Source organism: Tenrec ecaudatus, chromosome 17, assembly GCF_050624435.1.
Source record: "Tenrec ecaudatus isolate mTenEca1 chromosome 17, mTenEca1.hap1, whole genome shotgun sequence".
NCBI lineage: Eukaryota > Metazoa > Chordata > Mammalia > Afrosoricida > Tenrecidae > Tenrec > Tenrec ecaudatus.
In genome coordinates, this window is record NC_134546.1 from 72,643,969 (window position 1) to 72,716,057 (window position 72,089).

At 41.5% G+C, this 72,089-nt stretch overlaps 1 protein-coding gene and 2 pseudogenes across 1 annotated transcript; 1 reads left to right on the plus strand and 2 right to left on the minus strand.

Moving 5' to 3' along the window:
• The first annotated feature begins 14,733 nt into the window (after positions 1-14,733).
• Positions 14,734-16,668, plus strand: LOC142430504 (uncharacterized). The gene is made up of 2 exons (XM_075535579.1): positions 14,734-15,062; positions 15,318-16,668. The coding sequence occupies exons 1-2, from the start codon at positions 14,734-14,736 to the stop codon at positions 16,666-16,668; spliced, it is 1,680 nt and encodes a 559-aa protein (XP_075391694.1).
• An 8,655-nt stretch (positions 16,669-25,323) lies between these two features.
• Positions 25,324-29,220, minus strand: LOC142430505 (xylosyl- and glucuronyltransferase LARGE2 pseudogene; annotated as a pseudogene).
• Positions 29,221-30,562: 1,342 nt separating this feature from the next.
• LOC142430506 (proSAAS pseudogene) lies at positions 30,563-31,075 on the minus strand (annotated as a pseudogene).
• Between the last annotated feature and the right edge of the window lie 41,014 nt (positions 31,076-72,089).

The following is a 72,089-nucleotide window of genomic DNA, read 5'->3' on the forward strand; positions in this document are numbered from 1 at the left end:
TCTCTGTCTTGGTCAAGGTACCTCTAGGATGTCCTATTTGTGTCCCTCTGTCTCTTGTTGTCCACCTCTAAAACAAGTTTCTCTACTTACCTCACTATTGTGCATAAATGGGCTACCCAATCATAGGGATTTCTTCACACACAATAGATATATTGTAAAGAGTACCCAGGGTATAAGGGGATTGGAGCAGGTTAAACTGGGATTACACTTGACTGGAGGGCATATATGAGCATGATTCTGCTTGATCACTTTAGCCAAATATGTCAAGGGTTATGGTCTGAGGTGCAGTAGAGGCTGGTAAAGAACATTCTTCATAAAATATTCTGTTCTTCAGTTAGATTGCTGGTGAAAAAAAGATATTTACCTTCAATGGAGCATGAGAATTTTGAGGCCTTAAATACTTCCACTTTATTCTAAAAATAAATATTGTATATATAGGATGTGGATCCAAAGTTGATAATTATATTTGAGAAATTAGTAAAATTGCCCTGTAAAGATAGAGTGGGCTCTTGTTTAATGCAAACACCTCAGATTGGAGCAGGACTTTGATCCTCAGGTTGAGGGTGGTCACTATTTAGCACAAGAAGTGCAGGCTAACAACCTGACATGCCTTTCTTAACATTGCCTCCTCTTCTGTTTCAGAACAAAGATTTGCCACAGAGAAATATGGTCCAGTCTAGGGAGCTAGAAATCTGTTACTACTGTCTTGCACATTGAAGCATCACAAGGAAGGATTTCAACATCTGACTGGGTTGTTAACCAAAACCATTCACCTGACACCAAACAGGTTGAGCAACTCTGGAGTTCCTAGGGGCCTCACTAGGTGGAGGAAATTGAGGGGAAGCAGAAGGGATCCGGGCTTCCTGGGGTCTGAACCCAGGAAAAAGCCAGCGTACAAGGGCGCAGGCTGCCCCAATGCTCAGGGTCCAAGTTCTTTGTGCATGGCGCTGAATGATAGAATGCACTAGTTACATAACCGTTTAATAATTGTATTAGAACTTAAATTGTGAGCACTCTGATTTTCAAAAGGCTGGTGGCATAGTGGATACAGATTGGACAGCTAACTGCAAGGTCAGTGGTTCAGAATTACAAGTCACCCCTGGAGAGAAAGACAGGGTTTCTAATCTTATTAAGAGTTACAGTCTTGGAAATGCACAAAGGGCTGTTCCACCTTCTTTTAAAGGTCGCTATAATCAGAATCCATTTGGTGGCACTGAGCTGGGTTTTAGGTTTGCGTTGCTGATGACAGTGACAACTGTCCACTTGTTGCATCCCCACTTTGATTAAGCCTCCATTAATTTCTTTCTGATCATTAACCCAGAATGTAGATCATCTTCCCCTTGGGGAGATTGCCTTAGAAAATAGATTGCCTCCACTCCTCTCCATGCAGCCCCTTCCAAGGGCCTGCCTAGATGTATCCTTGATGGAGCTCACCTTACTGAGGACAGCACAGGGGCCATTGTCATGAGTCTAGCCTTGACTGCCTCAGTTTGAAGGCCCTGGGCCAGTCTTGTAATTTTTTTCTTTCTAATAATGTGCAGGTCCAAATTATCCCATTCCTGCTGATACAGTACCACCTGTATCTGTGATGTATTGATCTTCCACCAGTCGTGATCTGTGTTCTGTGCCCTGTTATCCAGGGTCCCGACTGAATCCTCAATTGCATTTTTACCTCCTGCTACTGGCCTCCCTTATCCATACAATGTGTGAGTCTTTTATTGTCTCTTAAAGTTTAATAAATCTCCTCCTTAATTTATATTTGACAAAGGGGTTACTTTTCTACTCTAACACACAATTTAGGATCAGAATGACTCAAGGTACAGTTCTTTGGGACAGCATCTTGACAGCCATCCCTGCAGGTGAGGTCAGGTTCTGCAACCCACTGGCTTCTGTCCTAAATGTGCAAATGTTACGAAGGTCTCTTAGTTCTGTGGATAAATGCTCACTCTGCACCTTAGCCTCACACCAAACACACTCAGCTCTCTGTAGGGTGGCAAATCTAATTCCCCAGATAAGTAATCATATGTACCTCACTTTTCCTACTAGCCTTCTGCCCAAAGGCACTCAACTCTTGTCCTGTGGCCTGGGAATTGCACTGCTCTGTCTCATCTCTTGGTTCTGCTGCCACCATGTCTGTATTGCTGCTTCTCCCCATGACTTTCTCTCTTGTGTCACAGCTCTGTCTTTGGGTTTGAAGCGTTTAAATGCAAGAATCTAGGATCCAAAGCCCCCTACTCCTGCCTCTTCTTTTTTGATGGAAGTGAGATCCCAATTTCTCTCTCTGAAATGACTCAATTAGTCCTAACACGATTTCCAATTTGACTAATCCTCAGGTTTGGTTTCAGACAGTTAATTTTCATAACCAAAAGGCACAAAGTTACAAATTTATTGTTGGGCAAGCTGTCCAATCCTCTTAAACAAACAAACAAAAAACCAAACTCACTGCCATCAAGTTAACACTGACCCATAGCGAGCCTGTATGACAGGGTAGAATAGCCCCCGTGGGTTTCCAAGACTGTAACTCTGTAGTGGAGTAAAAAGCCATGTCACTCGTGGGAGAAGGAAGCTACATCCTGCTTTCAAGGAGAAATTGGTGGTTTCAAACTGCTGACATTGCAGTTACAGTCCAGCAGTCACCACTATGATGGGCTTCTTTCCTCGTTCACATTGGCAGGCGACTAACCCACACAAGTAATTTGGAAGAACTTAAGGGGACATTGCTAGAAAGACTGTATACTTTGATAGGCCAACTGTCTAATTCAGTGATAATCAACTTTCCTAATGCCGCGAGCCTTTAATAAATTTCCTCATGTTGTGGTGACCCTACAATCATAAAATTACTTTTGTTGCTACTTTGTAACAGTAATTTTGCTACTATTATGGATCAGGCAACCCCTGTGAAAGGGTCATTCTACCCCCCAAGGGGTCTCGAACCATAAATTGAGAACCGTGATCTAACTGCATTAGATAATAGCAAATAATACTACATTAACAACATTATCTGTATTGGGATGCAAAATTTCACGATAGCTGCTTGTTTACCTTCAAGCCTTTAAGACCCCAGATACTATATTTCTTCATAGATGGGCACCATCAGCTTTCTTCACCACATTTAATTGTTCACCCTCTTTGTCTTCAATGGTTGTGTCCGGAATGTGAGCATCATAGAATGCCAATTTAACAGAAGAAAGTATTCTTGCATTGAGGAATTACTTGAGTGGAGGCTCAATGTACTTCTGCTACCTTAATACTAACACTATAAATTTATGCATATAGATCTATTTTCCGATCCTAATGTATAAATATATTTGCATATGTACATGCCTTTATCCAGACCTCTATAAATTCCTTTTGTTTCCCAGCTCTTTCCTCTATTTCCTTTGACTTCCCTCCTGTCTCACTATTATGCTCAGTCCCCACCAGGGTTTCAGCAATTCCTCTTAGTTACATTACCCTTGATCATGGCCTACTAGGCCCTCCTGAACACCGAATTGGATCGCTTGTTGTTCCCTTGTCCCTGGGTTTATTAACACCACTACCTTTCCCCCCACCTCCTCCTCTGCCATGTTCCTACGGAACTGTCGGTCCCATTGTTTTGTCCTCCAATTGTTCATCCAGCATATCTTATTTAGACAGACCTGCGGAAATAATAACATGCACAAAACAAGACAAAGCACAACCAAGCAACAGTATACAACAAAACAACAACAAACCTGTCACAAAAACATAACAAGAAAGAAAAGCTTCTAGTTAGTTCAAGGATTGTTTGGCCTTTAGGAGTGTTTTGCAGTGCAGTCTGTAGGGGCACCACATCCTGGCCCCAAATTGCACTTTCAGCATTCCCTGGGGACCTTGTTGCTCCATCCCCTTGCTGTTGTGTTGCACCCCCTTAATGTTTTGCCTCAATGTGGCGGGATCTGATCAGGTGCAATTCCCACACTTTGTCTCCGATGTTGTCCCCTGTAGGGCTATGGGTCGGTGAGGGACGTCATGTCTCATAGTGGGGCCAGCCATGTGAACATATCTGTTGACTGGCTGCTCTAATTGGGAACACCAACCTCCTGGCCTGGTGGGCCATGATGTGCTCCACTCTCTCTTCCTTCCCCTTCATTTGCTCCCATGTGGTCCAATCAGATATATCCCTCTTCTGTAGCTGTAGATTCAGTGCCGTCATTTGAAATAAATGCTTCTGAGGGGCGGGTCAGGTGTCCAATTATTAGTTGGTGTTGGGACCGACCCCACAGACCTCTCCACTGGTTCCCTACTCCATGCTGACATGTTGCATTCACAACTTAGAGCACCGGGTTAAAGTCTGGTCCCTCTTTCCCGATGGAGACACAAACAATACCCTCCCCTTGGGTGGGTTAGTGCCCAGTGCCCCGACTACCCTTTTCTTTTTTATTATTTTTTTCCTTTCACCACCCGCTTTTTAGTTGTCTACCATGTGTATCCCTGTATTTGGTCTGGTCCCTGCCGTATTACCTTGTCCTCACCCCAGGAATGTTTGTATACCGTAGCTTTTCCCTTTGTCCCTTTTGTCTGTTGTTGTTGTTTTTTTTAAGCTTAGCTCAGCAGCCTTTGAAGTCTCTATCTTTAAGTCAATGCTATCTTGAGGTCTTTTTTGCCCTCTGGGTGAGGTTGTCCTATGTGGTGGTCTCTTATGTATGCTTGGTGAGTGTTGCTCTTCTGCCCATACTGGGTCGGCAATGATCTTTTGTAGGGCTGGGTTTCTTCTAACACATTCTTTGAGTTTTTCCTTGTCTGGGAAGACTCTTACTTGTCCATCTCTCTTGATCGATAATTTGGCTGGGTAGAATATTCTTGGGTTTGCATTGTTTTCCTTCAACTTTTGGAATATCTTTCCACTCTCTCCTTTTCTTCATATTTTCTGCTGATAGGTCTGAGCATATTTTTATTTGGGAACCTTTATATGTGATTGCTTCTTTTTCCCTAGCTGCTCTCATGATTTTCTACTTTTCCTCAAAGTTGGATAATTTACCTATTATGTGCCTTGGTGACTTCTTTTTGGGATTTAGTCTAGCTGGTGTTCTTTCAGCCTCCAGAATGGTTGCCTGGTTTTCACTCATTATGCTGGGGAAGCTTTCCTCCAAGAATTCTCTCACTATTGTTTCAGAAGACTTCTTTGTTGTGTCTTCCTCTGGTAAGCCAATAATTCTAATATTGCTCCGCATCATACCATCTAGACATAGCTCTTAAGTTTTCTTCAGCTTCTCTGACGATCTTATTAGATTTTTGTTCGTGTTTGTTAAAGTCTGCTTGGCTGTCCTCCAAGTCACTGATGGGGATCTCTGATACCACCAGTCGCTTCTCAAGGTCCGTCAGGCTGCTATTGGTTTTTGTTATCTACTCCCTAAGCTCCTGTATTTTCCCTTTGGTTTATGGCTTTTAACTCTTCTATCATTTTACCCATTTTCTGTATTGTTTCCCTCATATCCTGTATGACTCCAAGTAGCATTCTGAAAATTTCTTTCTGTGGTAGCTCCATGTCTGCTTCTTCTCTAGATGTCATTATGTTTAGGATATCTTCTGCCATTGCCATTTGTTTCTCCCATTTTTTTGTTGAGGTCATTGGGGAGGATGGCTGTCTGCGTTGTGTTGTTTTAGAGGGGCCAGGTACCATTTTCCAGGGAGACGGAGGGCACTGGCTCTCTGTGGGAGACTTGTAGGAGTGCTTCTTCAAACCCCCTGTAGCTTATTTCCCTATGGAATTAGCCTACCACTTTATCCTCCTGTGCCTTCCCTATCAGGGGAGTGATCCAGACTGCTCGTGGATTGCCTGCTTTGGTGTTGTGAAGGTTGGGCAGAAGTTTACTGCAGCAGCTTGGCGCATTGAGGATTGTTGGCCGAGCTACCGTAGGACCCCAGGCACACAGGCAGGAAATCCCAGTTAAGTAGAGCAGAGTATCCCCTGGTGGCGGTGTGCAGGGCCTTCCCCCACCCTGTGCTAGCTACTCAGGGTGGAACTCACATAGCTTGGGTTTTGCAGGCGTAAATGCCCTAGGGTAAGGTGAGTCGTCTGGAGGTTAGCAGTAGTGTGTGAGAGATCAAGAAAGCAACAAAGAGGAGAAAAAAACAGTTAAAAGGCAAGCCCTCTGGGCCTGTGGGGGGTGGGGAGGGGAGATATAGTGAAGAGATGGAAACAAAGCAACCATGTATCTGAGTTGCAGTCCCAGCCAGTGGAGCTACATGGGTTTAGTCCCTGCTCAGAGTAGGCAGCAGCAATCCATGGCTGTGTTGAGAAAAGACCCCTGGGCAGACCTCCGAGTCCGAGGTGCGGACAGAGAGGAGCCACAATAGTTCAGTCCCTGCCCCAAGGTGGGTGGTGGCAAACTGTGGCTGTGTTGAGACCAATCTGCCCCACAGGATCCAAATGCTCCCAGGCTCCAGCAGAGACAGTGGCAGGGTCCAAGTGAAGCCCCAACCGGCCTAGACAGAGGTAAGTCAAAAGCCCCCAGCCCCTCAAAACCCTGTGAGTCTGTGCCTACTTCTTATGATGCTCCTCCTGTGCTCCAGCAGTGTTGAATTTCCCTCTAAGCAACTCTCCTAGGCTGAATTCTGCAGAGTCCCTCTGGTCAATCTTTAGTTTATAATGGCTCTTTATATAGCCCATTTAACACATTTCCAAATGCTTTAATTAACATAAAGTTAATTAAACCTTTAATTAACATAAAGTTTCATTGACTTGTCATTCTCCTTGAGAGTCACACAGTTAGAAATGGATATTTTTGTATGCTGTGAGGTAGGGATACAACATTTTTGTTTCTTTTTTTGACGATTTTATTTGATTACCCAATCTCTATTTGTTGTAAAGTCATATTTTATTCACATGTCTGAAAAATTATGAGTTTTCTATTTTGTTGCTCATGATAGAAGCATGCTTCCCATCATTCAATAAGGGCACCGTTAACAGTATTGAGAACTTTTTGTGTTAAGAAGGTGGAAAGAACAGTAACAGCATCTGGACCTACAGGTTATGTGTTACTCACACTGTATTCTCCCATCAGCCTGCAGATGGTGCATCACCAGCAGCTTAGTGGAAGGTGGAATAAGTGCCTGGTTTTATTACTTTTGGAATGTCCTCATTAGAGATTGAAATTTGTGAGCATCATTAGAAGTGATCCAGATAAGACAAAAAGAACATCCCAGTTGCCAGCAGTGTCCTAAGGACCAAAGAAAATGACCAAGGCTCAGGTGATTCTGTTGTGTTTTATTCTTTTCTGTTTTTCTTATTGTAATTGAAGAAACCTGTATAGTACTGATTCAGTTCATTGTCAAAGTGGAGATTTGATATAGTAGAAGTTATAGATAAACTTTGACTCTGACTTCAACATATTGCTGGAGAAGATTAGGATATGTTGATCATAGGATTAACACTTTACTATTGACATTCAACATAATACATAACTGAGGATGCTTTGGATGACATCTTCCAACTCATAATTAATTATTCTATGGCCAGCTCCTGAGAATCATTGAAATTATATGCTATGCATAGTTTTTAGGGAGAAATAAAATCACTTCTTTAGGAGAGTTCACTATTCCATCTGATTTTTGTCTGATTAAGTTTCTTTAATGCTTCTTTCTGAAGGTGATGTGTTACATAGTCTCCCAAACAGCAGCATCCTCCTTAATGCATCTAAAATGGGCCTTGTAGCAATAGTGGTTTAAAAATAATTGACAGCGTCTCACCTCCTCTAACTATGGATGCAAGAGAGCATTAACCATCAATGAGGCAGAGCTTAAGCATACCTGTATGAGGCAGTGCTTAAACATACCTGTACCCTCCAGTTTTACAGTTATGACACCAGTATCTTTGCCACAGCCTGCTCCTACTCAGCTCATTAATTTTATGCAGTGGCCATGGACTAATTATAGTCCAGAGTCACAGGTACAAGTTTTTTCGGTAACAGTGTAATTTGGTATCAGAATCAATAGGCTACACATTGGCATTCATATTATAGGACCATGTAGGAACATTTGCTCCTCTTCAGGGAAGGCCTGTTTTCCCTGTCCCCTTTCAGACATTTTTCCTTCTAAACATAGGCTCATTTCTTAATTCTATCTTTATAGGCTCCTCTCAACTCCTTTGGGATATCCTCTTCTTCATAGTGCCTGCCTGTCCCACTATCTTGGCTGAAAAGCCCTTTCTGGACCTGTCCCATTGGCTCTGTCACTGTGTCCTTACTGACATGGTCATAATCTCCATTGGTGCAGCTCATGACCCATGAATATTACAGTGCATTGTGCAGGAGCAGTAGGAGACCAGTCCCTATGAGGTAGAGGTTCAAGATGGTCCATGATTTGCTCTGCAGCATCTCACAAACTAAATAGCCATCAAGTAAATAAATTCCTCTTCAAGATGTAGAAGCTGGTGAGTACCAAATCTATATAGAGGTCTGGTATCAGTCTGGAGGGTTCTCCTCATTACTGTGTTTGCAAACACTGGTGAACCACATCATCAGGTCAGACAACAGTCCAGTGCCTCACAAAATGAAGTTGGTGAATGTGAGGGATCCAAATGGGAAGGTCAGACAGAAAACTCTTGGCTCATGGAGTAGAGAAAGCTCTCAAGTCAGGTTACACAGGCAGCTCGTAGTTGCCATTCAAGGAAATGGCTCATGACCTTTTGGAAGCTGGAAAATCCCTAATCCATGAGTTCATTCTGAACTCTGTGGCTCAGGGGTTAACAAAACCAAATGTGTCTCACTCTCTCACCACACCATGCCTGCAGGCGGTTCTCCCTCTCCCTCTTGATATGATGGCTTCTTGGCTCAACCCAGCACCTTCCCTGCCTAGGCAAGATTAGGAGGGCTCCAGATGTCCACCCAATGGCAACAGAGCTACGATGGGCCCCTTGGAGAGCATGTGGTCAAAGATAGCAGGTTCAAGAGGACCTTGCAATTAAAGTTAAGGCAAAAGTGGCTGAGAAGAATTTGTCCTAATGTTGTCAAGAGTAGATTTTGCTAAGGTGCCCTTTAAGAACATAGAAAGTTGTTCTGCATTCAGGAAGGCAGATATTGCCTGTGAATATTCTGATAATGGTTCTGAGTTATAGCTTCTTGTTCCTGATCCCAAGTTGTACCTGGTTCATTAATAGACAACTTTGATCTATTCTGTAAAGTTTTATTTGGTAACAGAATGCAATTTAGTATCAGACAAAGAGTGGAGTGGAAGGAATGACTTGTGTGAGTATTGACCAAATATGTGGGAGAGCTGAGGTATGTTTGACCTCCCCCTTCTGAACTGTTCCTGATACCTATTGCCACTGAAGGTACAGAGTGTCTTATAATGGTGATACTGCTAGAACTCCTCATTCCATTCCACAATGTACTGTAAACTTGTTTGTTAATATAAACAAGTATGTGTGAATATGAATCTACTCTATGTGAATATAAATCTGAGCTATATCTAGCTCATTCAGATAATTTCACTGGTACTCAACATTCTAATTTTATGAGTGGGTGCATTATTTTGGAGCATGGTGGTCCCAGCACTCAAATGGTGATCCTCAGGAGTGACATTACAATTGGGGCAAATATTGAAGAGAGAGCAGACAGTGGGGAACAGGAGCTCCGCATCCCATGTCAGGACTGAGAAAGCGAATGTATTTTCTAATGAGTATATGTAATGGAGGTTACAGATCTTTCCATAAGGTATGCACATCATGCAATTAGCATATACGTAGTCAATGAGTAATATCATAAGCGGGTAACATAATAAACAAGCAAGATGGTGAGGCACCATCTTGACCTAGTGCTAGGTGACTTCAAACCTGCCCTGAGCCCTCCCCAGGCATTTGCTACATTTATGATGGGTTGGCTACAGAACCTGATTGATCTACAGATAACCTTCAGGCATAGTGAAGTAACCAGCCACAGAAATGGTTCATCTACTATGGTAACTCCTTTAAGACTGCTCCTTAATGGAGAGCTATTGTTGGGGAAGCACATTATTTGACCTGGATAATGTATATATGAAAACATTCCTTTCTCAGAACAATGGAGATCTTTCTGAAAACAGGGCTAGTTTTCCATGCCCATGGTTGCCAATGTCGAAATAAGGTCAAATACTTTCTACCAAGTTCTCAGTTTACTACACATTATGGAACGTACAGTTTCCATTACTGTTTTGCTTTCTTTACTGTAAGATATTTTTTAAAATTTTTCAAATGAAAAATACATCATTAAATAGACTCCACTTACTACAGGAATCACTGACATTCAATGATGTAGCTGTAAAGTTCACCCGGGAGGAATGGCAGCTCCTGAACCCTGCTCAGAAGACCCTATATCAGGATGTGATGTTGGAGAACTATCGCAACCTCGTTTCCATTGGTGAGGAGAATTCTCAAGTCATTGACCTTGTCCCTGGCTTTTCCTATCTTATGTGTAAAATCTTTGCAGTGTCTGTTGTGTTCTCAAGAAGGTAGATTCTCATTGCATTCTCTGGTCCTAAGTTAATGGGTAAGGTCTTCTGTCCTTGAGAGAACACCCTTTATTTTGTTCCTCTGAACATGAATTTCCTAGAACTACAACACTCTTCAGGCTTTACAAACTTTAGGCTAATTTTGGTGTGTCTAAGATTCTGTAATTTCTCACACACGTTATCTAGTTGACATTGAGAAGGTTTCTCTCAACTCCAACAAGGAGAACTTTGGTCGGTATTAGAAACAAGGTATAGTGCAATTTTTCAGGGGTATGGTTAAAATACCTTTAGGGGAATTGGCTGGCTGAGTTGATTCAACTGGCAGAAGGCCTTACATGCATAGTAGGTATCGGAAAATGCATAAAAGTGTGTGCTTCGAATGTGAGAGCTCACTTTTCCTAGAAGTTGAGAGAAGTACTTCTGTAGCTCTCATGAGATTAGATATCCAGTCATTTGATTTATACTATTGTATGTTTGCTTCCATAATTTTCTTTCTTTAAGATTCTCAAAACTTCCCCTCTTTTATATGCTTCTACCTTACTATGAAAATCCATCTTGCAAGCTTCTCTCCAGAGAACTCTGAATTTGTAACTGTCCTCTGAATACAGCACATTTCTCCCCTACTAAGTGAGAATGGATTGCCCTTTGCAGTATGCAGCACCATCTTGGATCTTGAACTCCCACCATAAACGGGTCTCCTTTGTGCTTCCTTAGCTTTCCCTAAAGGTTTTGGTGACCATTTTTTCATTTGTTCTCTTGTCCCTTTAAAGTTTTCTTCATTCTGGTGAAATAAGTTCTTTCTGTTTTCTAATAGAGATGGTCAAATTGCCTTCTCTGTTGGAATTCTTTAATGGACGTAGTTCTCTATAATTTACTCCTTTTGGTGAACCACATTTATAACTTCTGTTATTTTCAGGTATCTAAAATCATCTTTCTAGCAAGAAAAATCTTATCAGTTTAGGATATATTTTCGCATTGTACCTCCAATTTTTTTCTACTTGTAAGCTTTTTTAAAATTCGTATGTTTCCCCAATAATTTTGTAAGTGCAAAGGGCATTTTTAATATCCCACATTCATGTTTTTTTATTAAATGTATGTCTGCTATATATTCCTTACTATACAGTATGCCTTCCTTAGGCCCACACCTTCTTCTTAACAGGTCCAATGCCTGAAAAATGACCTTTGGTGCTTTTAAAGAGCAGTTTGGCTGTATGTTCCAACAGATATTTTTTTGTTGTTATTCATATAATGCACAGTATATTTCAATATTGTCCTCTCATTTTCTGTCTATTCAACATTGTTCTCTCTCGTTTTCTGTCTTTTGAGTAGTCTTTCTGTTTCCATATGTGCAATGCTGTCCTTGGTGTCATCCTACAACTCACCTTGTTTCAGTCATTAGTCTTCAGACATCAGTCTTGCCTTGTTTTTGACTAATGAGCTTCTCCATCATTTCATTAAAAAATGTGGTTGACTTGATTTTTGTTTGTTCCATTCAGAAAGCTGCATGTGTTCAGTTTCCATTTCTGTTGTTTAATAAGGAATTTTCTGTAAAGTCATCATTGGTCTCAAAATTTTATCAGTAAACTAATGTGTCATTTCTGTCGGTAAGGCCACATTTTGCAATTACTAATACTGTTCCCAAATTTTACAATCATCAGTGTACATGATTGTATGGTTGATCAATGTCAGCCTACAAAAGTTATGTGACATTTTCTATATATACATATACATTTATATATGTATATATATATATATTTAAATTTTATTGGGAGATCTTAAAGATATCACAACATTCCACAGTTTAGTCACATCCAGCAGTGCTGTACAATTGCTACCACAGTTTCAAAACATTTTCTTCTTAAATTCTTTGATATTCGCTCCGCTTTATCCCCTCTTTCCCCCACGCTCAATTTATTTATTGTGGAAAACAAAATCTGGATCAAAGTGCAAGCAGCCTTATCTCTATATTCCTGACCACAGGGCTTGGACAACCAGTACTAATGTTAGAAGAAAACCTCCACAGCCCCAAGGATAAAGCTAGAGCTGATAATGCACAATCTCCAGATAGAGTTTTCACTATAACTGCCCTCCAGTAAGATGCTAGTATACAGCCACTACAGGTGCCTTTCTTCTTGCTACTCAGCTAAAAGATGCCTAGTTTTAAAAGCAATCAGATTCCCCCTATCACTATCACTCAAGGAATGAACTATCCCTTTGTCTCTTAAATGCCCTCTGGATGGGTTCTAAGGGATGGTTGTGTAATTGAAGGGCAGATATAGAAAGGCTTTCTATTATTTCACCAATTTATATAGTCTCAGGGCATGCAGCCACCTCCTGTACACACACACACACACACACACACACACACACACATACCCCTACACCTACAGACACCTACCTATATAACAAGGTAGGCAGTATCTTTACCCTGTAGGTCCCTGAAGTAATTTGGGTGAGTAATTTAAGACCAGTTCTGAGGCGAGGGCAGGTGAAGGGGAGAAACTGGCCTCTGATCAGGCAGAACAATAACAACATTTCTGCTCTTGTAGTTAAAGCTGGTGGCAGATAGTAATGATGCTTGTATGAGGCATCATTAAGGAAGCATGATAATGAGAGGATATTCTGAGTATGATTTTTCATTAGGAGAATGTGACTGGGAGTCTTCTCTAACTTACAAATGTGAATGCCTTGCTCCAACCAGATACCGGGCCTTGCAATCTTCTTTAATTCTGAGAATAAAGAATCGGTCTGCATCCATTCCCTTCTTGGTCTTCAGTTTCCCACAGCCTGATACTTATCAAGAAGTGTTTTAAAAGAGTTCAACATATGCCCACATTTCCACTTGTCCATTCTGTTGTGCCTGTGACTTTTGGAGGCGTGCACACTTGGCTCCTATATGAACTCACTGTTAAATGACCTCGCTATCTTATTCCATCATCGGAGATGAAGCCACTCTATCCTGTTTTGCTGTCTGCTTTATCTTCCTTAATTGCACACGCTACTCCTATGAGCCCTTTAGACTGTGGGGATGGATACCATGCTTCATGTTTGCTTAAACAGTTGGTGCACAAATGTAATAACAATTGTAGTAACTGGTCTTACTTGCAAGCATATGAGTATTAAAGCATCCACTGACGGAATGGTACTTCAGGGAAGATCTTGCAGTGTACTTTTTGATGATGAATATGATGCCAGTCTTCTTTAATTTGTCAGCCTCAGCCTTATAAACCACTAGATTATCTGATTAAAAATAGCCAACTCCAGTCTATTTAGTTGAATAACTCATATATTATCAATTTTTAAACACTGCATTTTGTTTGGACAACTTGAAATTTTTTTCTTGATACAATTTCATATATTCCAACTTCCAATTATTAGAGGATGTTTGTAGCTATTTCTTTTCTCATTTTTTGTCATGGCATGTCAACCACTGAGGGTCCCCAGAGCTCCCCTCCATCCACATCATTACCGTTGACTGTAATTTGAGGATTTAGTACTTCTTCAGTGTTATCCCATTGACATTACATCTGAAGGGTTCATGTTCCAGAAGTAGATAGATCACCAGGTATTCCTCCCAGCCCCTATTTCTGGAGATTCCACTAATCCCTGTGCACCATGGGTGACCCTGCTTGTATTTGAAATACTGGGTGGCAGTGCTTCTGGCATCACAGAAACATGCAAGCCACCACAGGACAACACTGAAAGATGAGTGTTGTGAGCTAGAATACAGGCTCCATAAACATAAAGAATGTTTCTGTACCATAATACCTTTCATTTATACCTGTGAATGTTGTTTTCTCCCAAGTTAAACATTCTGCATTTTTCACATTCCCAACTTTATGTAGTACTCAGTTGTCTTTCAGTAAAGATTGATGGAGTGAATATATCTGACCTCTACCAACTGGAAATATCAAGCCTTAGCACCCCTGCAGTCTACTGATCTCCGTGTCTTCCTTGTATTATGTTTGATGAATATTTTCAAGTAGCTCTTTAAGCAAATACCAAGTCCGTGTTAATTCATCACTTTCATATCCAACTTTTTCTACAATAACTTTTTATCATTTGGATTGTTATAAAATTGTATTTCTTCAGTGGGCAATAAACATTAATCATAGCGTTTTATTTATATTCATATATCAGGGATATCACTAAAGATCAACTTTGTTTCAATGCATACTTTTAAGATGTCCATTGTAAAGATGTTGAAAAGAGTCAATGCTCTTTCCTTTTATAGAAATCCAGAAAGATGACGATCATTTGCTTGAGCACTTGCAATGTGAAAGATGCATGGACAGAACGGAATGGTGCTATAAATGTAATACTTTGGAAAGTACTGTTTCTCAGCACAAACACAATTTTCTTCCAAAGGAAAATTATGAGATGTTTGGCTTACATGAAAAAATTGTAAAATTTGATTTAATCATTCAGGAATCAAATCAGAACAGAAGCAACAAAATACACAAGTCAGGTGTGCTCAGTGAAGATGAGAAAACTTTTCTCCACATTGAACAAGAGCAATTTTGTACTGAAATGAAATTCCCTGAGTGTGAACCACCCAGGCTCATGAAGTCACAATGCATTCAGCATCAGGAGTCTGATGAAATTGAGAAAACAAACACAGGCGATAAATGTGGGACAACCTCCATTGAGGACTCTGTGCTCTATGAGCAGCAGATTATTGATATATTAGATAATACCTATGAATGCAGTCAATGTGGGCAAAAATTCAAGAAAGCATTCAAACTCAATGCACATTATCAAAGAAGTCATGAAGGACAAAATCTAGGAACATCCTTGCAATGTGGGAAAAGTTTTCACAATGTATCATATCTCAAGGGACATCAGGAACCTCATGTGGCTGGATTGTCCTTTGTATGCAGTGAATGTGGGAAAGGCTTCACCAGGAAGAGTGATCTCACTGCTCATCAGCAAATTCATACTGGAGAGAAATCCCATGTATGTGGTCAATGTGGAAAAGCCTTTCTCAGGAAGGATGGTCTGACTGCTCATCAGCGAATTCATACTGGAGAGAAACCACATGTATGTGGTGAATGTGGAAAAGCCTTTATCTGGAAAAATGGTTTCACTGTTCATCAACGAACTCATACTGGAGAGAAACCCCATGTATGTGTTGAAAGTGGAAAAACATTTATCAGCAAGAGTAACCTTACTGTTCATCAGCGAACTCATACTGGAGAGAAACCCCATGCATGTGGTGAATGTGGCAGAGCCTTTATGAAGAAGACTGCTCTCACAGTTCATCAGCGAACTCATACTGGAGAGAAACCCCATGTATGTGGTGAATGTGGAAAAGCCTTTATCGGGAAGACTGCTCTCACTGTCCATCAGCGAACTCATACTGGAGAGAAACCGCATGTATGTGGTGAATGTGGGAAAACTTTTATCCTGAAGAAAAGGCTTATTATTCATCAGCGAATTCATATTGGAGAGAAATCTCATGTATGTGGTCAATGTGGAAAAGCCTTTCTCAGGAAGGATGGTCTCACTGTTCATCAGCGAATTCATAGTGGAGAGAAACCCCATGTATGTGGTGAATGTGGAAAAGCCTTTATCTGGAAGAATGCTTTCACTGTTCATCAACGAACTCATACTGGAGAGAAACCCCATGTATGTGGTGAATGTGGGAAAACTTTTATCAGCAAGAGTAGCCTTACTGTGCATCAGCGAACTCATACTGGAGAGAAACCCCATGTATGTGGTGAATGTGGAAAAGCCTTTATCCAGAAGACTGTTCTCACTGTTCATCAGCGAACTCATACTGGTGAGAAACCCTATGTATGTGGTGAATGTGGAAAAACTTTTATCAGCAAGAGTAAGCTTAGTGTGCATCGGCGAACTCATACTGGAGAGAAACCCTATGTATGTGGTGAATGTGGAAAAACTTTTATCAGCAAGAGTAATCTTACTGTGCATCGGCGAACTCATACTGGAGAGAAACCCCATGTATGTGGTGAATGTGGCAAAGCCTTTATCTGGAAGAATGCGCTCACTGTTCATCAGCGAACTCATACTGGAGAAAAATCCCATGTATGTGCTCAATGTGGAAAAGCCTTTCTCAGGAAGGATGTTCTCAGTGTTCATCAGCGAACTCATACTGGCGATGAACCCCATATATGTAGTGAATGTGGCAAACGCTTCATTCATAAAGGAAACTTCAAAACTCATCTAGAAATTCACAGGAGAAAATCCCTATGTATGTGATGAGTGTGGTAAAGCTTTCAGCCAGATGTGATGCCTTACAGCACATCAGAGATTTCACAAAGGAAAAAAAGCCCTTTGCATGAAATAAATGTGGAAAATCTTATATGTGGAAATCTGAGTTCGATGAACATGAGAAAATTCCCCACAAGAAAAACTTTCATTGGAGTTAGTGTAAAAAAGGTTTCAAAACCGAGGAAGAGGTGTTACAGTTTGGCCTGGACCAAGCATAGGAACAGACAATTGTGACTTATGGGGACCCATGTTAAGCACTGCTGACATGACCCACCTTTGTGGGGAGTGGATCTTCCAGACTTCTACAGGGTACATGGGTACCTCATTGCTCTTCCAGCTTTCAGTGGCAAGAGAGTGAAACCTGGTGTTTCCAGATCACAGCTATACCAAGCAGTAGAATGCCCACCCTGATTCTACTTGAGCCTTCCCCACCTGCCTGCTCTTTGATGTATGGGAACAATTAATCCAGAGAATGAATGGACCACAACAAACCTCAGCCTCCACAACCCTGAAACCAGAAGAACTAGATGGTGTTCAGCTTCCACTGCTAATTACTCTGAAAGGGATCACAAAAGAGGGTCCCTGAATCGAGTGGGAGAAGAAAGTGGAACAAAACCAAAATGATAAAATAGATCAGGCTTACTGGTCTGAAGGAGATCTGGAATCCACAGATTATGGCCTTTAGTGGCCATTCACTCTTGGACTTGCACTCACTCCTCTGCTTCAGCTTTCAGCCGAATAATATACAGGCTTGGAGGGGAAGAATAACATCAAAGAATAACATACACATCCTGGAAGATGAACTGTACAAAATCAAAGGAACAGCAGTTGCTTATGGATAAAAACTGTGGAATAAGAAGGAACAGGAAAGAAGGATGAATAATATAAAAACTAAGGGAGGGCAGAAGTGGGAAGAAGGCCGATATATCTCGGGGAACACAGTCAATGTATGAATTGTTGAATTGAAAACCAATTTACTCTGTAATGTTTCAAATCATAAAAAAATGAAGAGTTCATGCCTCATCAATGATTTCATGTAGGACAGTTACCATGTAGCCATAATGTAACAAAGTTTAACAAACTTTTACCTGTGTTTCTAAATTTTCTTGATATAAACACAAAATTGACAAGCCTTAAATTCAGTCAAGATGGGAAACTCCACAGGAAGTCATATGGCACCACATACCAGTGATCTCATGCAGAAGGAAAGCTCTGGCAATATAGTGACTTTGCAAATACCCTCTTTCGTTTCTCTCAGCGTGTCAGTAAACTACATTAGGATTTTAACCAATGTAGTTCAAGTTGTAGGTTAAAATTCTAAATACTTTGTTATTGTTTTGTTTTTCTGACTGTATGACTAAGAGATGGCATGGAGGAAAAGATCCCCTTCCAGATCTTATCTAGTCGTGATTGAAAAGCTCAACAGATGAATGGAGCCTTTCTTCCAAGATGGCTTTGCCTTAAGTCTGGCATGCTGTCCTGGCTGTAAGCTAGGAATACATACAGGGTTGAGGGCCAAGGCCTTGACCTAAAACTTGGATCTCTCTTTTGGACTGAGATTCTGCCCAACATGATCCCCGAGTGTCTCTTGAAGCTCATGAGATAAAGAAAGTGAAAGCTATATAAAAAGTTATAGATTTTCATTTAAATTAAAATTATGAAATAAAATTATTTAGGCTAATATGGTCTACAACAATGGTTCTCAACTTGTGGGTCACAACCCATTTGGAGTTTGAACGACCCTTTCACAGGGTTCTCCCGATTCATAACAGTAGCAAAATTACAGTTATGAAGTAGCAAGAAAGACAACATAAACTGTGTTAAAGGTTCACGGCATTAGGCAGGTTGAGAACCACTGCTCTAAGCGATCTATAATTACAATGCAATTCTGAACAAGATCCCAGCATCTTTCTTTAAGGACATGGAAATTACTCATGAAGTTTAAAAAACAATCAAATAGACCCAGGATAAACAAGGTTGGAACAAGCATTAAAGGACCCATGGGCCTTTGAATCTGCTGTGACCCACTGCATCTCCCTGTCACTGACCTGATGGGAGACCCACCACCATCAGGGGGAGGAAGAGAAGAGAGGCAGACATTTCTGTATCAAAGGCTCCCGGACTCAGAAGGCTCTGGAATCCTGATTGCAGGGCGGTGATGGTGGTCTCATTAAGTAAGAAACCACAACAGGCATTTGCCGAGGAATGATCCTGGCTGGTATAAGAGGTGGGGTCTATGAACAGTGTGCTAATGCACAGGCACCACAGCTCCACAAAAAAGTCTCTCCAGAGCTGGTTTTTGAAACAAGTTGGATCACAGAGTGGATCAAGTTGGATCACAGAGTGATGTGACCCACAAGTATGCCTTGAATTAGTAAGCTCCACAAGAAAGTGTCTCCAGAGCTGGTTGTTGAAACAAGTTGGATGACAGAGATGGGAGTGATGTGACCCACAGGCAAGCCTTGAATTAGTAAGTTCCTTAGATTCCATTATTTGCAATTAGAAAATTATGAGTTCCAGTGCAGCATTATGGTTTGATTTGAACATATGCATCCACTAATTCATGAACTAATTTATTCTTTGTGGGATCTGAGAGCTATGAACACATCAAACATTCTTCTGCACTGAGGGAAAACCAATAAAGCAAGCAACTGAGCTAGGAAACGAACAAGCTCTTCCTCCAAAAACAAACCCACTGTGATTGCATCTCTTCTGAGTCATTGGAACCTTAGAAGACTGATGAGAACTGCTCATTAGGCTTTCTCTGACTGTAGTTATTTATAGCAATAAACGTCATCCTACTCGGGGAACCGTTGACTGGTATGAATCCCTGACCTTGAGGTGAGCAAACAAATCTTATCCCACAGCACCACCACAGCCCTTTATATCTATGCACCAACAAGGCCATATTACAGGGTTTCCTAAATGTCACTTATAGAAGCCAAGTCATAATTTTTAATATTATATGAATATGAATAAGGAAGGCCATAAAAATAATGACCTTTGACTTATGGTTTTGAAAAATAATGATGAAAATACCGTGGGACAACCTTTCAATAAAAGAAATGTTTGAGTGAAATTCAGCCAGAGTTCCTTACAATCAAGGACAGTGAGACATTGTTTCATGCAACGTTATCATGATCCCAGTCCCTTGAGAAAGACATCCTCATGAAAAAGTAGGGGATCAATGAAGAAGCTACATCATGAGATGGATTGGCACAGTGGTGTAACAATGGGCTCAGGAGGCATTATTTTGTTCTGTTGCAAATTGAATCACTTAGAATTGGAATGGACTTTGGCATTAGCAACATCAAAAACAAATCAAAGCACACAAGATTCTTCTCAGGTTGAGTAACAATGCCGGGGGAAAGGGTAGATGTTTTATGTGGGGAAACCCACCTAACAAAGGGAAATTTGTAACAGAACACACTGTCTTGATCATTGCCCATATGTTGAAGCTCACTGTGTCTTGGCTAATTGGTGGTTGAAAATGTCAACATTTATAGAATTTTAAGGTTGTTTGGGTGCAGGATGGTTGTTAGATGCTCCATGAAAGAGAAGAACTGGCTGAAAAGGATTTTCTTTTCCATAATACTCATGGGAAAAAGTAATCATGTCTTTAACAAACTGAATCAAATTGAATCAATTTTAACAAATTGAACTGCCATCCTTTTGGCTAAAGTTGAGCATTTAATCATTGTACCACATAATTTTGTGGTCCAGGTTTACCTAAGTATAACTTACATGCATCGACCTTTATTTCTGTCAATGAATGTTTATCTTCTTGTTGCCCCATGTTTAGGCATTACATAGATTTCTTCCATATCAGCACTATTGCTATTTTCTGCTCCTGAGTGTTTATTGCATGGTGCTGCCTTATGCATTGTATGATTTTAGAAGCACCCCGGACACTATCTGTCCTGCCAGAAACAGCTGCCGCAGTTGTGAAAACTAAGAGTGACTCCAATTACAAACCCTGTAAGAAATATCAAAGAAGAATTGATGCATTTGGGTTATGGTGGTAGGAAATACCATTAAATATATTATGGGTGGTCTGAAGGACAAGCAGGTCTGTTTTCACATAAACACATCTTGAATATTTCTTTTTTAAAAAATCTTTTTATTGGAGGCTCGTACAACTATTATCACAATCCATACATACATACATTGTCTGAAGCACATTTGTACATGTGTTGCCATCATCCTCAAAAGATTTGCTTTCTACTTGAGCCCTTATTATCAGTTCCTGATTTTCCCCTCCATCACCGCTCCCCCTTCCATCATGAACCCTTGATAATTTATTACATTATTATTTTGTCATATCTTACACTGTCCGATGTCTCCCCACCCATTTTTCTGTTGTCCAACATCTTGAATATTTCTTGGAAGCATTCGAGTAAGAGTTCATTGCACTTATTTGATCATGTCATCATGAGGAACTAGTCCCCGGAGAATAGTCTTGTGCTTAGTAAAGTAAAATGTCAATGAAAATAAGAGACTTTCAATGAGAAGGCTGCAATGATCAGTCCAAACAGAGGAATGATTGTTAGGATAGTGCACGTCTGGGCAGCATTTCATCCTGTTCTACATAGGATCTCTGAGTTGAAGCCAACTCAAGCATACCCAAAAATATCAACACATGCAATATAATCCAGGTCACTGTAAGTTAAAATTACATAAATATACATGTGTGAGCATGTATGAATACATCTGCTTGCTTAGAGAAAATTTGGGACCCATAAGAGATTTTTCCTGGATTAAGGTTTCTTTAAGGATCCCTCTTGAGTAAAGTGGTTATGCTTTGGGCAGAGATCTGCACGTAAACAGTTTAAAATAACCAGATGGTCCATGGAAGAGAGGGCTTTTTACTCCTGTAAACAGGTATAGTCTCAGAAACTCACAATGGCATCACTGTTGAATTGGCATAGACTCTGTGGTGGTGTTTGGTGTTTTGGAATGTCTCTGGCTTTGACAACAAATAATTCTAGTTAGTACAGTCAATTGCAGACATATCAGGACATATAAGTGTGAACGCTGTTATATACATGGTCAAAGACAGACAAAGCCCATCCCAATGAAAAGGCACTTTCAGATACATGAAGATTCCCCAGAGTATATACATGACAATCCCTAGAGATGTGCTGAAATCATGGGGGAAAAACCGTAGCTTCTGAGAGGAAAGCATCCCTGACTCCTCTCTCATGCATGTCCTGGAACCATGGCCTGTTGCAGGGAGGTTTGTGTCTGGGCTCACACTGACTTACCATCACTGTGTCTCTAGCACACTACACGGCTGTGTTCTCAAGATTCACAGAGCTCAGTTTTAAATAACTTGGCTCTTGGAAATGCCCTTTGTTGATGCTGACTCGGGACTGGAGAGATGGATTGTAATTTCCCATCATATTACTACCCCAACTCACGCCAGGCCCTTTCCTGGAGCCTGGCAATCCAGTGCACATAACAGGTAAAGAGAATCCAGAGACAGCACAGGTGAGATACAAGGTCTGTGAGGGCTTCACCCGTCCATGGCATGACTCTTGTTAGCTGCACCTGAACCAGGACACCTGGCGATGAAGAGAAACAGAGTCATGTGCTCAAATGCTGCATCCCCAGACTTCATGTAGGAATCCCTGAAGCACTCACCTCCCAGAGTTGCCACCAGAAAAAACCCACACATGCTTCATGTTCATGTGGATAAGATTTAGGACACCCCAAAATGCTCTCCAGAGTAACGAGTATTTTGAATTTAAGTATATGCGTGCTGTGGCTTTATGTGGGTGCCAAAGAGGTATTTTCATGTTGGGTGTGCATTTGTACATCAAGGTGAACAGGATAAAGTGAGGCCCCTGGGTCTGCTCCTCCCACTCAAAGAATGCTGCTGGCAGCGCCTTTAGGGTAACCCAGATTTCTTCTGAAGTCTTCACTTTATCTGCTGCAGAGTTCTCTGAATCCACACAAGAGTGTAGTTTGTTCTGGGAGCTATATGCAGCCACAGAGCGAGAACATTTTTATTCCCAGTGATAGGTAGAGGCAGATATCAACACAGAGAAAGAAACAGACAGAAAGGAGGATAAATGACTATGTAAATAGATAGCTAATGAAAATATCCACCACACACCAGGGCCTATCTCTTCTGATTTATGACACCTACGTTAGTCTATATTTAAACCATGGAATGTTGTGGTGTAATCAGACAACATCCAAATCACCAAAAATAATGCTACATTGGGTAACCATGTCTTTACTTAATTCAAATTTACTGCCATATGTCTTCATACCAAGTTTAACTCATGTGATGGTATTTTCAATTGCTTCATGTGCATGTGAAAGTTGAGCATTGAATAAAGAAGAATGAAGAACCATTGCATGTGAACTGAGGTGCTATTGAGGAATACTGGAATTACCACGGACTTTCAAAGGAACCAACCATGTGGATCGCAGAGTAAAGGTTAACTGATGAACCACTAGCAGCAGAAGCTCCGCAGGAGAAAGACTGGACTTTCTATTCCTGTAAACCGTTAGTCATGGAAACCCACAGGGCGGTCGCTATTAGTCAGCACTGACTTAATGCTAGTGGTTTTGGTTTGGGCAAAGGAACAAACAAATCTTTCTTGGAGTCGTATATCCAGATTATTCCTTAGAAACAAGGATGATGGTACTTAATCTCACATTTTTTGAACATGATATCAAGAGAGCCCAGTACTTGGAAAAGGGTATCATACTTGGCAAATTAGAGGGCAGTCAAATAGAGTAAGGCCCATGAGGAGACGGAATGACAACAGCTTCAATAATGGGCTCAGAGTTATGAACCATAATGAAGATGACTCAATATTGTACGTTGGTTTGTTCTTTTGTGTATAGGGTTGTTGAGTTGGAAATGAATGAACTGACCTAACCCCCACAAAAAATAAAATGTACATAGTTAAGAGTGAAAGGGGTGGAGGTTAGCCTGTCAATCAGGTAGCAGCTTGATGACCTCTTTGGAGGCACTAAGGAGACAAAAAGCTCACTGGGGGAGGGACCATTCCCCCCCCCAGTAGACATCGCTTTTGACAAGCCACATGGAGAAAGGCTGATGGAGCCAGAGCCCTGGGAGTTGTAGGAGCCATGTGGAGACCCCTGCCAGCTCTGATGCGCTTCTACTGCCACTGCATTCACAAGATGTTTCACTGATTGGCCTATGATCTTCCTGCATCCATCATTACTTGGCTGTGTGAGTGTAACAAAGAAATTATGGAGTAGTATTGTACATCTGGGCTAATATTGGGCTTATGGACTTGATCTGGACTGGGCTGGGGTGTTTTCTTAATACCCAATTGCTCTTGTATATAAAGTTTTTTCTTATACACGAGTGTCTATGAATTTGTTTCTCTAGTCTACATAGACTTACAAATATGCTGAAACCAATATTTATTGATACTTATATCCTGGAAAACTTATGGTTACATAAATTCATACAAAGTTCTCACACAGGATATTCATACAAGGATTGCATATGAATGAGACAAATAAGAATTGAAGAGAGATTGAGAATATTGAAGCACATGATGGCCTCCCTTTCATGGTTCTGCAATTTACTAGTTAAACTAACTGAATACAAGCTCAGTGTATATACTACCAGGATCATCACCTACTTGTGTTCTCCTAAAGCCAGGCTGGCAGTTATTCACAAGGCATTTGAAGGGGCTGAGCTTGGAAATCATCCCAGATTTGTGGTCTCTGGATTAACAGACTAAATAAAATGTGGTCTTCTGTGATGTCTTCAAAAGCCACCAAGCTGTATGTAAAGATGGATACAAAACAATGAGCATGTTAAGTGATATGTTCTTGAATGAAAAGATAGAAAAGGAAGTTAGTGGTGTCCCTCTTAAAATAAATAATATCTTCAAAAAGATCTGTTGCAGAAGCAGGACATCCAGAATTCTCATTGGAAGTTAAGAGACAGGCTTTTTTAAAAATCATTTTATTGGGTTTCGTACAATTCTTATCACAAACCTATCTTGGATAATGGAGCAGTAAGCTAATTTCTGGGTCAATACTTTGAAAGTATGAGTAATTTCACTGGAGAAAGACAAAGTTTCTATGCCCACACATAGTTACAATACAAGAAACCTCCGGGGAATTTCTACCCACAACTTTAAAGTTACTCTGTGTTGGAATCATTGCTGTTTTTTTTTTTAAGCTGATCAATTTGTATTTATTTTAACATTTTACTAAATAAAGCCAAATAGTCTATTGACCTCATGGTGTTGGGTTTGGGGCAGGGGGTGGGTGGCCTCCGTCCTCTTTGGCCCCCACACTGCTGCCCCTCCCATGACTGCAGTTGCACAAGGCTTCCTGAGAAGTCCACGCCCCCAAACCAAGAGAGAGGGACATACGAGAGGTTTTTACAAACAATTATAAAAAAGAGCTATAGGTCGTTGGGACGGGGAAGCAGCCCCAAACCGGCTGTGGCAGGGGAAGGCTGGAACCCAATGGGGGAGTAGCAGCATGGGTGGACCTCAGGCCCCACCACAGATGGCCCTGCCCCAGCCCTCCCCATGGAGACCATAAATAACTTAATAGCAATGTCCTTGGTAGGGGCAGCTCCCGGCATGCAGTGGTGCAGCTGAGCCAGGCAGGCGCAGCCCCAGCCCTGGGGGATCACAAGATACCCCGGGGCTGCTTCAGGGCAGTGTGGTACTTGAGGGCAGAGGACCCATAGCGGCGGGACAGGTCCTGGTGGAATTCCTCCTTCAGGGCCCGCAAGCAGTGGCGGTAGGTGGGGTTGGAGCGGAAGCTGGAGATGCCCAGGCTAGGCGCGTGGGGCATGTGAATGGTAAACGCTTCCGGCAGGACCAGGAACTCATATTCCTAAGCGTCCAGCTCCTCCATGTGGGCCACCTTGTTCCAGCCAAAGCCCACAAAGCGAGCATTGTAGCGGGGACAGTCACGTGGCAGCACCACGTAAGGCTCGTAGTCCGCTGCCCACTGGGTACGGGGCCTGTGCCGCCCTCCAGCGGGCATAGTCCGTGGGCGCATGACCCTGGGGCCACACGTCGCACCTGAAGGTGAAGAGAGCACCAGTGTCCAGCAGGGCCAGCAGCTCGGCCTCGGAGTAGGGAAGCGGAGGCGGTAGTGCAGGCTCTCGAAGGGTGGCTCCCCAGCTCCAGCTGCTCAAGGGAGGCCCTGAGGGAGTCGTAGAGGGAGTGGCATGCAGGAAGTCGATGTCGCTGAGGAAGACATGGGACGTGAGGGCCTGGGCCAAGGCCACGTTGCGCAGATGGTTGACCGGGTTAGAGGGGCCCCTCCGGGTACACCATGTGGTAGGCCACGTTGCGCCACACAGGGAGCACCGGTGAGCCCTCCACAAAGCGCAGGAACTGCTGGGCCTCGGCGTCGGCCAGGTCAGTTGCACAGGACTTCCAGCATCTGCAACTGGTCCAAGGAGAGCTGGGCCACCAGGGTGATGTCGTGGCTCCTGGGCAGTGACAGCTCAAAAGGCAGGAAGGTGAGGTGCGCGCAGGCCACAGTGAGCCGCTGCTGTTGGAACTCAAAGCAGGCCGTGTCCTCATCTAGCTGTGCCAGGGGGGGCTGCAGTTGCGCAGCCTGAGGTGGGGGCTGGCTTGGGCAGCCAAACAGTACTCTGCGCAGCAGGTTTCCGTCGTATTCCAGGAAGGTCAAGTGGAGGTTGCGGAAGAATTCCACATGCTTGTCTTTCACCCGGAACTTCTTTGGCGAGTTCCAGGGCATCACCTTCAGGTCTGACGCCTCAGAGTAGCAGTGCTCAGCCAGCGTGTGGTCAGCCAGCTGCATGTCCCAGGTGCAGGGCAGCAGCAGCACCAGCCCTGGGTGATCCTTGAGGACAGCATTGACGATGCCCTGGTGAGCCAAAGAGGTGGCTGACAGGGTGAGGAGCACTCTTCTCGCAGTTGCTTCCACATCTACTCCCAGCCAGCCTGCCGAAGCCAGTCTAGTCTCAGGAGGATGACGCCTGTGTTAAATCCATACCCAAGGTGGCCTAGGGCCTGTGGTTCTTCCAGAGGTTGCCCAGGTACCAGTCACTCTGGTTCTCCACAAGACCAATCATCCGCTTGTCAGAAAAGTGAGCAAAAAATGCCCAGAGCTCCGCGATGTCAGAAGCAAAGGTGACGTCTGTGTTGAGGACAATGACCCGGGCCAGGTCAGAGGGCAGGGCACCGGGCAGCACTAGTTTCAAGAGCCCATAGAGGCCAGAATAGTGGGTGTTGGGGATCCAGGAGACCTGGGACTGGAACTCATCAGCGTTGTAGAAGCTGACTCGGATGGCAGGTACCATCCACGTGTGGAAGTGTCTCCAGGATGTTCCTGGCCACCGCGTCTGTCACCAAGTGGAGGTGCAGGGCGTTTCTCCTGTAGAAGAGTAGGGATTTGACCGGGGTGACCACATCCCCGCTGGAGTTATAGCCTGCACATATGATGGCCACATGCAAAAGCTCGCACTTGGGCAGCAGCGACCGCAGTGGGACACAGGCAGAGCTGTTGTGGTCCCACGGCAGGGCTCCGTCTAGCACAGCAGGCCCTCGCAGTCGCCCTTAGTCCAGGTCTGGGCCAAGCAGGTAGAAGCCGAGCAGCAGCAGCAGCAGCGCCCGGTGAGCGCCCTAGTGGGCAGCAAGGCCGCCCAGACGGGCACTCTGGGCGGGGTGCTTCCCCCCCCCCCGCCCCCCGGGCTGCAGGCTCCAGCACGGGCCCTCAGGAGCCAGCGGGGAAAGCTGGGGGCCAACCCTAAGCAGCAGGGCCTGAAGGCCGCCTGTCCTGCCTCCGCAACTCCTCGCCACCCTCACCTGCTCCTGCGGCCCGACTGGCCCAGCGGTCCCTACCGGAATCATTTCTATGGCAGTGAGTTTGTATCTTTTGTTTTTGGTCTCTTGGAAGAAGTACAGGACAAATGCTATTAAAAAGCAAAGATGATGAGGTATCATCCTCAATACATGGGCCATGTTATAAATGGGATCCTCTGAAGAAAGAGACACAATTGTTTGTTTTTAAAAAAAGTTCAAGAAAAATAAACCACCTTCAGTGGCTGTGTTAATAATAGCACAATAATTGTGATAATTATGTAAGGCAAGGTAAAGATACTGCAAGCCTAGGAAAGATTTTTCTGTGGAACAAAGGGCCATTACCAGTGAGGAATGTTTCTGCTGGGCTTTTTATCAACATAAATAAATATAAGGAATAGGAATTCTGACTTATTGACCAACTGGACACATTTCAATCAGACTCATTCTTTTGATGAAGCCATGAGAAAATACGTTCAACAGTGTAAGAGCCACATCTGCCATCTTTAAAAATCTAAAGAAAATATGTCACTGCCTGACGGAATAAAGAAAACTAGTGAAGAAGTAATGGTGACTCTGAACGAGCTAAGAATTCATGTCCTCTGATAGATCTTTATATCTGGACTCTACTCAGGAAATTTATTGCACATTTCAAAAAACCAAGGCCCAAACTGGGATGCTGATACCTTATATAACAAGCCTCAAGAAACATAAGGAAGACCATCACAGTTATCCAGTGCTTGGAACCATATATGCATTTGATAGCAATAGACTGCTTCAGAAAGCTCCATCCCTTGTTGCCCGCCCATCACACTTTTACCTTATAATGTAACCTCAGGTTTCCAGTGATTCCTATCTGACCTTACTCTGTATAATGCAAATGTCCTAGGTTTCTGTCGCACTCACCATTTTGTAGTACAGCTTCAGGAAGTCAAATCAATGCACTCCCTAAATCAAAAGCAGAGACACTAGGAAATTTGGATTCAGGTGAATGGATTTGGTTCACAACCATTCAGAAGTTCAAATCCTTGTGATGCTTAAGTGTGCAAGACAGCAGTCCCACGTTTCTGGCTCCCTAGACTGGCCTGTATTTTGTTATGTGTGGCCAATCTGCAACCTGAAACAGAAGAGGAGTGATCACTTAGGTATGTCAGGTTGTGGGCCTACACTTCTTGCCCTAAGGACTGACCACCCTGTGCCCCTGAGCTGAAGATTAGGATTCAACCTGAGGTATTTATTTCAAAGACAGAACCCATGCTATCCTAATAGAGTCCATTCTTCTCTTCATCAGATCCCCTTCATTGACATTCATGGAACAGAAGCAGGTATTTCCTAGTCTCAGAGGATAAATGGATTCCAGGTGTTCCTGAAAGGCCATTATGACCCTGGATTACTGTATAGCCTTGGGAATTCAATGCTTAAGTTGAGTGTTGACCTAGGTTTAGAATGGTTGACTTCAAAGAGGAACCCATACACTTTAATTTGTTATCAAAATAGGTGAATTTTCAGGAAGAATCTGTTTTCAAGCCAAGTCAATAAACTCATTGCTACAATATTCTTATGCTAGTTTTATTGCTATAAAAACATTTACAATGTACTTTAAAATTTTACAGAATTATGAGGTGTGATCAATTATTTCAGTGCTGATACTATCTGTGTACCTTTCTACCCACAATTTCTCCCCCTTTACATTTTTTTATCCTTTCCCCTGATTATCTCACTATAACACCCACATCTCACCCATAGTTTTGGACATCTGGGGAGAGATAAAAAGCTAGTATCTTGGCACCACTTGTGAAACTTGCTCGACCAGGAGCCTGGAGGGGTAGGAACACAAAATGAATGTGACGGGAAGAGGCTAAGCTGTGATAAAGTAGGGAGACATTAGCCTGAAGTGGCTAGTTAGATATCCTGGTTTGATGTCATTGACATTGCCCTTTTCAACCCCCAGAGAGTTTCTTAGTCAGGGAGGTGTGAAGTGGCAGTTATTTGACAGGGGTGTATGTTTGTGCCCCTATAAAACTAGTATGCAAGTCAGGCTACTAGAAAAATACACAATTTATCTTTGACTCTGTCATGTCCAGTCGTCATAAATATTTGGAATATAAGGCTCACCATTACCCTAGGTCTAAGTCCAGGTTTCAATCTCAGAGCTCTGAGGCAGGCTGGTTAAGGAACAAGGTTGGACCTACTTGATCAACATTCATTCTTTTTTTAAAAATCATTTTATTATGGGCTCATACAACTCTTATCACAATTCGTACATACTTCCATTGTGTAAAGCACATTTATACATTCACTGCCCTCATTATTCTCAAAACGTTTGCTCTCCACCCAAGCCCCTGGCATCAGGTCCTCATTTTTCCCCTCCCTGCACACTCCCCCCTCCCTCAGGAACCCTTGATAATTTATAAATTATAATTTTGTCCTAACTTGCTTTGTCCCATGTCTCCCTTCACTCACTTTTCTGTTGTCTGTCCCCCAGGGAGGAGGTCACATGTAGATCCTTGAAATCAGTTCCCCCTTTCCAACCCACCCTCACATTTTCTTCCCAGTATCGCCAATCACACCACTGGTCCTGAGGTGATCATCTGCCCTGGATTCCCTGTGTTTCCAGTTCCCATCTGTACCAGTGTGTATCATCTGGTCTATCCAGGCTTGCAAACCCATTTGTAGGCCACTGGACATCCCCTTACAGAAGGGTCTTTGGGAGGAGACAGGCCAGTCAGGGTGCGATGTAGAAACGATGAAAAATAGAACTTTTCTCTAGTTCCAAAAATCTTCCTCTCCCCCCCTCCACTGTCATGATCTGAATCCTACCTTGATCAGCATTCTTAATCTAAGTTGAGTAATTTTGACTCCTTCCAGAAAAAAGTTAGTTTATGAAAAAAATCCCCCAAAAACACCCCATATGGTGATAGTCAGGAGATCTACAGCTACATTGCATTGCATGAATCAGGGGAACAACACCTCTTTACAGTGCTGGAAAGATGTTACATTGAGGAAGAAAGCTAATGGCACCCAGCTATCAAAAGATATAGCATCTGGGGTCTTAAACCTCGAAGATAAACAAGTAGCCATCTAGGTCAGAAGCAACAAAAGCCCACAAGGAAGAAACACATCAGCCTGTGTGACCACGAGTTGTCAAAGGGATCAGTGAGGAGCCATCCCAGTAAGTACCTCAGCAGCTCGGGATCCACATCCGGGGTGTCATCGCCGGCGTCCTCGGCGTCAGGGGGCCGAGTTCTGAGCACAGACACGGGGACGGGGGCCAGCTGAGCGGCTAGGGCGGCGGGGTCCAGGCGGGCGCGAAGCAGGGGGCCGCGGGGTCGTCCTCCAGGCTCAGCGCCGTGGGGTCCGCAGCCCGAGGGGCGCCCCAGAGCCGCAGCAACTGCGCCAGGACTGGAGCTTGCTGGTCCTCCGCCTCCTGCGCCCTGGCGCGCGCCCACTCCTGCCATTCAGCCTCCAGCAGGTGGGCCAGCTCCCGCGCCAGCTCCCGCATCGCCCCCGCCGACTCCCCTCCATCCCCCCCAGCGGGGCAGTGCCCGACGGAAGCGGCGGGGAGCGCCAGTCTCAGCCATGGGCGGCAAGGGGACCCATAATAATTATTTCTAAAATATAATGATTGCAGAGGCAGCTTTTGTTAGAAATCATTTATCTTGCCTGAACCAAAGTGAACATTATAGTCTGATGTAAGTAGACTACTTATTATACAGAATTGTTTAGTAATTATTTTTAAATTCTTGTACTTGGCATTTTTCAGAAATGTTGGAATGATATTAGCTATTATTCAATGAGACCCACCCATAGGTGTCCTATACCTGCCAGGAATGGTGGCTTATTATTATTATTAAATTGATCATCTGAGAATATTTTCAGTAGTAACATGTAATTTTCCAGAATTAAGCCAATCTACTTTTTTTGAGCTAATAAACTTATACACTATTATCTCTATATATCCCTTGAATATAAATGATGACAGGAGGAAAATGTGTATTCATTTGTGGATGAAAAATTATAGAAAAGAAAATCTTAATCTTTTTTCTGAATATTGCCAGGAAATGACCTCTTGGCTCTCTATTTTAAAGGTAAATCATACCATTCTGAGGAGGCCAGGGAAGAGAGCAGAACTTTTAATCTATGAGTGTAGGATAATTGAGTTTCAAATAGTTCACTGAGAAATGTAATTAAAAAGTAAAATGTTTTCCTTTTTCCCCCACAACTTTTGGAAGACTATGATCCTGAGGGAAGGAGAAGGGGGGTATGTTGCACAGAAATTATATTAATTGTTGTGCATTTCAAGGAAGATTCAGCATTGCCATTGGGTGTTCTAATTGGAAAATTCTCCTCTAGAGATGACAGACTATTTCTTGTGCTCCTCATTTTAATTGGGGCTTCCTCTTTTGGTTTGATATCTCTGCATAATGTAGGCGATGGGTTCTGTGGTCCTTTGTGCGTACTGTAGTTTGACAAAATGGCAGGCCATTCTTAGGCCTGGCACACTCTTGATAGATGTTTATGTAGAAAACCTAGTTTTTAAATTTATTTTCCCTCTTACCATATGTATAGATGTTTGGGATATATTTCTTCTGTTGATTACATTGAGTTGGGTATTTCTCAACCTACTGACATTCACATATGAGACAACTTCCAATTTATTACTTACCCTGAAGTCATTCAAGACTCTTGTCTACACTTTCTATTTATTGTATATTCTATAATGAATGTTGGATTTAGAGTGTGAACATGGCAAAGGTAATTTCATTTTTGTATTCTAACTAGGACCAACAACTCTGTTTTTTCAATAGAATGTGAGCACATGTTTTCTTATAAACTTTTATAATTAATAGTGTGATAGACAAGATAGTTTTCATGTTGAAATATAATATGTGGTTCATTTTGCATAAGCATGAATATAAATCAAAGAGAAGTGTAATACTAAAAAACAAGAAATGAAAATAATGAAGTCATCTTTATGAATGTCACAGAAAGCATGTTCTCCCTTTATTTCCTGCTTAATAGAGGTTGATTTCCTGTTAATAGACGTTACTGCTCTCAACCCAGATTAGGTGGGTGATAGGATTGAGATGGAAAAACCCTTGCTTACAGTGAAACCTTATACATGCCAAATAAACTTTTTTGTAAACTGTTTTTCTCTATATATTTGTAAGTGATGAGGTAGCAGTCCCTGGTGACACAAAGTTCACGATCGTGGATGCTGTTTGAAAGGTGAGCAGGTACCACCCACCAGCTGGCCCCTTGCACAATTAAACTGACAATCTGTGTCCAAAAAGATTACAGTTTAGAGATCCCTATGGGGAAGTTCCAGTCTCTAGTAAAGGGTGACCTTTAGTCAAAATGGACAATACATATACAAAACAACATGTCATTTTCAAATATGATGCAGTTTGGATTCTCCCTAAAAGATATTAAAACACATGTTTCTTCCTGGGGCTCCTAATCTGAATTCTAGTCCTAGTCAACTGTTTTGGATAATGGCAAGTTTGCTCTTTATGATACAGCTTAGGTATCATAAATAATTTTCAATTTGTCTTTTTAACTTGGCAGATTATCCTGAGGCCTCTGGCTTCACATATTAATTTCATTATATTTTGAAATTACTTAATTGCTATTTATGTTTTCTTTATTCATTGCTACACTTGACTTATTCTCTATTAGAATGTGATCATCTCTAAGTCTCCTCACTATTTTTTAAAAAAGAATAAATTTTATTGAGGGCTCTTACAGTTCTTGTACCCATACATCAATGGTATCAAGAATATTTGTACATATGTCAAATCATTTCCTAGACATTTCTTTTCTTCTTTTTAAAATAAATTTACTGGGCGCTCATACTACTCTTATCAAATTCCATCCATCCATCCATTGTAGTCTGTTCACTTAGTTTGCAGATTTCAATGAGCTCTGCAAATAATTTTGTCCCACGGTCTCCAGGTCAATGAATAAGGGCTCTGTTTCACACAGCACTCCATTTCCAGAACCGTGTGTCCTGCGCACTTCTACTGGACAAACTACAGCGATTTGGTAAAGAATACTGATTGGTCAAGAGATTGAAAAAAATACTGTTCAGTTTTCAATGTAAATAAAATTTAAAAACCTTCAATAAGACTAATGATTTAAATTTGAGGTATGGCAACACAGAAAATCAGCCTACAAATGTGATGGGTATATTCAGATAAATGAAAATTTATCTTAATATTGAGTGTTTCTTTGAGATAGAAACATTTTTCACCCTGTTCTCAGAACTAAGTTTTGTTGGGATTCGTGCTAACCTGGCATGCTATCCCATGCAAGGAGGGTAGCCTGTCTTACATGGTAGAGAAATGACTCCACCTGAAATTCCAAACACTAGTGTTTGATGAACCCCAGGAATCCTGGGAAACTTTCCCAAACTCATTGAGTGCAGCTGGAGGCGCTGTGTGGTGAAAGCAGTTCAGCCCTGGAACACGAGCTGAATGTTAGAGAACAGTTCTGTTGACCTGCTTCTGAAATACCAACTCACTGTAGAGATCTCAGTGGCTTACTGCACGTGGAACACTCTTAGGATTTCAGTGTGGAGTCAGTAGGGTCTGGTTTAGGATGAGTAACATGTCAGAGCAGAATGACGTTCACATCTGACCCTCTTTCCTCTCACACTGAAGTGTCCTGGCTGGAGCCAACTATGACTTGGCATCACCTTTTTCTAGTTCAGCACTGGTGCATGGTTCATGCGCTGAATGAAAACATGTTCATATATCAAGTTATATATATATATATATTTTTAAGTGTGTGCTATTTTGAGTTCTCCCTGAAGCAAACAGCAAGATGAATTAAGTTTGTTTGTTTGTTTACATTGTTGTAATTAGGTGCCATCGAGTGGGCTCTGTGCATCTGAACAAATCACTGCCTGTCCCTGGGCCATCATCACCATCTGTGTTTGAGCCTGCTGTGGCAGCTACTGAGGGCCTTACATTTATCATGACCCATTTATCATCACCAGTCATAATGCCATTCCCCAAGGACTGGCCCTCTTGATCTTGTGTCCAAAGTGCACTAGATGAAGTCCTGCCATGCTCACTTCTACAGAGAACTCTGGCAGCACTAGTTCCCACACAGGAATCTACTACATGTTAAATGTCCATCCCCAATGCCATCATCCAAAGGTATCAAGGGTTCTTTGCTTTTTCTAATCTATGGTCACACATTTTCAGGTGTATGCCAGTTAAACTACTGTGTCTTCTGTCAGGTGCGCCTCATTCCTCAAGGTGACATCTTTATAACTAGTACTTTAAAGAGACCTTCCACAGTAGATTCCCCAAATGCAATATGCTATTTAATTGTGGGTACAAGTAAAATGAGCTCTTGAAAGACGTCACTCTTTAGTCTATGCGTGTGCATTGATATGTGTGTGTGACTGTATGCATCACTTGAAATTCTTTTGTAAGAGATGTTTCTGTCCCTATTTACTTTATTCATTCAACCTTTTATTAATATGGAAAGAACTCAGGGATATTGTTTTAAAAGTTTACATCATAACCCAAATTTTTATTGTTTTGTTACTATTCAAAATTGTCCAACTTTTTTTTTATCATATTGGGAACATTTTCATTTCATTTCTCATTATGTGTTTCCCTTTATGTATTTTCAATTGCACTGTACATGTATACCAATTTCAAATTCTTGAGCCATCTAGCCAAGGGAATGGAATCTATGGAGTGAAAACTAGGTGCTGTGCGCACTTTATTTTGCTATTAGGTTTACAGTCTTTGTTCACCTTAGAGTTACTCATGTTAGCATGTTGTCCTCACCTTCAGAGAATTGTTTCAGACATTTTTAATAACCACTTTTATAGTCTAATCTCTCTCAAGATCCCTGACATTTTAAAAAAATTTTGCATACCAAAGGCTGTTTGCTTTGAGGAGTTTTAAATGCTTTTATATGTCAAAATGCCATATTTCCAGGGCACTATAAACGAGAAAAATTTTGCTGTCAAATAGTTCCTCTGCCACAACTGTTGAACGCCGTCTTCTGGGAGATCAGAGGCGGTCATCTATCAGCGTCTTTCAGGGAAGATGAGCGGTGTCTCACAAGGAAGGGCAGAGCAGATTGATCCTCTACCAGCGTCTTGCAAGGACGATCCTCTCATTTGTCGGTTCTGGAGTGGAGAGGGGAACTTTCCCAGCAAGGGTACCGTGCTCAGTAGCTTGGCCTGTCTTCTCACTCAGCTGCTGCTTATAAGTCGGTATTATCAGCATGTTGATCCTAACCTAGGATTTGGCTGTGTTTTTTACACCACCTTAGTGAGTGTGTCCGTTCTTGGGTTAGGCCATGCAGGTGCTTGACTCATCTCTCTTTCTGGCGCGGGCATGTGCGCGCACGTGAACACATACACATACACACACACCATCACGCTCTGTGCATGCCAGACACGCACACACGCCGGGTCTTTAAATAAAATTATTAAATATGAACTGCCTGATTTTAAACGTAAAAATTTTAAATGATACATTTGAGAAATGAAATCATTATCCAGAACTATTCAAAGGAGGAGGGGTCGCTGTTTGCCAGAGAGGAGCCAGAGCTGGCCCACCTGCGTGCGGTGCTCCCACGAGCAGGGTCAGGAGGAAGGTGCACACATTCGCCAGGAGGTCGCACCTCATTGTTTGACCTACACGGACTACTGGCCGGCTCACTTCCCGAGTGTTTGGTAAACACGACACTGCACAAATAGGTGTGTATGTTGGATACACAAACACCCCCCCACACACAGAGCGTCCCCTAACACACATGCATCTTGAACAGAACAGATGGGAGATTAGGGCAGTGTTTTGAAGTAAAATTATGAAAGACAGATAAAGGTTGATCTGTTTCTTGAAACATTTTGAAACAATAAGATTAGAAAAAAGAAATGTACAAATGTATTTGACAGAATTGATGTATTATGGATTGTGATAAGAGTTGTATAAGCCCCCAATAAATGATTTTTAAAAAATAAAATGGAACCCAACCCATTACTACCCAAAAGTTTGCTGAAGAGGAGGAGGGAGAATTGTTGGACCCATCTGTGGGCTAGCTGATGGCAGACCTGGGTTCAGATCCCTGGGGAGCCAAAGAGCATGAGCACATCAGAACAATTCCCAAGGGTTGCCAGCATGAGACTGCTCGTCAACCTCCCACTGGAGGTGAGGAAAACGACAAAGTCCCCACTCACTGCTGGTCTACCCAACTTGGCAGCCGCCAGTGGCCCTGTGTCTGGGTCGAGGCCAGCAGTGAGCGTGAGGGCTAAGAATCAAGCAAATGAACAGTCTGCACAAAAGTCGATATCACTGGTCCAGGGTTGTAGACATTGTTTATCAGCATCTCGCAAGGAAGATCAGAGCAGGTCGTCTATCAGCATTTTGAAAGGAGATCAGAGTTGATCTTCTATCAGCGTCTTGCCTGGAAGATCAGTGGCATCTTGCAGGGAAGTCAGAGCAGGTGGTCTATCTGTATTCAAACGATCATCAATCTAAGTGAGGTGTCAACTAAGTCCACATGGAAGAAGCACATGTGTGATACACAGATCATAACAAAATCCAAATATGATGAAGAGAAAAACAGCAAAGCTTAAATTGTGAAAAACACACAAAAAAATTATAGAAAAGTATGTAGGACAGTGGGGGCCCCAAATCCATCTGCAAACCATCTAGTGAGAGTAATCCTCTGGCATATCCCCTTTAAACACAGGAAAGTGTCTAGAACAGCTTTACTATCAGCCAGAGGTCATTGTAATCTTGATTATGGTAAATCAAACCATAGTATAATATGATACTTGTTCAGGTGGCATCTCTTGACTCAACATGAATTTGCTCTAGGTTCAAATATTTCTCATTTTTTCCACTACAGTAATTTCTTCTCTGGCTTTTATGGTTTTTATTTTTTTACTTTTAAGATATTGTTGGTGGTATTTTCTTTCTTAATCTTTATTTTTATCTTTATATTCGTATTATTTTCTTCTTGCCGGTTTGTTTTGGTTTCTGTTGGGTTTCCCAGATTGTGGGGATGTGTGAAGGGGAGGCAGGGACAGTGAGGGAATTGGGGGAGCATACAGTAAGTGCAGGAGGGGGGAAGAAACACTAGCAATGATTGTGATGATGTCTATGCAACTCATTTTAAAAGCAATTTAACTCTACATAGAAGTGTGTGATATTTGAATACTGTATGAAGAATATTGCTACTAAAACAAACAAGCAGAAGGAAACCGAACTTGACCAATGATTACCGTGGTTGAAGGAGAAAGCACTGTTGCTTAGGGATCATTGAGTTTATGTTAATGGTTGTGGATTAATTTGGAAAAGGATATCAGTAATCTTTGTACAACATGAAATGTTTTAATTAATGGCACTGAATTTTACATGTAGAAATTGTGTAATTGGAGAGTGTTTTCCTGTGTATATTTTTGCTACAATTACAAAACTTAATTTCATGAATAATAATGAGCACAGGGAAGAAGAAAATGTTCTAAAATTGAAAGTGGTGATAAGTTCACAACTCTTCTTGACATGATTGAATTATTGAATTGTATGACATGTGGATGACGTACTAATAAAACTGTTAAAATACTTATCCCTGTAAATATCTGTCATATCTATCTATCATCTATCTATCACTATCAGTATGGAAGTTACATAATTTCATTTCAGATTGAAAATATATAATGTGGTGAAATCTAGCCTGTCACTGAGGTCACAGACTGATGGTACCTCCTTGTGGGCATGGTTTTCTCATAAGGAGGAACATTGGAACCCCACGCCACCCCCAAATTTTGTGTCTTCATCTTTATGCTGTACAGACATTGGATCCACAAGAGTTTGCACCTAATATCATGTGATATTCCTGCATTCTGCATCATTGCATGTGGCTGCATGAGTCTAAAGAGGAACGCATGGACTAGTATCGGACTCATGGACTTGAGTTGGATTGGGCTGGTATATTTTTTGTTAATATGTAATTACTTCTTCATATAAAGCTATTTCTTACATATAAGTGAGTGACTGGTTTGACTTCTCTGGACAACCATGTCAAACACAAGCAATCTGTGTCTGTTAATCTGTCAATCTACCGTCTATCTACCTATCACTTATGCCTTAACAGAAAAACAAGTGTGCACCGTAATGTTAGAGATTAAGGGAATCAAGAACATTACAAAGATTATAAATGATAGGGAATTTTTACACTGCAACCAAATAGCTTCAACATTAAAAATAGTATCTAAAAACAATTAGTCTCCTGTCACTTTATTTATTGAGTTTTAAGGACTTGGTTCATATTTTGAATATAAGGCCATTATCTCAGTTGTTTTCTACAAATATACCCTTTCCATGATTTTTACTTTATATTTCTTAGAAGTGTCTTTCATAGAACCCATAACCCAATGTCATTGAGTCTATTCTGACTCACAGCCATGCTGTACTAGGTTTTGTGACTGTTAATCTTTACGAGAAGAGAACAGAAAAACTAGGTTAACTCAAACTGACTTTTTCAGTTAGCCGTACAATGACTATGACACACATATGACACCAATATGCTGACTGAAAGTGAAGAGATATTGAGCACTCACTGATGGATATCAATGATTACAGCCTTCAGTGTGGTTTATATTTAATTATAAAGAAACCTGAAAATGATTAGGGCAAAGAATGTGCAGATGTGCTTTATACGATTGATGTATGTATATGTATGGATTGTGATAAGAGTTGTATGAGCCCCTAATAAAATGTTTAAAAAAAAAGAAACCTGAAGTCCTCTCAAGTGGTTAATTAAAAAATATCATGATAAAATGAAAAATTAGTGCAGTCAAGGAATTTATTTCACTTAAATCTATAATCAATATCAATGCAAGAAACATAACAAGGTATAATGAATTTCTAAAAAAAAAAAACTCTTTGAATTTTTAAGTGCAATTTTTGGGACTATGGTATGACTAACTCCAGCCATGGCATTCTCTATCACCTGATATAGGTAAGAAATGTTGACAATGAATTTTAAAAGACCAATGAAAACTTAACATATTTGAATTATGGTTTTGGCAAAGATTACTGAATATACCACAGATTTCAAGAACTAGCAAATCTGTTTTGTACTCCTTAGAATTTCCATAGAAATAAAGATGAAGCAAATTTGCCTGGTTTACTTTTGTTTCAGAGAGAAAGGGTCTCTAATTTTTTTTTATAGAATTCATAGACCTGTGTATATAAAACTATCTGCATATCACTCTCTTGCTCACAGCCCAGGAAGGTGAATTTAGGTCACATAGTTCAACAACTAATCTCTTCCCTTATGTCATTGTTCTATCATTTTAAGTAGATTATAAATGTATATAGAGTTTATACACGCAGGTACACACACATAGTCTAATTTTTTGAAATCTTCTGGTACTTGGCATTTCTCAATAGCTTGGTACTTGGCATTCTCTCAATCAGCTTCTATTTCAGGTTGGTACTTCAGAGGACAGAAAAGCCAATTTGATAAACTATTTAGACACCAATTTGATAAACTATTTAGACACTGAAATTTGTGCATGTCATATAGTTTAAACGAAACATATATCATGTAAACAATATATATAATTTAAACTAACTGTCATTTTGTTCTTTGGCTTTCTTGAGGTGCACAGCAACTACATTGGGAGGACCCTCAGGAGAAACAGTGGTGCTCCAGGTGTGCTGAAACGAGATTTGGGCTTTAGTTATGGCTTAGCTCTCATCTTACAGCCTTGGGTAACAAGAGAGGTGACTGTATGAGAGTATCATCTTCACGCACTCATTAGATTCTCAAGGAGAAACTGCATGTGATCAGGGATCAGACCTTCTCCTCCACATAATGTCTTAATCACAGAGTCATTAAATAACAAAGTAGTTGTAATTTTAAGATGTAAAGAATTATGCATTTCTCTACAACAGTAGAAAAGTGGAATAAATATGAGTGTCCTTTCATTGGGCCCACATTACTTTATAAATTCCAAATTGGAGAGTACTAAGGGCAACTGGATTGAATGACTGACCAAATATCACCCTGTAGCTTGGGGCGGTGGAAAAGAAACCCATGCTATTGAGTGTAAAGTCCAAGTTGTTGACTTCCACAGTTTAAGGAGAATTTTCCAGCTTATTAAGAATATGTGTTGCATGCTAAATAAGAGCATTCCATTCAGAGAGATACTATCAATAGATTTACACCTCAGATTTCATGTTCTCTGTCATGAACTTATCTGAGACAATCATGACCATCACATTTAGAGATGAAGGTGACCTGGACTAGTCAGCAGATACACACAGTCTGGGATTTAATTTGGTCAGACATTCCCCAGCAGCAGATGGCATGAGGTGGTACTTTGTTGAAAAGACCAGTATCAAGTGATGCCATTCCAGCCTATGTGTGAAAAAAGAACCAATCCCGCAATTTCTAAATGACACACACAAGCATGACTGTGTTTAAATATCTGGATATTGATCAAAGATATGGCTCTTTCTGACAAAGCAGTTATTTATTCCCCTTAACAGCAACTGGCTCAAAGAAGGCCAGGTGAATTTGGCTAAAATTTGGTTAGTTGTGATGTAATACAGACACTATAACCAAACAGAAAACAAGTGAGGGAGGCCAACTCTAACTCTGGGACACTTTTGAGACCTAGGATAGGAAGGAGAGAAATGAAAAGTGAACCACGGTGTGCAATTAGCTTTAAAATGCGGTGTTTTGAGTTGCTACTTCTTAATTGTCAAACTAAAAAATTTTCCACAATGCTCAATCTGTGAGTTTGGGTAAACAGAAATTAGAGTCCTGTGCCCAGAGCATAAATGAAGATACTGAATTTGAGGATGCTGACATTTCAGATGTACCAGGGTCACTTGGGTAAAGGGCATTAACAAAAGTGTTCATGGTCATTCTCCAAATGTTGTGGACCTGTTTCCTGTAGGAAGCACAGGCCTACATTTGAATCCAGAGTCTCTGTTCAGTAGTCAGCAGGCGTCTTCCCATTGAAGATGTGACTCACTGGTTTTGGCTTTTATCTGCCCCTTCTGGTAAGTGTTGATTTCTCATTCACTGCTCTGGCAGACCTTGCCACTTTAAGTGTCAACTAGACTGGCATAGTGTAATATTGGGTGTTCTCTAGTAAACAAGTAGAGTCTCTTCTCAGAGATATCTGAGAGGTTATTGAGTTAAGACCTTGCTTTGTCTTGTGAGTTACATCTGTAGTTCATTTTAATTTATCTATAGAAACTGAGACTGGATGTAGATCAGTGAGATAGTAAAAGTTTATCGCACCAACCTGGCCCATAAACACCTGTGAAATTAATTGAAAGACGGAGAGATAAATGGCTCGGTGAGCCTCGACTTTCTTGTTCTTGGTCACTTGCTCTCTGATGGTCAGACCAGGGTGCAGCAGCCTTAGCCAGTTCCCTGATTCAGCTGTCAAGATTCACTTCCTGCAAGACATCCTTGAGGAAAAGCCACATAGACCTGCCCTGGTGCAGCCCTGGGTGCTGGAACAGCCATGTGGAAACCCCTGCCAGTGCTGAGCTGCTTACACTCTCACTGACTCGGCTTTCCTCCTGCAGTAGGCATCATTGCATGTGTTTTCTGAGATCGAGGACTTCGTACGTAGGACGTTGTCGGACATTTGGACTAATGTTGGACTTATAGGCTTAAACAGCACTGGGTTGGGATACTTTCTAAATGAACATGTACCCTTTATATAAAACTCTCTCATATATATATATATATTTCTGTGGATTTGCTTCTCTAGTCTATGCAGAGTAACACAGTTAGGAAGTGGGTGTCAGATTTATGTTGCTTGTTGGAATGGTGGTGGTTTGTGATGACCACAAGCCAAAGAAAACCCCCAAGAACTTGGAGTAAGTATATTTAGAGATCGCCGAGTGTCAAGAAAGAAAATGGGTTTGGGAAAGTGTGAGGTAATGAAGACTCCAGGATCCTTTCAAGAACTAGACCCTGTTCACTCAGAAATGCACAAGATGTATTGGAGTCCAAGGCAAGAGAAGAGCGATGGGGGGCAGGATGGTAAGAACCTTGGACTTAGGAATAGTTGGCTTTCCTTTGATCTTTACCATACACATCTGAAGAAAAGTTCTTAAAAGTCCACTCTTATTGCAGACTGAAAGGCTAATTACCTTATGGTGGTCGTAGAACAAAGAGTGGAGCCTGAACTCAATCCTTCTCTATTGATAAGTCCAGGGCTCCACCACACTGCGCATTATTCTCCAGGCCCTAGGGTGGAATTCTCCTATCCAGCTGTGAAGGCATTCAGTTCTCTTGAAATAAAGTTGTCTAAATATGATATTGCTGGATGTTCTCCTGTGCCTGTTGACAGTTCCCGCAAAGTGAGCGTCTCAGTATCAGGTCCGGGTCTATAGTGGATGATAGTGACAGAAAGGCCAACTCTCTCTTTGTCAAGGTGTCTTGTCTGAGGTGCAGCTACAGGAATCAGTTCCAGGACCAGTGCAACCCTCCCAAAGCTCTCACTAATGGCACTCTCTCTTGTTACTCCACCACCAGTGGTTACTGCTGGCCCCAAATCCTCCATACATTGGTAATGGGAATGTGGTGGATGGGATTCAAACGATGTGATGATAATGCAAAAGATAACCCATCCTTCCAAAGTCAATTCCCCATCACTAGAGACACATCTAAGAATCAGTTCTCCCTGCAGCTGAGCTCCATGACTGCTGAGGACACAGCCGCTTATTACTGTACAAGGAACACAGGGAGGGGAAGTCAGTGTGAACCCAGACACACACCTCCCTGCAGGGGAGACATTGGGCACCAGGGGGCACTAAGGCCCCACAGAGCACAGGATTCACATCAGGAGCAGGGGCAGATGGCTTCAGGGCTGTCTTCCTTTTCTAATCAGTGATTCTTCTACAGCCACAGCTTCCCTAGGGAATCTTTTCTCTATTTTAAAAAAGAATTCTGTGCCTACTGATATCTGTAAATTCTAAAGTTGTATATTAAAGAGAGAAAACATTCTATCTCACAGCAATACAAGGAAGGCCATCTGAAATGTAGGTTTTCCCCCCGTCAGCCTTGGTGCAGTCAATTTACCCTCCTCGTTCTTTTTTTTTTTTTTTTTACCCTCCTCATTCTAAAGAAGAAATTAAAGTTTTTACTTAGTAGTGTTCCGGTAAGAAAACCACGTCAGTGCAAGTGAGAATCATGAAGTAATTATGAAAGTTAATTATTTATAAGGTATGGTTCAAGCAGTGTTAAGAGTGGGGGAAAATGCCTAAATTTGTGTTAAGGAGATTCCCAAAGCAGTAAATTCTACTGTGCAATTTACAAAATTCCTAATGATATAAGGATTCATCCTCCCAGCAGAGCAATAAAATTTGAGCCGTTCCATTGTTATTCTATAGCAATTCAATGCACCCCAGAAGGAAGCATGCCTAGTCCCACACCCTCCTTAAAAGGAAAACAAAAACTACAGGAAGGAAGACTCTGAAAGAGATGAATTGACACATGACTGGAACAATGGGCTCAGATATAATTATTGTGAGGAGGCCAAAGGACCAGGCAGTACTTTCTTTTACTCCATGCAGATTCACAGTGAGTTAGAACTAACTCCATAGCACCTAACAATAACAAACACCACATGATCCTATCAAAATTTGCTAAATTTGAGCCCACGGTTGTAGCTTGAGTTTCAATCTGTTTCCTTGAGGACTTCAAAGAAGGATATGCTTTCTCCATGGACATTTCAGTCAGCCTGCAGTCTGTGGACACAGTCACTTATGACTATGTAGGAAACAGTTAAAATCCACCTCATGGGAATGTCAGAACCCCAGCAGGGTAAGGCAGCTGTGCTGGGAATGGACAGGGACAGGGCAAATTGTTTGCAGATTTTAATTGACTTACTGGTTATATTTTTGTGAAAAAGGAAACTTGCACTTCATGTGACATATTTCAGTTATGGGCTGTTAAACTAAGTCCACAAAATGGAAGGGGACATGCTTCATGACTCAAGTCATACTATGAAGTCATAAATCTTCTATCATCGAATCAATCCCAACTCCTAGGAATCTGATATACTCTTTTCTGGAATGTAAACCTCCATGGGATAAATGACTTAAGTTTTCCCCAGTTGCTGGATTATAGACATCCAAACCACAATTACCTCCAGGGTTTTTATATGCTCATAGTAATTTTAAAAAAACAAACAAAAACAACCAGGTGTAGATTTAGTTTCCATGGAGAGGATCCTGACTTAGTGTGGCCCATTGTGTGCATAGTAGAACTGCTTTTTTATGTTTTAAAGGCTGAGAGCATTGGGGTTTAATTCACTAAGCCTGACTTCCATAACTTCCAAGTCACTGCTGGGAGAGTTTGAATCAATAACTATTGGGTTAGCAGTGCAGTGCTTATTCATTTGCTTCACTTGGAGATTCCATAGCGACCAATGTAATAAAATTAAAGGTACAAAAATACACCTATATATCTAATGTAAGTTGATTTTCTAAAAGAGTGATAATTCATCCAGAGAAGGGTTTCTTCAACAAATGGTTGTGGAAGCATTTGACATTCACATGCAAAACAATGTGTCAGGATCAATGTTTTGGACTATGCAACAGCAAGAAGAAGAACAATTCAAAATGGGCTAAGAATGTAAATGAGAACAATGAAACCACACTGTTTGTAAAAGGAATATAGAGGTGTGGTCTCAAGACCCAGTTTGTAACCAGAAATGATCGTATACGGCAATGGAAGCATACAACATAAAAGATAATTGTGATCAAAGTTTACACTGCCCCAAATCTCGATATGAACAAGGGTCATAAGCACAAATGTGGATAAAACAGATTTATAAAATATATTTTTCAATAATTTGACTTTTAGTAGATGTAATCTGAAACAATACCAGCATCATAGTAATAAGCTGCCTTTGTGGTGGTTGTTTTTGTTAGGGGGAATTGGGTCAGACTAAGAATATCTCAATAAAAGAGAAGAAAGCATAACTCAATTGTTTGCCATCCTCAAAAGTGCTGTGATGTATGAGCCCACGTTTGCAATGATTGTGTCAACCCATCTTTAACGGTCTTCTGCCTTTTCCTGTCCTACTTTACCAAACATGCTTGTTACAGGGTGGGCACACAGAGGGCTCATATTACCCAAAGGCTGTTGCCAGATTGTGCATAAATCAGGTACATTCTAAACATTCTAAGTTTTATTTCTCATGCCTGGGAAAAGCGGGGGGCATGGGCGGGGGGTGGGGACCCTTCCTCCAAATGTCTGTCTGTCTCCCCTTTGTTCTCACAGTTTATATATACAGGTTGAGTGAAATGATTTTATAGACAGATTCAAATCTTCAAATGACAAAAAAAATTGGGTAAACGAAGTTTTGTTTTACAAAAGATCCTATGTCATAGAGGTTCAATAACTTAGGGGACTCGAAATCTCCTGGAGATAGTTGAGATTTGCGGGTTCTAACTCTTAATATGTGGGTAGAGAAAGGTTGATAGTACTCAGATGAGAATTGAGTCTTGAGTGGAGACCCAAGGCCCAAGTGTCGGCCAATGGAGATCCCCTCATAGAGGCGTTTAGGAGAGGAGATGGGTTAATTAGGGTGCGAGGTAGTACCGATGAAGAACACAGCTTTCCCCCAGATCCTGGATGCTTCCTCCCCACAACTACCATGATCTGAATTCTACCTTGCAGGCCTGGATAGGACAGAGGCTGTACACTGGTACATATGAGGGCTGGAGGTACAGGGAATCCAGGGTGGATGATACCTTCAGGACCAAGGGTGTGAGGGACGATGCTGGGGGAGTGGGTTGGAAAGGGGGAACTGATTACAAGGATCCACATGTGACCTCTTCCCTGGGAGAGGGACAGCAGAGAAGGGGGGAAGGGAGACTCCGGATAGGGCAAGATATGACAAAATAACGAGGTATAAATTACCAAGGGCACATGAGGGAGGGGGGAAAGGGGAGGGAGGGGAAAAAAAAGAGGACCTGATGCAAGGGGCTTAAGTGGAGAGCAAATGCCTTGAGAATGATTGGGGCAGGGAATGTATGGATGTGCTTTATACAATTGATGTATGTATATGTATGGATGGTGATAAGAATTGTATGAGTCCCTAATAAAATGTAAAAAAAAGAAAAGAGGAGAAAAAATGATTAGGGCAAAGACTGTACAGATGTGCTTTATAAAATTCATGTATGTATATGTATGAACTGTGATAAGAATTGTATGAGCCCCTAATAAATTGTTAAAATTAAAAAAAATTAAAAAAAAAGAATTGAGTCTTTTTGGTATCCATGTGAATCTGTGCTTGGACACCATTACAGGATGCTCTGTGAGACAAGACGGAAGGGTTCATCTTAGGATCACAGCTATGGAAGATTTCTAGTTAATTTGTGTCTTGACAAACTATACCATTCTACTAATTAGGATGCTTCCAAAATATGTTATGTTTCCATCATAAAATAATAGGTGTAGACTCCCAAGAGTCCCTCGTTGAGCTTAGGTTCACAGCGATGGAATATTTCTGGTCACGTTATAGCTCAACAAACTATACAATTGTCTTAACTAAGATTCTTCTGAACTGGTTCAGTTCCTTCATAAAATAATAGGGGTTGACTCTTCACATCCCTCCTATCATGATGCCCATCTCCAGGGAATAGTCCCTAATGGTAGCATGTTCAAAGTAGAGGGAAAATGTTGCTTTTAACTATGAGTGTGGTTGTCCTTCTAAAACATGTTTGTTCTTCTAGCAATCCATGCCGTGTTCAATACTCTTCACCAGTAACGTGCTACTTATACCTGATGGAGAACAGGAACCGGGCATTCCAGAACTCGGCTTGTATGCAAATACAAGCGTGATATAGGGTAAAAAGCTGAAATCATGTCCCCATAGACACCATTCATTGAGGAAAGTGCCATATAGGTTACACATAAACCCCCGAGACAAAACTCCACTCGTCATGGAGTGGCTATGGAGTTTTCTTTTCCCACTGGCAGTTGCCCTAGGTAACTAGGCAAGATCCTGGGGTGGGGAGGATGCTACGGTAGCTCCAGAGCACTCATCTTCTGTTCCACTTCTTCACAGGTGCAAGTGCCCAGAGCCAGCTGGTGCAGTCTGGGGCCGAGGTGAAGAAACCAGGAGAGTCTGTCAAGGTGTCCTGCAGGACTTCTGGATAGCCCTTCACTAGCTTTAGGATTCATTGGGTGTGGCAGGTGCAAGGAAAAGGGCTTCAGTGGATGGGCTGGATCGACACTAACTCTGGGAAACCAACATATGCCCAGGGCTTCACACAAGGCTATGTCTTCTCCTTGGATGCCTCAGTCAGCACAGCGTATCTACAGATGAGCAGCCTGAAGTCTGAGGACACGGCCACCTATTACTGTGCAAGAGACACAGTGTGAAACCCACATCCTGAGAGTGTCACAAAACCTGGGGAGATAGGGGTTGTGCTGCACTGAGCCAGTGACCCAGAATAGCAACTGAATCCTTTCTTTATTTACTGGTTATGCACTTAGACATGAGAAAGAAAGGAAAATACTTTTATTTCCTGTGGATGAAACCAGTGACCCAAAAAGGGAGGAGGAAAACACATCAGTATGTAACTTGTTCTCAGCTCTCTTGTGTAAATACATCTATCATGGTATACGAACTATGCAGACTCCATGGAGGACAGAGTCTTCATTTCCAGAGACAATGCCAAGAACACGCTGTATCTGCAAATGGACAGCCTGGAACTCCAAGAAAAAGCCATCTATTACTCTGTGAGAATGAGCCTGAGAGGAAGTCAGTGTGTCCCCGACATTAATCTCCCCTGCTGGGACGGAGCTGGACTGCAGGGGCGCCCAGGACCCACCAATCATAGGGTACAGACCCGGAGCAGGTGCAGATGAACAGTTTCAGGACTGGTCTTCTGTTCTGGTCTAGTGATTCTTCTCCTTCTCACAGTTTCCCTCAGGGAATCGCCTATTGTGGTGACAGTTTGTCTGTGGCTGATATCTCTGAAGCCAAAAAGTCGTAACAGGAGAAAGTACTGTTGCCTGCCGAGAAAGGAGCCTGTCTCACATCTTGGGAATGTTGCCGGAGATTCCCTGGATTATTGCTTGATGAATCTCAGGGAAACCAGGGGAGAATTTTCCAATCTCCTTCAGGGCATCTCAAGTTCCTGGGTTAAGAAAACAGTTACACACTCGACTAGTAGCTGAAAGATAGAAAATAATTCTGTTGAGTTTTTCCCAAGATATCAGACCCAATGCAGAGATTGCATTAGTTTTCCTCAATTAGCACGTCATTAGGGTTTCTGGTGGGAGTCCACAGCATCTGACTCAGTGTCAGTAGCATGTCAGAGCAAAATGATGTTCACATCTGACTCTTTTATCTCCTAAAGAGGTATACCTGTCCATCAGAGTCAACTATGCCCTGGTATACCCTTTTCTCCTACTCTTTTAGATTTTTTTCCTTCATCTTCCTGGTTCAGCAATGTCACCTAATTCATGGTTGCTACATGGTTCATAATTGCGGACGCAAAATATTCATATTAATAAGACAATTGAAAAATAAAGGTGTATGCTAGTCTGAGTGCTTCAAGATGCAAACACCAAGATAAAAGAAGTTTGTTTTAGTTTAAACTCTTGGTTTAATGTTACTAAGTGCTATCAAGTGGCCCTCCATAGATCAAAACAACACACTGCCTGGTCCTAGGCCACCTTCACTTTCCGATCGCATCTGTTGTTACAGCCACTGTGTCAATCCATCTCAGTGAGGGCCTTCCTCTCGTTGATGCCCTTCAACTTTTCCAAACATGATGTCCTTCTCAGGGATTGGTTTCTCCTCACAATGTGTCCAAATTATCTATGACAAAGTCTTGTCATCCATGTCTCTAAGGAACATTTATACTGCATTTCTTCCAACATAGAGTGGTTTGCCCCTTTAACACTCCATGGTACACTGACTATTTTTCTTAGTAGTCCATGGTACTTTGAGTATTCTTCTCCAGTACCACAATTCAAATGCACTGACTCTTCATTGGTCTTCCTCAGTCAGTGGCAAACTGTCATATGCAGATGAGATGAGGGAGAAAGCCATGGCTTTGTTCAGGCACATTTAAGACCTCACAGCATCACCCTTGCTCTTCAGTACTCCAAAGAAGTCTGTGCTGAAGATTTACCTAATGTAATACGTGATTTGATTTATTCATTGCTGCTCCCATGAACATTGATTGTGGATCCAAGCAAAACAAAATATGACATCAACTTTTTCTTCATTTATCATGATGTAAGCTTTTGCTCCAGTTATGAGGATTGTTTTTTACTTCATATTGAGTTGTAATCCATATTGAAGACCACAATCCATGATCCAGGTGTCTCAATTCCTCATTTTCAGCAAGGAAGTTTGTGTCATCTGCATATCAGAGGTTGTTCAGTTTTTCTCCAATCTTGGTGCCACATGCCTCCTCATCTTCTCTAGCTTCTGTGGTCACTTTCTCAGCACACAGATTGAACATTTACAGTGAATAGATACAATCTTGACATACACTCTTCCTGAATTTAAGCCACATAATATTACCTGGTTGATCCATGAGCACAATTAGGTGTTCTGGAATTCTCCTCATTCTCAAGGTTATCCAGTTTATTATGATCCACAGTGTCTTTGCATTGTCAATGAAACACAAGTAAACCTCTTGCTTTTATTCTCTGCTCTGAGCCATGATCCATCTGACACCAGGAATGCTATGCCTTGTTCCACATCTTCTTGGCTCTGGTCTGAACTACTGGCAGTTCCCTGTCAATATGCTCCTGGAACCTTTGTTGGATGGTCTTAAAGAAAATTTTACTTGTTGAATGATCAGTAATAACATTCTATATTTTGAGCATTTTGTGGAATCACCTCTCTTACAATGGACACAAATATTATCCAGTCAGTACGCCAAATAGCTGTCTTCCAAAAATCCTCGCACACGAGAGTGAGTGCTTCCGGTGCTTTTACAGTTTGCTGCAACAGGTAATAGAAGTAGGAAAGCTCAAATAAAATTTAACCAAAGATTACCTTGTCTTCTACCTGATTAGGGCCCAGGTCCACAGACAAGATGTGAATAAAATACATTCCAGATATCTTGTTGTAAATTATTTTATTTTCAGTAGATACAATCTATATGGGAGTGGAAAAATATCAGCAACGGTCCACTAAGTATTTGGGGGAGAAACTTCTGTAACCCACAGTTCTTGACGTCATCTCCAAGAAAACTGAATTATTCTAACCAAGGCACATGAAAGGTGACCCAGAGAAGTTGAAGAATCCCTTATACTTCCCCGTGGTCCTCAGGAGCAGCCCCACATGGATGTTCCCAGCTTCTCATCACCAGAGGAAACTTAGAGGTGCACTAGATTGGGAAAGGCACTGCTCTGCATTTTCTATTGTGTGTGTGTGTGTGTGGTAATTGAGACATTCTTTTGCCCTTCCCCATAAGCTGAAAACCAGTTCTGCCTGATATCTGAGTTATGAGCCCTGGAGATTTTTACCTGATGTCAGGACAATACTACATAAAATAGGAGACATGTCATTTACAACCACAGTCCCTTCCTTAGAGGAGACTCCTACAGTGCCCTTCTGACATCCTGAGTGTTGTGTTTTCTGTTCTCTTGAAGGACGGTCTGTCTCTCCCTCCTAGTCTCTGTGTTCCCAGGTCAGGGGTAGCTCTTTGTCTGGGATCACAGAAGGGCTGGAGTGGAGGTAGCCTCTAAGATCTCACTCATGTCTCCATTGGAGTCTTCACCCAGGTACAACTGCTGCAGCCTGAGCTAGAGGTGAAGACGTCGGGGGTGGGGAGGTGGGGGGCGTTTTAGAGATCTCGTGTAAAGCATCTGGATACAAATTTTCCAATAGCTATTGGATCATCTGGATTGACCAGAAGTCAGAGACAGGCCTGTAGTCAGTGGGGATGATTGATCCTGAAGATTCAAGGACACACTACAAATCCTCGTTCCAAGGCCACATCTTGTTCATGGACAACATCTCAACACTGCCTTCCTTCAGTGGAACAGCATGAAGGTCCCAGACATGGCCATGGATTACTGTGTGAGGGACAGAGCGATGGAAACCACATCTTGAGGTGCCAAAAACCCTTGACAGCCACAGCTGCAGAGCAGAGCTCTCAGAGCCATTTCAGCAGGTGCCTCTCAGATGCACCAGGAGAGGAACCACTGTCTTCCACATCCTCAGGGGTGAGAACTTGACAAGCCAGTCCTGAATTGACCACTGTTCCACAATGCTATGGGGCTAATGGTTCAAATTATTTAAGTCACTGAACGTTTTCAGAACCTGGCTACTCTGATGCGTCACACTGAGTCCAATTAAAATGCTAACCATGATTGAAACAATAAGCTGCCCGATTTTAAAAATGCCATGAGCCCCCCCACCAACTTCCTCCAGTGAGTCCTTTAATGTCAGCACTATCGTGTTCAGTTGTTGTTTGACCACGGAGGGGAGGCCGCACCTTCACAGGCAAAACGTCTAGCAAAACTGGAAAAAGTTAGTGTGGGCTGAAGTCAAGTACTAGAGCCCCACAGAATCTAGACTAGATTTTAGAGCATCTCAATATTCAGAGATTAGGCAGCCCAGGATAGGATTTCACTGAAAGATTTCACACAGGAAAACTGTGATATGGGGAGAAATGAAGGAGCATGGGCAAACCACTAAATGACCCACTTGCTTGAGAAGTCAGACAATTTATTATTTGCCTGGACCCGATTGCTGTCACCAGACCACTCAGGACTCAATAATATATAGGTGTGAGCAGGTATTTGCATCAGGAGAATACAAAACAGGCCACAAGATAAAGGCACAACAAGATTTGGATGTGATTTAAATGTGAACAAATACATAGATAGGCTGCTTCCCCACGCTTCAGCTTCAGCGTGCTTCATACCTACCAAGCTATCACCAGCCTGCATACCCCACATCCCGTTTCTTCTGCTGAAATCTGATAGATCAGTACTTCTCATTATATATGGAGAAGACATTCAAACAGTAGTGGATGCGCATGATCATATAAGCACTAGGATAATTCTAGAACTATGTTAAAAGAAAAGGGCACTATTTCTCTAAGAATGTATGGTTTCCACTTTAATGCAGAGATCACCCCATCCCCCTTCCCAGACTCCTCTTACTGTCTTTTGTGTTGCTTTTGGTCAACCTTGATCGTTTGGGATCTGTAATTCTTAGCCCTTGAAGAATGCTTACCGAAAGTTGTGCTGAGACAGACTGTCTTTGGTTTCTGGAGGAGATGATAGGACAGAAAATAGAAACAAAAGGACCTAGGTATGCACATAATTAACTTCCTATGACATAATGGGAAATGGGTTGTATCTCAGGCATGAGAAATATTGTGTGCTCAGAGTGAAGGGTCGAGGACATCTGGAGAAAAATGTATATATGTTCAGAAGAACTCTGTGGACTGAGAGTTCATGGGAATATAGAGGCATATTGTAAATCTGTAATTAATTAATTTAGTATTGTATGACTGTTGGCAGAGGGCAGGGGTTCTATCAAAGAATTAAAATAGGGACAAAGGTTGAAAGAAACAGAGTTCCTTTCTTCAGTCTCAAAGTTATCCATGGAACTTATATACTTCCAACCTTGCATCCCCTCCTAGAAGAATTTGGAACAGAGAACCTTGGTGACAGAATAGGTAAGTGCGCAACTGCTAACCCTGGTAGTTACATAATCTGGTGTCAATTTGAAGATTAAGAGTGTAGGGGTGGAGTCTAGCCTGCCAATCAGGGTATAGTGAATGCGGCCTCTGTGTGGGCATGGCCTTACCCTGAGGATTCTGGGAATTCCTATATTTCCTCCTTGGAGGCAGGAGGCACTCTCTCTTTGCTCACTCCCTGAGAGCCGCTCTACTGACAAGACACATAGCACTGCGCTGATGGATCCTGTGCCCTGGGAACTGGAGGAGCCACATGCAGACCCCTGCCAGTGCTGAGATGCTTACAACGCCATTAGATCCACAAGACTTCCCACCCACTGGCCTGTGCTCTTCCTGCATTTGGGATCACTGCACGTGTTTCATGAGTCTGAAGAAGACTTTATAGATTGGTATTGGACATATGGGACTTATGGACTTGATCTAAATCCAGACTTATGTACTTGATCTAGACTGGGCAGGGATATTTCCTTAATATATAATAATATTATCTCTTATACACTTGTGAGTGTTCATGAATTTGTTTCTCTAGTCTACCCAGAGTAACAAACTAACCAATAGTTAGGCAATGCAAAGCCACTTGGTATCTCAGTTGGGAAAAGATCTGATGGCCTGCTCCCCTCAGGATCACAGACTAGAAAACCGTACGGGGCAGCTCTCTTTCACGAACCATCACTCTGAGTCTCTCCTAAAACAATGTAGGGCTCTTGGTTAATATATTTATAGTTTCAACAGAACAAAGCATTCTTAAGTGTTGTAATCTGAATTCTATCCAAGAAAAGATTCTGGCATATTTTTGTTCTTCTTTTATTATGGAAGAAATATATATATATATATAATTGTGAACACTTATTTTACCATTTTATGAAATAGGAAATAAGTTTCATAAGTATTTAAATAATGAAATCTAAAAAGTATAATATTGAAGAGAAATAGGTTGGTATTTTGATAATAATGAATAAGCCACTGACATCACGGTTGTTGGTAGGTGTACTTGAGTACTCATCACAACACCATCTTCTTGTACTGATCACAACACCATCAGGTACAGTACAACAGTCTTCCTCAGTTGAGCAGAATGCCAGATTTTTCTCAGCAAAGTATCTTGGTGGATTAGAAAGATGAACCTTTTGCCAAAAAGCAAGTGGCTTAAACTTCACATCAATGAGACCACTTGAAATAATATTAAACTTCAGTACTATGTAATTGTAAAATAAAAATCCTTGAAGTAAATATGAGTTTGTGTAAAATTTTGTGTTAGAAAATAATGGCATTTAATTCTAGTTGAACAATTAGTTGTATTTAAATAATTTTCAATTATTTTTGGGATATATAGACATTCACAAAAGATATAATTACAGTCTTACAATACTGAATGAGGGGGAGAGTGTGGAGTGGAGACCCAAAACCCATTTGTCAGCCACTGGAGATCCCCTTGCAGAGGGGTCTCGGGGAGGAGACAAGGCAGTCATGGTGTGATGTAGCAACGATGAAAAATACAACTTTCCTCTAGTTCCTAAATACTTCCTCCCCCACTCCACCCCCCATTATCATGATCCAAATTCTCCCTTGCAAGTCTGGCTAGACCAGAGGATGTACACTGGTACAGATAGGAACTGGAAACACAGGGAGTCCAAGGTGGATGATCCCTTCAGGACCAGTGGTGTGAGTGGTGATACTGGGAGCATAGAGGAAGGGTGGGTTGGAAAGGGGGGACCATTTACAAGGATCTACATGTACCTCCTCCTTGGGGGACTGGTAACAGAAAAGTGGGTGAACAGAGACGCCGGACAGGGCAATATATGAAAACATAATGAATTATAAATTATCGGTGGTTTGTGGTGGGGGATAGGGGAGCGGGGAGGGGAAAATGAGGAGATGATGACAGGGGCTTAAGTGGAGAGCAAATGTTTTGAGAAGGATGAGGGCAATGAATGTAAAAATGTGCTTTACACAATTGATGTATGTATGGATTGTGATGAGTTGTATGGGTCCCTAATAAAATGATTAAAGAAAAAGATATATCATTGCACTAAATTATTGTAGATAGTTTATAGACAATGAAAACCAAAATACAACAAAATGTATAAATATTTTGGGTGTTATTTCAATGCAGTGAAATATTCTATAAGTCACAGTTAGGTTAGCTGAATTGAAAAGGTTTTCAATATCACACACACACACACACACACACACATCCTTATCTTGATTAGCCAGAGGAATGAACCTGGTGAAAAAATATATATATTAGAAAGAGATTGGTATCAATAATTAGCTCACATGATAAATGAGTGCTCACATGTACCAAATGCTTGCATTAAGTGGCAGGCTGATGTCTTATGTGATAGACAAAATGAAACAAAACAAAGCTTCACTGTCATCAAGCCAATTCTGACTAATAGCATCCCTACAAGCAGGTAGATTTCCTTCTGTGAGCTTCAAGGACTGTAACTCTTTAGGGGAATATATATCTCAGTCTTTTTTCCATGTAGTGGCTGGTGGTTTCAAACTACTGACCTTGAATATTTTAGGGTCAGGTGGATGTCAGTTTGCTAAGCTACCAGGAATTATGGGGGCTGGTGAATACTATCTCTGCAAGGCAGATGACAATAATCAGAGATCAAAGTATGAGGAGAGTGCAGATCAAAAGGAGAGCAAGCTTGGACAGAGTGTCACTTTATAACATGGATATTTCTAGTATATATTTGCTGTATTCAAAGTCCTGGTTACTCTGGTGTGTTGGACAGGGTTCTCTAGAGAGACAAACCAGATTGCTAGTAATTATATATAAATATATTTATAAAGATAGATATATAATTCAAGGAATAAACTGTTAAATTATATACAGAGAGATAATACAAGAAATTAACAGTTAAATTATAAAGCAGTGAGACACTAGCAGTCCTTTAAGGACTGAGAGCTGCCAGTTGCCAGTCCCCTTCTGTAGAGAGAGCTGGGCTATATATATCCAGGCAGCAAACAGCAAGGCAGGTCCCCAACTGTCATCAACTGTCGGTCCCCAGCTCCAGAGATGAACATTCCAATCGTGTGGGCTTGAAAGGACCTCACCTTACAGCGACACAGTCCACAGGCTAGGCATCCCACAGGTAGTGTACCCCTTTAAACTGAGGCAAAGAACAAGAAGGTGAAGCTCACTGAGCCATTTATTCCTCTGCCCTTCGGTTAATCCTACTTGTGTTTATTGGCCAGGCTGGCACAATAAACGATAGCATCGGGCAATATGGTTGTAAACTGAGGACAGTGTATTATCTTTGCTTGCGGTCCTGATAGTTTCTGCTTTCCAAAGTTCTCCTTCAGGGTCATGATCTTTAGACTCTGAAGACATTCCATTTCAGGGGAAAGGAAATATTTTCTAGGCAAAGAGGTAAACTTAGGGCAGAGAGAGAGACAGACACACACACAGAGAAAATTAAAAGTACGTTATGTTGTCATGAAGAAAATTCCCTGCAGAATAACCCTTAGATGCACCTGACTCCAAAGATATTTTTGATGCAGACTATTCGCCCAAGTTAATGAATGTTTCAAGGTGTATGACAAAAATTACCTTGATTCCAGTTTCATCATGAGTCAGTGTTCGTGGACCATTGGATTCCTTTATTAATACTTTGGAATATTTAATATTTTCAACAAGAGTGAATGGACATTTGTAATGATTAAAAATGTGAACATTCAGGGAACCTTGGAGAGTGGGTGACTTTTTAATGTTTATTGGTCTACTTCTCTATTTATCATTATCTGTCAATTCTTTATGAAAAAAAAATCACTGCCATTGAGCCGATACTGACTCACAGGGCCCCTATAGGGAAGGGTAGAATTGCCCTCGTGAGATTCTGAGACTGGAGTTTGTTAGAGGAGTAGAAAGCCCAGTGTGTCTCTGATGTATGGGTGAGGATTTTGAACTGATGACCTTATGGATCACTACTCAACATGATCCATGGTGGTGTAGTGAGTACGTGTGAGGCTGTGTTCTTTAAGGTCTGTAGTTGAAAACCACCAGCTGCTGTGCAGAGAAAGATCAGGCTTTCTATTCCCACAAAAAGTTAGTCTCCAAAACTCATAGGGGCAGTTCAACCCTGTCCTAAAGATTCATGCTGAGTCTGACTGGACTCAACAGTAGTGAGGGGTCTTTCTTTATGTCTATTTATTATCTCCACATTTCTAACATAAATTATTTATCTGCAGGTGTGTTCACCAATCTATCTTTTATTTTTGACACTATCTAAATATCATCCACATCTTGGAGTATAAGTTCATTTACTCTATTCCTAGAGATTTCCTTGATCCTTAACTATATCCGGATGCCTGAATATGTCCTGATGTGGATAAAGAGAAACCTGGTCTAGTTGAAGTGAAGAACTCTGAGACAGAATTGTCTTCTCTCAATGGTACTCTCAGCATCATTCTTCCCGCAGTGTGAGTCTCTAAGCCAGGGACCTTCCTTCACCTTATTTAACGTTTACATACAAATGCATGTACCACATGCAAACCCCTCTTAGGCAGCCACATGAGAACACAGCACATGTGAACTTAAACTCGGGTTCCTCCTCATTGTGGAGAACTGTTCCTGGACGTCAGGGACCTCATGCACAGGGACATGAAACATGCGATGGTTTTCCATTTTCTGGCAGCAACTCCTAGAGGTGCATGCTTCAGGGGTTCCCTGTGAAGTCCGGAATTCTACCTCGGAACAAATGGGTTAGTGGGTTCCTCTCTGTTTCCAGGGATCCTGTAGCAGGTGCAACTGCAGGAGCCAGGTCCGGGACTGGTAAAGCCCTTGCAGACCCCGTCCCTCACCTGCACTGTCTCTGGATTCTCTTCAACCAGCAATCTTGTGCACTGGTTCCACCAGACTCAAGAAAAGGGGCTGATGTAGGTTGGTGTGATATGGGATGGGGGGAGTATACACGATGCTCCAACTCTCCAGTCCTGAGTCAGCATCACCAGGCATATCTCCAAGAGCCAAGATGATTTAAAGCTGAGTTCTGTGAATTATGAAGCCACAGCGGTCTACTACTGTGCAATAGACAGGCACAGTGATGGAAGAACAGTGTGAGCTCAGACAAAAAGTTCTTTGTGGTAGCCAGCAGGGGGCTGGTGTGTTGGGGTCCCCAGTACACACTCAGTTTAGTGCCCTATCTTCTCAGCAGATGTTATGGAAAGCAGTTAGGTGTGGGATTCTTCTCAGAAGCTGTGGTTTCCACACCTTGTCACCACCTCCCTGGGGACGCCCAAGCATTGTAACTCTCGGGAAAATGTGACAGGGACCACTCCTCTTTCATGGGGATGGATTTGTTTGTCTTCCACTGATCACCCAGAGATTATTTCAAAGCAATGTTTCTTGGTGAGACTTTGATTTGCAGTTCAGGGAACTAAAAGGCATCATTAATGGCAAAGTTTAGAAACAATGCAGAATTGATTCTAACATTGATCATGTTAAAACTACATCTGGGGTGAGGGGGTAATGGAGGGAAAAACGAGGAGCTGATAACAAGGGCTCTATGGAAAGTAAATGTCTAGAAAAGAACGATGGCAACATATGTACAAATATGCCTGATACAATTGATATATGGATTATAATAAGAGTTGTAAAAGCTCCCAATAAAATGATCTTTTAACAATAAAAAACTAAATCTTTCCCCAGCTTTCACATATATCACCAATCTTCTCATTTATATGAATACTCATCAATCTATGTTACTGCAATATCATATTTAGAATAACCTGGGTAATGTTATGCACATTGATATTAACAATCTCACATTGCAGAGGAAATTTATTCTCCCAGAAATACCTTGATATTCTTGAAATTTATCTCAATTTGCCAAACCTAGGAAAGTTCTGCTGGCACTAGTAGATAGAATCCAGGGATTCTTATTTTAAAATCACAATAAACATATAACCCCAAATATCAATTATGCTAAGATTGAAAAACTGTACTATATAGCCTTAAAACTTACCACGTAAATACAAATATTCATCTGCAGAGTAAATGACAATTTATGAAAATTAAACTTATGACCATCTTCAACAAATCAAATTAGAACCCTAAACCTTTTATAAATATGTGGTTATGTTATTAATAAATTCAAAGTTGCAGTTATCTACACATTCATACATATTTAAGCCTAGCCAAGAAGAGCTATAGTTTACGTAAGCGTTAGTAAAGTAAGTTCTGCATTCATGTGTTTATTCCAAGTAAAACATGCTTAAACATGCCTCTGCTATCAGGGGATGGCTGTGGCCATATTTTCTCAGTAACACACTTAATTAGTTTCATTAGGGTGATTTAAAATACATGTTTGTGTGGAAGTCATGAAAGAAAGAGAGAAAGAAAGAAAGAAAGAAAGAAAGAAAGAAAGAAAGAAAGAAAGAAAGCAACTAGATCGGCAGAAATTCTGTCTACTGCACACAAGACAGTTAAAAAATGGATCAAGTGCTATAAGGGATGTAGTGGAAACTTCACACATGGGCCAAAGAGGGGAAAAGTCAACTGCTACAAATGATGAAACTGGTAGACATGAAGTACTTGTGGAAGAAGACTGTCGAGTTACCATTCAGGAGGTAACTTATGAAGTGGGAATATCACATGGTTCGGTATTTTAAATTTTAAGTGATAATTTTGGTTTCTTGATTGGTGCCAGAAAGCTGTTCACACAGATCAATGAGCTCAAAAAATTGATATTACACAACTGTTTTGAAAGAAAACTGAAGTTAATGAAGCCAGCTTTATGTAATGAAACTTAATTATTGATAATTCTTAGATGAATCACTATGATCCAAAGAGAAAGATACAATGAAAACAGTTACTTCTGAGGGAATCATCTAGGTCGATATTCAACGCATAAAGGTCAATTCAGAATATGACAGCGGTTTTGTGAATTCTAACAGGTAGGTCTGGAGTGAAATTCTCATAAGACATAGAAAACCTAAGAATATTACTATGAATAAGTTTAAAGAAAATGAAACATGACATTAGTGAGAAAACATCCTAGAATATTGCACAAAGGATCTTTTCTATCTATCATGAGAATACACCAGCTCATTCTTCAAGAGTTGGAAAGGTTGTCCATAGAGGATTTTGTTGACAAACCTTACACCATGGACACTGAAGAGCTGACCTTCCCCTGCATATTTCTGGGTGTCCCCAAAAGTCAGAGAATTTTCTTGAGGCTTGTGGAACTATCATTCTGACGTGCTGTCAATCAAGGGGGATAGAATTCTTTGGGGGAAAGTTTAGAAGAATAGCTTTACATTTTAATTTTTTTCTTTAGTAAAAATGTTTAAAATTGTAGAGAAACATATTTTGTATATATATATATATATATATATATATATATATATATATATATATATATCCTATATCTCAGAAACAGAGCAATATGGCGACAGAGTAGCACACATGGGAGGGACTCCACAAAGACCAGTGGAAAATAACTTCAAGAGGGATATCCTATACTTCCAGAATGAAGGATTATACGCATAAACATAAATTTAGTAAAAGATCAGCAACCTTTGCTGATAGACTCCACGTTGATATCGACTCTCAAAACTAGCCGGCTGTGTGAAGATCCCCAAATCTCTAGACCTAATTTTCCCAGTCCAGGAGCTAGCTTGGATGGTGAAGCTGCTGAGATTCAGGGACATAGGTCTACAAGACCAGCATGAGGCTGATCCATGCACAAATAACTTGGCTTGCAGAACAAGTCAAGAGAGCTCTAGTAGGATGCCCTAGAAGCCTTAGCTCCCCAATAACAGAGATAGTACAACCTATCGGTGGTAGTCAAAAAATCTGGTGTCAACTTGACACTGTTACGGGTGAAGGGGTAGAGTTTAACCTGTCAATTAGGTTGCAGCTTGATGACCTCATTTAGAGGTCCCATTGAGATTAGTATCTCACTAGAGGCCAGGCACATACTCTCTGCTTCATCTTCCTACTGACAAGACATATAGAGCTAGGCTGATGGAGCCAGAGACCTGGAACTGGAGGAGCCACGTGGAGACCCATGCCAGCACTGAGAGGCTTCCACCACCACTGGATCCACAAGACTTTTCACCCATTGGCTTGCAATCTTCCTGTATTCAACATCATTGCATGGCTGCGTGGGTCTAAAGAAGAATTTATGCACTAGTATTGACATGTGGCGTAATACCAGACTTATGGACTTGATCTAGACTGGAATAGGATGTTTTCATAATGTAAAATTGCTCTTTAGTATCAAGTTCTCTCGTACACACAAATGAGTGTTTCAGGATTGTTTCTCTAGTGAACCCGGATTAACACATTACCCAAGAAGTGTGGCAATCACTCTACAGTACAGCCTGCAGTGATCACAAATAGTACTTAGAGTAACTCTCCACAGAAACTGGAGGAGGTGAGTTCCAGGTTAGAGATATGTAGGCAATTAGTTAGGGAATGGACCACATCATAGCAGAATGTGCCTCCCATAGGGCTCTCATCTTCAGTAGGAAATGTGCAGGCCAGACTCAGAACTGGTCCAAAATCTCTTTGTGTCTTTATTTATCTATTTTCAGTCTCTCTTTTTCAGTAAGATGGCATGATTCAGGAATGTTCGTGCTTCCCAATGTAAATCTGTTCACATTCTCAATATGCCATATTCATGAATAAGGATGCTGAATATAAAGGAAATGTCAATACTACCTAATAAGATATTTAAATACAATTCAATTCCAATCCAAATACCAACTTAATCATTTAAAGAAATGAAAACGGCAACAACAACAACAAAAACCTATGACTGACTTCATACGGAGAGTCCCAGGATAAGCAAGAAACCCCAAAAGAATAAGAACAAGGTAGGGGCCTCACAGAAACCAACCTTAAAATTATTACAGCCACAGCCATCAAAACAGTCTGGCACTCATACAATGACAGGCATGTTGACCAATGGAACAGAATAGAAAACAAATAAATAATCCATCCACATGCAGGCAACTGATCTTCAATAAAGGTCCAAGGGGAATTTATAAGAGACAGCAACATTCTCTTCAACAATGGTGCCGGCACAATTGAAACACAACCCTCAGAAGATGAAAGAGACCTGAAACCTCAGCTCATGTACAAAAACAAATACAAGGTGATCAAGGACCTAATGTTAATCCCAGAGCTATAGGGTCCATCTATAAAGAAGGAGGGACACATGTAAGTGCCCCATTGCAGGGCACTCATACACGGTCAAACACAGCAAAAGAAGTACACACAAAGAAAACAATATAGATGAGAGTGACCTTCTAAAAATCAGAAATTTGTGCATCAAAAGAATAAAAGGGGAAACCAAGCAACAAATAAAACAACAAAAAATTCTTGTAATTTTAGGCTGCAGTGTTGTATATCTATTTCGTGTACAACTATAGACAACTGGAGCAAATATGATTGAATTTTCCTTGGAGCCATATTTTTCATCATTTCCACCTTTCAGAATTAGAGAGATGCAGGGCACCTTGATTAAGTGACCGACTAAGCCTAACTGCTGGAGATGGAGGACTGCAAAGCAAACCCAGACCATCTGCGTCTAGAGCTCGATGTGTTGCTGCTTCAGAGGACAGGGAGCACTCAGGAGCTCACTGAGAACATGTGTAGCAACCCTGTTAGGAAAGTGATGTGCAGATGGGTCATGTCATGAGGGTGACATTTAAGGAGACCCCTATGAACCACTGCTATGAAATTATCTGAGAAGATCATTGCAGTCAAACTCAGAGATGGAGGTGAGCTGAACTTGTGTGCAGCTACATCACGGTCTCAAGCTTAAATCGGTCAGACAAGCACCAAGGGCAGACAGTGAGATGGGGGCTTGGTAAAATGAACAGGATCAGGTGATGCTCTGCGAGTGCGCATATGAAAAGGGAACTGACTCAATTATCTCCAAACAAAAAATGCTAGTGTCCTGTGCTTATACCCCTGGATTGTACTGAAATCTATGCGTCTTCATTTCAAAGCAATTGCTTATTCCGTTCAGCAAATTCTGGCCAAAAGAAGTCCAGGTGACCAAAACATTGTGCTTCGATTTCCACATTGTAATATATATATATATATATATATATATATATATATATATATATATATATATATATATATATATATATTTGGAGATATACAGAGGTTTTAATTCAGTAAATGAAATGTGTCAAAGCTTAGTCTGGGGAAAATATTTTAAACTGTGTTATTGAGGCAGACTAGCAAAAGAAATTCCATTTTTGTAAGCTGCTAAGTGCCTTGGTTTTGTAAGCTGCTAAGTAACTCACCAGTTCCTCCATCCCATCTCAGAATGTAGACTGCTGGTTGACCTATCCTTTCTCCCTCCTCTTATGGGAAAGTATCTGCCGGTGATTAATTTTAGCATGTACTCCCATGTTCCCAGGTCTGGACACAATTACTTTTGACTATTCTTCAATATATCATTTGTTCTGATTCAATATTGCTTCCTTTGATGTTGTAATCTGAACGGTGTAGTTAATCTTATGGTTATGGTAACCAGGATGTTATAGTCAATTTTGGCATTGTTTCTTTTATGATAAGGAATGTACCTGGTAATGCATGCTTGGTTTTTTTAGTTGCCAGAATGTTATAATCAATGCTGTGTCCTGTAATGCTCCCTAAGCCTAAAGAATAGTAGCATTAATTTTTCTTTCTGCTTCTGTCCATGCTTGATTGCATCTTAGACAAAGGATAAATAAGTTTTATGCCTTTAAAAGATTGACTGAAATGTGAACTTGGGACTGCAAACAACAAATCACTTTTAGATTCTAGCTATCCAGTTATAACCAAATAAAGACTCTTCTAAATTATCAAGACATTATACTGTCATTTATTTGGAAATGACACATTATGAAGAAAGTATTTGAAGGGGTTTCTGCTTTAAAACAGCATGGCTAGAGATAGTGGCACAGCTTCTAGAGTCAATAATATGAACAGTTTTACAAAATCAGACTCTCCTTGAGTTTAGGGAATAAATGTAAGGTGGGACCCATGAGCAGTTGTGATGGGGCTGTGTCCAAAGCTCAAATGGAGAGGCTGTCTTTGGTTGGAGATGCTCCCATTTCAATTGAACCAGAGTCCCCTGGGTAAGGGATATTTACAAGAGTGTCTGCGCTCATTCTCTAAATGTTGAGGATCAGCTGCATGGATGGACCTAATGTTAATGGAGAGTGCCTGTTGGGTCTCAAGAAAGTGTCTTTCAGTTCAAGATCTAAAACACTGTCCTTGGTTCTTCTTACTCTGATTATTTTCTCAAATGATTGTTTTCCACCTACTGCTCTTCTGAATCTTTATACTTGAAACCAGGACTCAACTGATTTGACATCATTTTGGATATTCCAGAAAACAAAGGTGTGTGTGTGTGTCTATTCAGTATCTTGCATTTTTTTTAGAGGCTACAGAGTTAAAACATTATCTCTCTTAAGCCCAACTTTTATAGGCCACATATTCTTCCCTGAGACTCTTTGGCACTTGAATAACTTTCCTTACACTGAGGGTGACCTCGATCATTAGGCTCTGGGATGTGGTGTGTCTATTGCTTGTAAGAGCAGTGGAGTTGGTGATGACCATGACCCAAGGTTGGGAAAACCCTGGCGGATAAGCTTAGTAGCAGGACAATGCCAACTGGAAACATTCTGTCAGAGGCTTAGGGTCAGATGTGCATAAATAAAATGCAAAGCTAGGAGTGGGGCATATCTTTCTACCCAGTGTCTGGTTTAACCCCTCCTGATCTTCAGAATTTGGACTGACCAGACACCACCACCATGTGATTGATTCCTTCAAGCTTTCATGGATTTCTGGTGGACGTTGCAGTGATTCTCAGAAAACAGATACATGAGGGGATAACCTCAAGGGAGGAGTGAGTGGGAATTGGAACTGAATGGCATCATAGAAGAGTTGGACCTTTGGGACATTATCAATCCCAACTCCTTGGGACTGATTTGGTGTTAATACTTCTAATAGATATTACTCTCACACATGTAAAACTTCTCAGGAATGAGGATATTAATTAGGAGGTGTCAGGGTGGACAGGAAAAAAAGATGGGTCTTGGAGAGTGTGATCTGAAGATGCCTTGGTGTCCAATGGATGTTTTCAACAAACCCTGTCCTGCCCACTCTCTGGGACACGGGACTTATAGAAGTCCAAGACAGGGCAGGGGCAATGAGGGGCTGGAAGGAGAGAACACTGGGCTCAGAAATTCTGGACATTCTTTGTCCTTTACCACACACCTCTTGAGAAAAATCTTCTTTCATTATAGATTAACATGCATATGAGCTAAAGCAAGCAGTTACTCTACAATGGGCTCAGAAGGAAGAGGGGAGTCTGTTCTCTAACACTTTCTGCTTATGAGGACAGGGCTCCCTCACATGCAAATTATTCTTTAGGCACCAAGGTAAAATTTACCATTGGGCTGGGAAGGCTATCAGTCCTCTTCAGACAGGGCTGTAGGTCTCTTGGGAAAGCAAATCTGTGATCTAAAGATGCTATTGCTGTGTGTTCTCCTGTGCCTGGTGACAGTTCCCCAAGGTAGGGGTCTCAGATATGACTTGAGTCTATGGGGATGGTTGTGACTTCAAGTGACTGACTGGGACCATCTGTTTTTGTTTGCAGGGATCCTGTCTCAGATGCAGCTTCAGGAGTCAGGCTCAGGACTGGTAAAGTCCTCCCAGGAGCTGTCCCTCACCTGCACTATCTCTAGTGTGTCCATCACCAGTGTTTACAGCTGGAGCTGGTTCTGCCAGCCCTTGGGGAAGGGACTGCAGTGGATGGGAGATATAAGGTATGATGGTAATCCATATTATAATCCGTTCTTCCAAACCGGACTCTCCATCACCAGAGACACACCGAAGAATCAGTTCTCCCTGCAGCTGAGCTCCGTGACTGCTGAGGACACAGCCGTGTATTACTGTGCAATGAGCAGTGAGGGGAAGTCAATGTGAGCCCAGACACAAACATTCCCTGCAGGGGAGACACTGAGCAGCAGGGGGCGCGCAGGACCCACAGAGCACAGACAACCAGGCCTAAACAGGCACAGATGGATGGATGACAGGGATAATTTCCTGTTGGAATCGGGGTTCCCTCACTTAGCTCTCAGCATCCCCAGGGATGGTGGTTTTTTTTTGCTCAATTTTCTCCTCACTGAAAGCTTGAAAGAAGGAATTAGTCTTCTCAATCACAGTACAATAGTCAACAGATTAACATGATCATTCTCATCCTAACTCTTAATCTAAGTTTGTTGAAGGGTCAGGTCTCTGGAGATGTCTCTCTGCATTGCTCCCTGTGGGCTGTGGGTAGTGACTGACTAAAGATCTCTAGGTCTGAGAAAATAATTGTGGTGACTTCTGGGCCTAAACTTGTGACATGTCTTCAGGGATGCTTGCTACCCATTGTCTCCCTTGATGCAGAAACAAAGCATATGGAGACCCTCGACACCGGGAACAGGTGCACTGGAGTGGCCTATCTGCTTGGCGGAGTCCTTTGTGAGACTCCTCTTTGGAGTCATAAAGAGTCTACATTCTTTGGAAGGACAGTTTTGATTTTAAAAATAGCAAATGTGTCACGAGAGGAGGAAATTCCAGACTAATATCTAAGAATTCTCTTCAGAATTGAGAGTAGTGAGACTTCTCACATATTTTGGACATGTTATTTGGGAACCAGTCCCGAGAGAAGAACATCCTGTTTAGTAGAGTGTCAGCAAAACAGAGGAAAATGCTCAGTTAGATGCACAGACAGAGTGGCTTCAAACATGGTCTCAAACTCAGGAGCAAGTGAGGATGGTTCAAGACTTGGCAGTTTATGTGTTTGCTCTCTGGCACACAGTTATTGTGAGTAAAACTGACTCAAAAACACCGAACAACATCCCTGATGAAGTGTGGTACAGAACATTTAGATGAATTCTAGTTAGCCAAGTAACTACCTAAAATAACAATATAGTACAGCTTTTTATATTCAGAAAGTGATAAATTATTTAATATTTAAAATTCAATACATATACCATTCCTTTTTTTTGAAATTTTTTTTATTTTAACAATTTATTGGGGCTGATACAATTCTTTTCACAGTTCATACATACACATACATCAATTGTATAAAGCACATCTGTACAGTCTTTGCCCTAATCATTTTTTTCCCTTTTCTTCTTTTACATTTTATTAGGGACTCAAACAACTCTTACCACAATCCATACATATACATACATCAATTGTATAAAGCACATCCATACATTCCCTGCCCCAATCATCCTCAAGGCATTTGCTCTCCACTTAAGCCCCTTGCATCAGGTCCTCTTTTATCCCCCCCTCCCTCATATGCCCTTGGTAATTTATACCTCGTTATTTTGTCATATCTTGCCCTATCCGGAGTCTCCCTTCCCCCCCTTCTCTGCTGTCCCTCTCCCAGGGAAGAGGTCACATGTGGATCCTTGTAATCAGTTCCCCCTTTCCAACCCACTCACCCTCCACTCTCCCAGCATCGTCCCTCACACCCTTGGTCACATATACCATTCCTTATTAAATTTAACTATATGGCTATCATAATCAGGAAAATAAAGTTTAATAAATAAGTAATAAACATGATAAACAAATATACTCTCACTGATACAACATTGGATTTCACATTGGAATGCAAAGTACAAGATCAGCAGTTCAAAATCATCAGCCAATCCAAGGGAGAGCGATAAGGCTCTGAAAAGATGTGCCGGGATTGTAAATTGTATCATTAAAATCCAAAAGGGGGGATAGTATCAGGGCGTAAATTGTGAGATTATGGTGTGCGGAAAGCTGTGGGTGACACTAAAAAATAACACACACTTACAGGGAAACTCAAAACACACTTACAGGATTTACACCGGTTATAAGCCTCCGGAATCTCCCTTGAACCGTAATTGAGGAATGGGAACAACCTGGTGCTCAGACTGAGAGCATTGGAGAAAGGACTTGAGTAAATTAAAATGGCAAATCTGACTTCAATGATTAAAACTTTATCATTTGATCTCCCTTTTGATACCCTTTGTGCTTGATTTGGTTTTCAATATTTCCTGTGGGTTTTTTCCCCAGATACAGGTTTATTGCTATTGTATTTTGTCATTGTTGGTAATCTTTTTGACTCCTGGTTAGGTCTTTTTCTATATTTAAAAAAAAAATTTAAAAACCAGGATGGGTGAATCTACAGAGACAATTATAATTAGGGTTCTGGGGGCTATGGCAGGGGATGTGGCAGGTAAAGGGAAGTTAACATAAAGGATTTCAAGAAGGAAGACAATGTTTGATATGGATTGTGGTAGTGATTGTACAACACTGCTTAATAGGACTGAATTATAGAGTAGTATGATGTCTGAAATAGACCATAAAATGTTTTTAAGACAATATTAAAGGATCTTAGTTGATAAATGTTTCAGAACATTATTTTGAACATATTTAAAAAATTACTTTTATAAAACACAGTTGCACGTTTAAAAGGGAGTCTAAAATTGATTATCTAACACATATTTCATAGTAAAATGTGTCAATTTCTCAATGAAGGAAAAAGATTTCTGGCGGCTGAAACAACCCTAAGCAGCAGTCTCCTCGGTCCTAGAGGGTCACTGTGAATGTGGGTTCACTTAGTGCCAGTGGGTTATGGAAATTGTGTCTCCAATTTGTATCTTATTTTGGTTGCGTTTCTCCAGTAGTTTGTTTTCTGTATTTTGTTTAACCATATTTAATATTATCAGGAATTGTTCTATTTTTCCATTATCTTGGTCTCCACAGGATTTTCTTCATGGCATTCTTAATTATGCCCTTTCATCTGTGACATCACTTATGATATTTTTAATATCTTTATTAAGATGTTAATGGTTTATGTTGTTTATTTTATAGTTTATTTACTCAATCCTGTCATGGAGAATTTTACAATCGGCCCCACATCAATTTTAGAGCATTGCCCACCTGCCCTGTCATAGGTAAATTGTCTCTAAGATGATTTATACAATCACAATCTGTCCTAGTGCTCCCTCCCCCCTCCCATTTCCATTAGTTACTCCCCAAATCCTGTTTCCCTCCCGATCTCCCCCTCCCTATTCCTATAGACCCTTATGGACGTTATTATCAATATGCATCTGCTCTGTACATCACTGCTGGAAGACCAAACAAAAACAAACAAAAATTCGCTAAGATGGTAAGGGTAAAAACATAATAGTATAAAGGCAAACATACAAACAATGTGTAAGAAGGAAAAGCCCACCAAAAATATTCAAAAAGCCAGGGAAGAGGTTTCTGTCATAGAACCAGTAAGAAATGCTTGCGCTCAAAACAAATTCAAGTCTCGTCTGTTTGGTGGTCCCCGGGCCAAGTGTTGAATTCAACCTTGCATAATCAGGATGCCCATGGTCTCTGTCTGATATTAAGGTTGATGGAGACTCTTGTCTATGAGTAGAGCTATGTGCCAGTGGCTCAGTCTGACCAGATGCTCTGCAGATGGGTTTGGGGCTCTCACCATCCCCATAGGCATCCCCAAGTTGGGTGTTCACAATTTGTGCTCTCTTGCTTTTCTCCTCATTGTACTGCTGTTTTGTAATTGCCATCTGTCGGTCACACGAGCTGCTGTGCTTTCTCCGTGTGGAGTTAGTGGACTCCTTGCTTAGATGGGTGCTTGTTTGAATAAAAGCTTTTAAGACCGCAGACACTGTTCTGATTGATAGTCAGGCACCATCTGGTTTCTTCACCACTTTGCTGTAGCACTCTTATATCAGGTGATCACTTCATTAAGCTGAGGATCAAGCAGGGCCATGATATATGAACTAATTGGTTTTTTAATTAATTTTTTAAAAAAATTTATTACGGGCTCATACAACTCTTATCACAATCCATACATATACATACATCAATTGTATAAAGTACATCTGTACATTCTTTGCCCTCATCATTTTCAAAGCATTTGCTTTCCACTTAAGGCCTATGCATCAGGTCCTCTTTTTCTTTCCCTCCCTAATGAGCCCTTGATAATTTATAGATTATTATTTTGTCATATCTTGCCCTATCCGGCATCTCCCTTCACCCCCTTTTCTGTTGTCTGTCCCCCAGGGAGGAGGTCACATGTAGATCCTTGTAATCGGTTCCCTCTTTCCAACCCACTCACCCTCTACCCTCCCAGTATCGCCCCTCACACTCCTGGTTCTGAAGGTATCATCACCCTCGGTTCCCTGTGCCTCCAGCTCCTATCTACACCAGTGTACAACCTCTGCTCTATCCAGACTTGCAAGGTAGAATTCGGATCATGGTAGTGGGTTGGGGGAGGGGAGGGGGGAAGGAAGCATTTAGGAAATGGAGGAAAGCTGTATACTTCATCCATACTACATTGCACACTGACTGACTCATCTCCTCCCCTAGAATCCTCTGTGAGGGGATCTCCAGTGGCCGACAAATGGGCACTGGGTCTCCACTCTGCACTTCTCCATTTACTATGGTAAGATTTTTTTTTTTTTTTGGTGATGCCTTATACCTGATCCCTTTGGCACCTCGTGATCGCACAGGCTGGTGTGCTTCTTCGATGTGGGCTTTGTTGCTTCTGATCTAGATGTCCGCTTGTTCACCTTCAAGCCTTAAAGACCTCAGACAAGATCTCTTTTGATAGGCGGGCACCATCAGCTTCCTTCGCCACATTTGCTTATGAACCCATTTGTCCTCGCTGATCGTATGATGGAGCTTTGCAGCCAATGACATAATGTTTTGTTCTTTGATGCCTGATAACTGATCCCTTTGGGACCACGTGATCACACAGGCTGGTGTGTTCTTCCATGTGGGCTTTGTTGCTTCTTAGCTAGATGGCCACTTCTTCACCTTCAAGCCTTTAAGACCCCAGACGCTATTTCTGTGGATAGCCGGGATTCACATTTACTTGTTCACCTGCTTTGGCTTCAGTAGTTGTGTCGGGAGGGTGAACATCATAGAATGCCAATTTAATAAAGTATTCATGCTTGAGTAGAGGCCCAAGGTCTTTCCACCACCATAAAACTAAACCTATATAAACACATAGATCTATTTCCCCATCCTCATATATATATTTGCATGTACATGTTTGTCTAGACCTCTATAAATGCCCTTTGACTCCTAGTTCTTTCCTCTATTTCCCTGCCCCACTATCATGCTCCATCCCCACCTGGGTTACAGCTATATCTCTTCTCTATGCAACCTTACCCTTGATCATTCCCTACCAGGCCAGCCACTCCCCACCTCTAATTTGGATCCCATGTTGCTCCCTTGTCCCTGGGTTTGCTAACACTACTTCCTTACCCCCAACCTCCCCTATCCCAGGTCCCCCGGAATTGTCTGTCCCAGTGTTTTTCCTCCAGATAGTTCATCCAGCCTGTCTTAGACAGACCTGTGGAGATAATAACATGCACAAAAACAAGACAGAGGAAAACAAACCAACAGTATACAACCAGACAACAAAACAACAACAAACGACTGACAAAGAACAAAACAAAACACATCAAGAAAGAAAAGCTTGTAGTTAGTTCAAGGTTCGTTTCTTGGCCTTTAGGAGTGTTTTCCAGTCCAGTCTGTTCGGGCACCACGCCCTGGCCCCAAAGGCCACTTTCAGCATTCCCAGGGGATCTTGCCACTCCATTCCCTTGCTGTTCAGCTACACTCCCCCAGTGCTTTGCCTCGGTGTGGTGGGATCAGGTCAGGTGTACTCCGCACACGGTGTCTCCGGTGCTGTCCACTGTAGCGCCATTGGTCACTGAGGGGCATCATGTCTCATAGTGGGAGTCATGTTGTCCTCTCTGTGGACCAGCTGCTCTACTCAGGGAACATCAACCTCGCGGCCTGGTGGGCCAGGCTGTGCTACACTCTCTCCTCCTCTCCCTTCATCTGCTCCCGTGTGCTCTGATCTGAAATATCCCT

Coding starts and splice junctions, on each gene's coding strand:
- LOC142430504 (XM_075535579.1), top strand. CDS start 14,734: ATGGACAGAACGGAATGGTGCTATAAATGTAATACTTTGGAAAGTACT. Junction 15,063..15,317: donor GATGAAATTGAGAAAACAAA/CACAGGCGATAA, acceptor TGGATTGTCCTT/TGTATGCAGTGAATGTGGGA.